A 72,089-nucleotide genomic window follows, 5' to 3' on the forward strand; every position below is an offset into this window, starting at 1 on the left:
TAAGAAAGGAAACAGGGCCAATTTTAGACAATATTCTAAACTATTTTATCATAAAATAGGTTATTTTAGTGATTTTTGTATCAATAAGCATTTCTTAAACATCTACTATGTGCTAGGAACTGTGCTAAGTGTGATGGATCCCAAAGGAGGCAAAAAAAAACAGCCCCCATCTTCAAGGAGCTTACAATGTAATAGGGAAGACAATATATAAACAAATATATACAAAGAAAGCTATGTTTAGGAGAAATAAGATTTATTCAAATCATTCCAGGAAAATGTCCCTAAAATAACTCAGTAGGCCTTGGGTGCCCTCTCAAAGAAGAGCTTCAAGCAAAAGTTGAAAATCTATTTTATTTCAGGATTCTTGTTCAGGTGTTGGTAGAGCTAGATGGTTGCTAAGGCACCTCACAAATCTAAAATTCTGTAATTCTTAGTGCCCATGCCTCCCCAAATCATAGAATCCACTCAAATCACTATTCTATATTTAAAAATGATCTTGATCTTTGTGGATATTCTGAGCAATTTTCAGGTAAGCATTTGCTCAGGGCACCTTAATCATAACTTTAGTATGCTGTAGAAGCCCAAGTAATGTTACAATACACCAGTCCAAGTGTCCTCTGATGTTGTCCAACCCTGATCCTTGGAGAAATAGCACTTCAGGGCATAGTTTAGGAAGAGTCACATTAAATGTTTGGGAATCAGAGTAAATTTACAATTATTTCTATGATTTTAAAAAATAATTTCCTCTTTTGCATATGGCTAAGCTTTGGGAAAGTTCAGTTCATGTCCCTGTTCCTCAGGAAGCATTATCATCTTTTTTGTATAATTTGTCAATTTTATTCACATTAGTAATTTGGCAAGATTCACTGATGTCAAATAGTCACACTTGAGAAGTGAGAAATTGTTGGCCAACTTCCTCCATTTCAGGATATGTTTGGTAGTCTATATAAACTTTCCTAGCCTATTTCTCATGAAATTCAACCAGTCTTATACAAATCCAACATACATTTATTAAATAGCTTTTTACATACAAAACACAGTAATAGCCACTGGAAATAAAAACAGAAAACAGATTCTACCCTTAAACAACTCATGTTCCACTGAAGAACAAAAGCTGAAAGTATATATCTGCTAATTTGAGAGAAAGAGAATATTAACTCTTAAGGGGATCGAGAAAGATTGTTTTTTGTTTTTCTTGTTTTATTTTTATTTATTTGTTTGTTTTTTGCATGGGAAGAAGATTGTTGAGCTGAGTCTTGAAGGAATCTGGGGATTTTTAGATGCAGAGGTTAGAACAGTTTGTATTCTAGACATGGGACATAGTGGCAAATGGTAAGTTCAGGGAACAGTAAATAAGCAAGTTTCTCTGGAATACAGTGTGCCTAAATATATAGGGGTAGTGGAGACAGTCAAGAAAGGCTTTAAATGCCAAGCTCAGGAGTTGTGTGTTTTTTTTTTTCCTTTTTTGTTTCATTTTCTTTTTTCCCTATATACAGTAGGAAATCACTCAAATTATTTGAGCAAAGAAGAGACATGGTAAGACTTGTCCTTTAAGAATATTATTCTGTTATTTGTATGTGGGATTAATTAGCCAGGGAAGAGATTAAGAATTGTGATGAAATGAGATTGTGATGTCTCCAATGATGTTCAGTTACGTAAATTCCTTAAACTCAGCTGAAGTCAGTGTAGGAGCCTGGTCAAAAATTATCATTTCCAGTAATCTGTTCATTTACTAAGTAGCTGGTTCAAAGTGGTAGTTTTTTTTTTTTTTGACAAGGAACTGGAAGCACTTCTAGGCATTTTAAAATGTAGCCTTTCAAAACCAGTAAGTTCTTCCAGTGAAATGTCTATGGAAATCAATGTGGGTTTTTGATCATGATTTCTTGAGGAAAAAAAGTAGGCGCTTCTGAATGGCTGTGTTGTGTGTTATGCCATATTCTAAATCCCACTTAAGAGTTTCCCAGTATCAGAATCTATTTCAGGTCACCAAGCATTGTTTGTAACAAGTAACCCCTACAAGTGCTTCATGTGGTTTGTCTAGGATAATTTGACAACTACTTTCTGGAATGTAAACGTTTTTTCCCCATAAAAGTCATCCTTTCTGGAGAGAGCTCATGTTGGTGGTTTGTAAACAGCTTTAAATCCTTAGGTATTTTCTGTTCAGTACAAAGGCCTCTCTGGTTAATGACAGTAAATTGTGCAATTTGATGAGCTCAAAGAAGTGAGTCAGGGAGCTCTTCTCATATCAAAATTTCTGTTTAAAGACGTCACAACACGATCTGAAATCATTTGTCAAAAGGTTCAGGTCATCAGGATTCAAGATTGGTTTTCCATGTTGATAGATGGATAGTACTAGTAATTGGGCAAAAGAGCTCAGTGCTACATATATGGTAATACAGGTAAGGGTTTAGCAGGCTTGAAAGATAAAAGGCTAGTGATTATGTGTGTGTGCATATGTATGTATGTATGTATGTATGTAAAAACATACATATATAATGCATATATTCATATATACATGTAAACGTACAAGTATATGCATTGTATACTATAAATATGTATATATGCAATTATGTGTACATATGTACATCCGTACACATGCATGCATTCATACATATATATATGCATACACATAGACACATGTGTGTATGGCAATATTGAACCCTTCTTGAGGCAGAATATGTTGATTATTATGTAAATCCTCAAGTAGCAGAAAACAGTTGACACTTGCAAAGGGGAATGGTGGGAGGAGTAGTTAGGATCAAATGAACCTTGTGAAAGACAGAAAATAGAAATAATATAAAGGGTAAAACTATTCTATTACTTGAGTGACCATGGGTGTTAACAGCCAAGGGGCTGTGAATGGAGGTGTGAGCTGGTTGCCTAAGAGTAAAAGGAGTCACATTTCTTTCTTTCCTTACTTTACTTCTTTTTTCTTCCTTTCTCTCCTTCTTTCTTTTTTTCTTCCTTTCTCTCTTTCTTCTTTCTTCTCTTCATTCCTTCATTCCTTGTTCATTTTTTTATTTATTTACTTGATGATTTGTTTGTTCATTTTTCTGTCTATCTGGCAGGCCATTCATTTGTTTATTTATCTATATTTTTTATTTTTTTATTCATTGTTCCTGTATTTCACTTCTTTGACTTTGGAATTTTGTGTACCCCACCATGACTGAAGCATCTCTGTAAGGGTGAACCTTAATGTGCCTTTCTACCATAACCATTTCAGTTGCATTGAAGAAGTATATTTTGTTGACTATTAGTAACCATAAAAGAGTGATAGAGGGATCAGGCCTTCAGAATGATGAATTAATTTTTGCAAAGAGACTTTGGAAATCATCTTAGCATCGGTTACAGAAACTTACTAAATAAATCTTTAAAAACCTAAGGAACACAAAGTAATACTAAATTTAACCATTGTACACTTTTCCCTTCCAAATGCCAGTTTTCATATGTAAGTCTTAATATAAACTCTGTTCTTCATCAAAAAAAAATCCTTGCAAACTGTGTGTTTCAATATATTTGGCAATGAAAGACCATGGCGATTTAGCTCGACATACTTGTCTTACAAATGAGGAAACTAAGGAGCAGAGAGATTGATTGAATTGCCTAAGGCAGCCCATAGGCAGCTAGGTGGTGTAGTGAATAGACTGCTGGTCTTGGAGTGAGGAAGACTCATCTTCCTGAGTTCAAATCCGGGTTCAGACCTTTACTTGCCTCAATTTTCAGCTCTCCAAAATTAGCTGTACAAAACAATGGCTAACTACCCCAGTACCTTTGCCAAGAAAACCCCAAATGAGATCACAAAGAGTTGGACATAACTGAAAATGACTAAACAACAACAAGAAAAGGTCACACAGCTCTTTAGAAATAGATCTGGGATAAGAAAAAAAAAAAAAACCTTTGACTCTCGATTCAGTGTTCTTTCTTACAAACTATGTCTCTCAGTTGAATGATTATTTAATAAGCTTCCAACAAACACTAGAGATGACAGAAGATAAACTAAAAATTTTGATTGTGTAATTAAAATATTTTTTCCAAAAAATTCAATTTGGCTAAGATTGAAAAAGGAATAATTGACTGGTGTGTGTGTGTGTGTGGGGGGGGGGAGATCTTTGCAGCAAGTTTCTCTGATAAAGTTACTATTTATATGATATATTAAAAATTTATTCAAATTAATAAGACTAAGGACCATGACCTAATTGACAGATGGTTTAAGGATATGAACAGGAAATTCTCAAGGGAAGAAACCCAGGCCACCTATAGCCACCCAAAAAAAAAAAAAGATGTTCCAAATCATTATTCCATAGGGAAATGCAAATTATAGCAGGTCTGCCATTCCACCTTACATCCATCAGGATGGCAAAGATGATTTTAAAAAAAAAAGAAAATGATAAATGCTAGAGGGGGTATAGGAAAAGAGCCACTTTGATGCACTATTGGAAGACCTGGAAATATGTGTAACTGTTCTACATTTATATAATAAAAGAGAAAGAAAAGGTATATGTACTAAAGTAATTGTAGCAACACTTCATTGTGGCAAAAACAAACAAACACCCTGATAACTAAAGGGATACCCATCAATTGAGGTATGACCAAATAAGTTGTGTTATATAGATTTGAAAGAATGTTACCATGCTCTCAGAAAGGAGAAAGTAGATGGAGTTCTGAGAGATGTGGGAAGATTTTTAGGGACTGATACAGAATAAAGAGAGCAGACCCATAAAGACAATTTGTTCTATAATATCAATACTTTAATTACAGACAATTTTGAAGTTTTGATGACTTTTTCTGAACTGATAAAGAATGAAAGTAGCCAATCCAATAGTACCATTTCTGCAATAACAACATTTTTAAAGACAAAAACCTGAAAACGGTAAGAACCATCAAGAAAATGACCATCCTGAATCCCTGGTTCCAGAGGACTAAAGATGAAATACACTATTCACCTCCTGACACAGAAATGATAGATTTTAGACACAGATCACACACACACACACACACACACACACACACACACACACACACACATACAAAATATGTGTATACACATGTGTGTGTATATATCTGTGAATATGTGTATGTATGTATGTATATACATATTGAAAGCAATGTCTCTTAATTAACTTAGTATTAAGTTAGTATTAATCATTCTGTTGACTTGTTTTAGCTTGATGGCCTAATTCAGATAGTGTTTTGATTAAGAAATATATAATCACTGTAGTAAAAGATGAAGATCTTCATCTCTGCAAAACTGAACTGTGTTGCTGAGCTGAGCTCCTGCAGAGCTGAACTGACATGACCAGTTCCTCATTTTGTGGTAGTCTAATTTTTCTTTGGTGGTAGTCAAAATTAACACTCTCAACCATGCTAACTGCAAATAAGTCACCTTCTAACTGGCTCAATAATGCCATGGTATCCATTGTAACTGATACAATGCTAGAGCCAATTAGAAAGACAAGTTGATGATTGATATAAGCCACAAATGCCCATAATGCCTCCAACATACCCACCAGCCTAATAATTGAAAATCCCCCAAGTTCTTCATTCCAGTCTTAGTCAACCCCCAACCAGTCAGCAATCAATCCTAACATGGTACTTAAGGTGGACTATAGAAATACTCTCTGTAGACACCTCAGTTTGTCCTTGGCCACTGAAGAGACTTGGTTCCCTTTTACTGTCAAATGCTAGACTTGCTAATAAAGTGGTCACACTCAAAACTCTGTGATTCATTCTCTTTATTCAAATTTTATTGTGATAATATATATATTATATTTATCTATCTAGATATACTGTGTTTTAAAGTAGTGTAGAGAGGCAATATGGTAAGAAGTAAGAGCAGGAAATTATACACACATATACATACACGTATATGTACACTTATTTCTTATATTCATGTATGTGCATATATATACATAGATATATGCATGTATATGTATATAGAGATATACATACACATGTATATCTATTGATCTATCTACCTATTAAGTAATTAACTGGAACACATTGCTTATTCACATGTGTGTACACACACACACACGCACATGCACACACACACATATATATTATCCTTATATTTATATACATATATTCACATGCTTATAAATTATAATAAAATATAAAAAATATAAATATAAATAAGCAAAGAACTGAGGCTGGTATTCATGGGCCACACATCAGCCCCAGGTGGTTAGGATTCAAGAACTCTCCTGTTCTAGAAGTTTACAATATTACTCTTTTACTCAAAAAGAATTGGACAGGAAAGAGAAACTACTTGCCTGGTTAGTGCCTTGTACATTTAATCTGGTTCAACAGCCAATAAAAAGAACTACTTTCTTCACATGATAAGGAGACTGGAAATAATACCTATGTATGCTATAGTCCCAGTGGTGATATCTTCTTCAAAGTGCCCTGTGCACACTTGTAAAGACTGGGTTCACTAGCCATTCAGTCCTTCAATAAGCAATTATTAAGCACCTAATATTTTCCAGGAATTACGCTAATTGCTCTAATTCCCTGATTACATAGTTAAAGCATTAAAGAATGATGAGATTTAGAGCTGGAAGGAATCTTAAAGATAATCTAGTCTACATTTCTAATTTTACAGATGAGGAAAATTAGATCAAGGGAGATTAAATGAATTGACAAGAATTATATGGGCAGAAATTGACAGAGACAGGATGGGAAATTATGCAGGCCCACTGACTGAAAACCTTTTCTTATTTTTTCCTGTAACTTGCTAGCTCTCATTGTATGTATATGTAACTAAGGTGGATTTTAGTGTTTGTAAAGTGGATTTTTGTTATTCTTTCTTAGACTTCAGTTTCCCAGGATCCATGGTCATAACAATCTCTATTTCCCAGGCTCATGGTTCAAAACATCTCTACCATGCTTGCACAGGATTATATAATGATAAATAATATCAACATTTGTGCTTAAATTGTAAACATCCACTGTGGCTGTGCAGTGAGATACAGGAATGAGGTGATGTAAACTTGTGAGGCTATTGTTGGCAATATGCCATCTTTGTTGCCTTATAAAGTAGATGGTTACTGGTCAAGCAATGGAGATTTGGGTTGAATGCACAACCTGAAATGCTGTGTATGGCTTGACTGGCCCCCATCAAGATTTGGGGAGAATCTGTGTTTGCCTCAACTGGCCCCCATTGAGGCTTGAGGGGATTTAGGGGAATGCACAAGTTGCACCTGTCTCCGTTGACCCCACTGAGATGTAGGGGTAGTTGTCAACCCCTTCTCACCAGCCCCTGCAAGAAGGGGGACTAGGAAAGGCTGTAGGAGTTGGTGCTCAGCAATCCTCTGTGAGAATAAAGTGAGTTTAAAGTAAGATAATTAACCTCTTTGAAGCTGTCTTTCTTGTGTGACCAGATCAAGAGTGAATCTGTGCTAGTAGCCATCTTGTGCGCTGTGTTCATCTGTCTTACAATATCATTTTCTTGATTCTACTTATTTCATATTGCACCATTTCATATTTTCCATGCTTCTCTGAATTCCTTTTCTTTGGTTCTCACAGTGAAATAATACTCTATTCCATGTATGTCCTCAGATTGCTCAGCCATTCTTGGATCAATGGACATCAACTTTTCCATATCCTTGTGAGTAAAGAAAAAGTGCTGCTATAATTATTTTGGTATACTGGGACATTTTTTTTCTTTTTTGTTCATTGACCTCATTGGGGTACGTGCCTGGAAGGGATATGTCTAGATCAAAGGGAATAGACATTTTATAACATAATTCTAAATTGCTTTCCAGAAAGTTTTGGTTAATTCTCAGCTCCTCCAACTATGTTAATATGCCTATCTTCCTGTGTCTTGCACTTTCTATTTTTCGGAAGAGAAAAGACCTTACGATTATTGTTTCATTTTTCTTGCTACTCTCTTTATGACTCCATGCAGCAACCAAGGATGATTAGAAGACAAATATTTTTGTAGAGAAAATTTAAAATCACACAATAGATTGTGAAATGGTGTTTGATAATTTCAAGCAGAAAAGTGGCACACAATATAACACAACCTGAAAATATCTGTTCTCAGTTTAATACGTAGTTGTGTTATGTTATGTGACTTATGACCCAGACTTTATTGCTGCCCTCACTCTCATGGTGGGAGCTGTTGTATTCTCAGGACTATGGCAGTACATCTCCATGAATTCTGCTTTTTCCCATGGCAAAGATGTTGCGTTTTGTTTCGTGGCAATACAGTGTAAGGGACATGAATTCATTAATCACTGCTACAGAGAAGCAAACCTCCCATTAATATCTAACAGTCAGACAGAGGAAGAGAAATGCCTTGCATATAGAAGACTGGAGGTGAAATGTTGTCTTCCTTTTTTGCTTGCTTGAGAACTGGCTCATGAATAATTCTCAGGAGTCAAGAGTATGGTGCCTCTATCTTGTTTGCCAGGGCTGTATTACAAACAAAGTAATTTTAAAGCTGTTGCAACATGAGGCCACAAAGAAATCTGCAGCCAGAGAGGTTGTCTTATATGCCTCTATTATTTATCACATTTCCATATGTCGACATCCCACTACATAAAAGCATATCGTTTATTCCTTAGCTTTAGATTTTCATAGTGTTGGAACTATGGCAGAGGCAGGGAACCTGCAGCCTAGAGGCCACATGTGGCCTTCTAGGTCCTTGGGTATGGCCTTTTAACTAAGCAAAAGTTTTACAGAACAAATCCTTTTATTAAAGAGATTTGTTCTGCGAAGTCTGGAGTAAGTCGAAGGGCCGCACTTGAGGACCTAGAGGGCCACATGTGGCCTCGAGGCTGCAGGGTCCCCACACTTGGATAGGCCTCTTCTAAAATCTGTCGTGGGGTCCAGACTCTCACAAGCTGCAGATTATAGGCTTCAGCAGGACCTACTAAACTGAAACACTTCAGGGTAGCTTGGTGGTACACTGCTTAGAATACTGAAATTAGGCAGGAATAATTGGGTTTCATCCCACCTCAGTTACTTACCAAGTTGTTTAACTTGGGCAAGTTAATTTGAGCAAGTTATTTAATCCTTGTCTGTCTCTGTTTCCTCAGTAGTAAAACGCTGATAATAACAATGCCTACAGCCTAGTGTTATTGTAAGGATAAAAATCTTGTTTACCCATGTCATCTCCTTGAGGTCAGGGACTGTCTTTTCCTTTTCTTTATAACCTTAGCATTTAGTAAAGTGTCTAGAACATAAAAGGCACTTAATAAATGTTTAGTGATTCACTGACTTGACTTTAATGGTAATTTGAATTTGAAGAACTTTCTCATCCATTGATAGGCCCACGTGACCTGCTTATGTCAAAGGAATACTAAGTCACATGTGGTGGGAGAAGTTTGCTAAATGAGAGGAACGGGAAGGGTGCAGCAGGAAATGCTCAAAGCAATTAGAGCTGAGGGAGAGAGAGGAGGCTTGCCAGCTGTGCTGTTAGTGATAGTTGGTAGCAAGGCCCCAGCAGGGAGCAGATGGCTTTGGGATGGTGTCATTCTCTGCTGCGATAATGTATACTGAATTCTTTGCTGTTTAGATGGGGTGGACTTACTGGTTTTGGAATTTGGTTCTTTGGTGTCTGAATAAACATTTTACTTTTTCTACCTTCTATATGGAGAGTGTCTTATATTTTGCGATGCAGAACTACACAGCCATATTCACAACTATCAATGATGTTGTGATTATTGCCTGGCTGATACACTGACTTATATGGGAAGAACAGTCATGATGGTATTTTTAAAGCTCTTTTAGACAAGGAAAGCTTAGTAGGGCTTTCTCCATACCTGTCTTTCACCTTCAAAGTCAACTAAGGACTTAGTCATGGCTCAGCCCTATCCCTCCACTGTCCACGTTAGCCCAGAAGGCCAGAAAGGTAGATGAGTATGTTGGAACCACGGAGTGTCACGAAAGATTTAGAACGTCCTTCTTACATTTACTATCTGGAGATTAATGTTTGCATGCTTTACTCTTTACATTTCTGACAATCAGATTAGTAAAGAAATGAGGAGAGATAATATGGTCTAATCAAATGGGATCCAGGGAAACCAGACTATCTTCTTGAATTTATCACTAACTCACTATGTCAATACTATCTTACAGCTCTTTCCCTCAAAGGGATTTCTCAAAGGTTAATCATTATTTGAAGTGAAATATAATTCTTGATCAGAACCACTTCTTAGACTTCTCTAGTGAAGATCAATACTGCTCACTGACTTTTCATTTTTTATTCGAATAATACCTTAGGAATTAGGCAAGTATCCCATTTCCAAAATATGATTAGTAATCATCACAATCATGAAATTCTTTGTGGAAATTTGGCTATTTACTCTGGCTGCAAACACAAGTGAAGTGTACATCTGTAAAAAAAGCGAGCACTTGTATATTTCTGACTTAACGAGTGCTATGAGTCATAACCTAAAACACAGCCTTGCCATGTATATGGAAGTGAAAGTCATTCTCCAAACAACCACCACAGTCAAATTTCTTAACATTCTCCTTGACTATATTGTTTCCTTTGTGATCCTGTGACATTCCTTCACCCTTGCAGATGGTGTGGTAAAATTCTAGAATCATCATTCTAATTCTGGACTGTATGTAAAGATCAAATACAACCCTCTCATTTTATAGAGAAGGCAATAGGCCAAATGACTTGTCTAAGCCAGAGGTAAGAGATTAAGTTAGTAGGCTGACCTGCAAACAACCAAGTCTCTTGACTCCATGCCCACAATTCCATTTTCCCTGTTTATTTTCCTTTATTTTGCCACTAGATACTTACAAATCTTGTGTAAATGTGTCTGAAATGCATGTCTCATAAACATTTTTTTTTATTTTAATTGGCCTGTCTGAACCTTTTCTATTGCCTAGGTGACAACTAGAATTTATAACATAGAAAGCCTATTGTCAAATATACCAACTCCTTTGCATCTTGTTTTAATCAGGATTTCCCATTTTGAAATAAATACATTTAGCTAATTGCTTGACACACAGTAAATTAAAATGCAAGTTGATTTACAGTCTCTTCCTTCCTGTTCTATAGAGCGGCAGCAAACATGGGTACAAATCTCTGGGTTAGTTGAAATAGCATAGATTGGATGATGGGGCCTAAATCCTGACTTTTTGCAGCTAAGGTGATACTTCATGGATATTACATTGTTTCCTGTTTCCACTAATTGTACATTTGTGTATGAAATATAACAATCTGCCAGGTATTGTATCAGTAAGGCAAGATTCATGATATCGATGGTTAATATGAATACGCCTACATAGTTCATAATTGCAAAATACAAGAGACTCTCTGCATAGAAGGCAGATGTCAAACATTTATTCAGACACCAGAGGATCCCAGAACCAATAACCCCAATTTGACATAGCAGTAATTGTATTCCAAAACCAGTAAGTCTACCTCAATGAAACAGCAAAGAGATTAAAGCACAGTATCACGGCAAAGAGCCATGCCATCTTGTAACCTTCCCTTCTGCTAGAACCTTTCCATAAACACCCACTCACTAATCCTGTCTTGCCCTTGCAGTTCTCAGAGCCATTCCAGTTCTCTATCTGTCTCTCCATCTCTGCATCTCTTCCAGTTTTCTCTTCTCGAAGTTCTCTCTTCTCCCAGTTATGTCTTAGCAACTCTCTACTCTCAGCTTAATGGCTACCCAAAGCATATATATACCTTGTTTTGGGCCCTGGGGCTTAGCACCTACTTAGCAAAGGGTGCAGGCCTGGAGCTTAGTACCTAGTAGCAAAAGGGTGTGGGCCTGCCTAGAAACAAGCCTCATCTAATCAAACTTCCCTTAACTAACTCCACCTGAGACCTATTAAGTGGGCAGGGAAGATTTAATCATGATTAGTACCATAGGTATGCGGAGTGACAGAGCTAAGAACCATTTCTCCTAGATGAATAAGCCTTTTTACTATCAGACTTTTCAACTAGATTATTTAATAAACTGGCAATAGTGGTGTTTATGATACAGAAGCTAAAGACTTATCTTGAACTATTTTACTCTCTATTCAGATTATCCATGAGACAGTTCTAAATTTCCTTTTCATTGATTCCTTGGGGATCCATCCTTAATGAAAATTGGTTTCTAAATGAGGTGACCCTGCATGGTAGAGATGATATCAGTTCTATGCTGTATTTCAACCACTTAGTTGCTATTGACATGCCATGCTCAATATTATTAAGAATAACCAATCAGACAGGAGGCAAGTATGGATTAAATCAATTATTTAAAAACAGTTTGCTAATTTCACCCTTAATATAGTGATTTTTTCTTAGAATTCTCAGGTTGAGACAGACTATGGCTTTGTCTGGATGCCTATATTTTAAAGCACAATAAGAAATGGTTCCAGAAGGAAATAAAATGGCTTCTAGAATGCATATATTGGGCTCACTCTATCAACCTTTAAGAAAAATTAAAAACTAACTTTGTATATTTTATTGCTCCATTATATGACTCTAGTGTAATAATATATAAAACTTTAGAATTACAATGCTTTATAGATCTTATGATATATGTATATACAAGTGTGTATACATATACATGCATACACATGTGTGTATATAGATGTATATATGTTTTGTGTGTGTATTTGATCATGGGTGTATTAGTTCAATACCCTCATTTCACAAGGGAAGACACTGATGCCCAAAAGACATTAAGTACCTTTCCTAAGTTCCCACAGGTAGTAGGTGTAAGCACCAGAATTCAAATCCAAGCCTTTGACTACAAATCCATTTCTTTGCCTGTTAAGCATGCTGGCTCCTGAGAAAATTCCCTGCATTGTAATCATAAGGGTTTTTTTTTATCATATTCACCTATAAATTAGTAAATGGAAATTCAGAAGGTCATGTAGATAGTAGCTGATAAGCTTGAGACAAAAAAAACAAACAGCAACACCAAAAAAAAAACATATAAAACAACCTTCAGGCAGCAGATCCAGTACTGTTTCTAGAATCATGCCATAGAATTAGATTGTTTCTGAATTTCTTTTATTTTCTTCATGAGATAGTAAGAAATAGGATTACACATGACCTGCAGCCAGAAAGCCTTACTGTATATTTAGCAGCTCTAAAAAGAGGAGTGTGGGAATGAGGCTACAATTTTATGTAATTTATGGATTCATCTTCATATGGTTGCTGGCTATTTGGCAACTGAAGTCAAGATTTAATGGAAGATAACCAATGAAACTTTAGCTCTAGGGCTAAATGACTGTCCATTGGCTCGTGGAGTGGAACAACTTATACAGAAAATATTTTACTAATTTTATTATCATTTCTGATAAACAAAAATATAGGGGAAATGATACTATGATATTGAACAAAATATCACCTCACACTTCATGCCACTGTCACTTTCACTTAATTGGTGATATCATCACATAATGCCATTATAAGTAAATAGGTGGAAGGAGCAAGATTACTTGAGACCACTGATGAGGAGGAGGAAAAAGATGAGACATTTCAGTCACATCTGACTCTCCACGACCCCATGAGGGGTTTTCTTGGCAAAGACACTGCAGTGATTTGCCATTTTCTTCTCCAGATAATTTTGTAGATGAGAAACTGAGACAAACAGGGCTAAGTTACTTGCCCACAGTCACATGGCTAGAAAGAGTGTGAGCATTGATCAAGTCCTCCTGACTCCAGGGCCAGCACAGTATCCACTGTTCCACCCACCTTCTTGAGACCACTGAGATGCTGGTTAATAATTCCAGTCTTTGAAGAGGAACTTGAGCAGGAACTATAGATTTTATGTCACAATAACATAATATCTGTGGTTGTTGATGTAACTATGTCCCTTGGGAATTGGTATTCTGAACTGGAAAACAAGAGCTGGTAAAAGGCAAAAATATCAATCATCTCAATATATGATACAAGAGGGTTTTAAAAAGGACTATGATGCTTTGATTGTGGAGGACCTTGCAGTTGAAGATGCTGGCCATGAGCTCATACTATTATTGCTATAGAAACAAATGGAGGGTCTCACACATATAATTCTCATAACTCTGCAGAGACTGGACTAAGCAATTGAAAGGGTGGTAGATTGTTAAGAAAACACAGTCCCGCAATCTGTTGTTTATAACAAATACTTCTCAAAAGCAAAGGCCCACTCAGAATCTAAATGAGAGGCTGGATTAAATTTAGTATTCAGCATGTGAATCGAAAAAAAAAGCAAGAGTTTCAATAATTCTATTGGCAAAGCAATATTTTTAAAATAGCAATTTGAATGAGGACAAGTGAGGAAATTGTATTCAGTTTAAAGGACTCACAGACAAGGGAGCAATAACAGTGTTTAACATATATGTACCAGATGGCATAGTGTAAAATTTTGTAAAAGTTTGTTGATTAAAAAAATAGATAATAATGAAATTGTAAAATACTTTAATATCCACAAAAATCTTTTTGTTGTTCCATCATTTTCAGTTGTCTTCCAACCTTTCTGACCCCATTTGGGGTTTAAAAAAGAAAAAAAAAGATATAGAACTAAAAAAAAACCTGTCGTAGAATTTAGACTCAAAGATGTACAGCATCTTCCCAGTGCTATATTAGATAATATACATAATACTCAGTGCTACGTAACACTTTCATAAAAATAGTCCATGCATTAGGACACAAATAAAATGTTAAATGATGTTAAAAAAGCAAATGCATAATTTATAGACTTTAACACAAATGGACAATATAAAGAGCATAAACACAAAATACCACAAAATAGAGAAAATATTCCTGAATGATGAGAGGGTTAAAAAAAGAATAGAAATAATTAACAATTATGTTGAATAAACTTATAGTGATGACACAACATAGCAAAAAGTTGGGATTGTAGAGTTCCCCTCACAGAAAAAAAAAACATATATCTATATCTGTATCTAATCTATCTCTATCTCTGTACTGTATCTATCTCTCTATATATGTATATCCATATCTGTCTAATCTGTCTATCTGTCTTTCTATCTATCTATCTATCTATCTATCAAACCAAAGAACAACAGCACAGAAGATTAAGGAAATTGGTATACCTTTCAAAAATAGAAAAACAATGAAAAATGCAAAAATAAGCATAATATAATCTTGATAGAGGAGAAAGTGACAAATTAGAAACCAAGAAAAAATAGATAATTGATAAATAAATCTCAAAGCCGATTATTTGAAAAGAATAAAATAGCATTCATTAAATCTAATTGAAAATGAAGGAAGTGAAAGTAACAAAATAAAAATTAAGCTAAAATCAACAAAACAACAAAAGAAATTTTAAAAATAAAAAAGAATTTTCAGAATCCACTGTATGTAGTTATATGTCAACAAAACTGATAATTCAAGTGAAATTGAGAAACATTTACAAATAGATATATGTGCATGTATATATACAAAAGCATATGGATACAATACACAAATTAACAGAATGCCAAAAAGATAGCTCAATTAATGCAACTTTAGAAAGGAGATTTGAGCTAATTGTAAAAATCTTAAAAAAATAACAAACTTTCTCCAAATATTTTAGCGCAGAATTCTCAAAAATACAGTTTTAATGTATAGTTAATACCTATACTACACAAATTATCCTCAACAAATCAGAAGGGAAAACATAACAAATTCCTTTAACAAAAGGAAGATGTCCATAATACCTAATCAAGGGAGGGATAAGTCAAATAAAAGGAACTAGAGACTAGTATTGGCGATGATTATTGATTCAAAAAATTTTAATTGTCTTGGTAAAAAGACTACAGCTATTTATAAAAAAAAAAAATCCTGCATTATGAACAAGGTGAATGCATACGACAAATGCAAGGAAGATTCAACATTAGGATAGGAGTTAACATAATTATATTACTAATTTAAAATATAAAAGTTACATTCTTGTATAAATAGAACTAGAAAAGGCCTTTAACAAAAAGTTTTTAAGCTTAAAATCCTAAAAAGCAAAGGCAAAAAATGAATCATTTTAATGTGATAAAATTACCTATCTAAAAATAAATTCTAATATTATAGTCAAGGAAAACACTAAAATCATTCCCAATAAATATAGGAGTGACCTCTTCCTTCTTTGTTTGACATAGTTCTATAGATGTAGCAATAACAAGAAAACAAGAAAAGGAAAGGCATAAAGTAGACAAAGACATGTGAAACAATCTCTCTTTGCTTATGAATTGATGACTTACCTAAAAAGTCCCAGGGAAACCAAGTAAATTAATTGTGACAATAGCTTCACTAAAATAGCAAGTTATAAAATAAAACTATGAAAATAAACAGAATTTCTATATAGCAATGTCCAAAATCAAGAAGAAATAAAATAAAGACAATTCCCACTCATAATAAATATACATGAATAAAATAAGACATCATCAATCAGTGAAAATATATTCAATAACTCCATAGATTACAATTATAAAAATATTCTTCAAAGAAATAATGAACAGCTCAAATAATTGGAAAAATATATAATGTTCATGGATATGCTCAGCCAATAAATGATAAACTGCAGTACTATTAAATTTAATTTATAGAGTTCTGATATCAATCAAACAACTAAGGAAATGTAAGACAGTTATTTTTACAGATGGGTTGTTTTACAGAGTGAAACAGTATAATAGCAGAATTCATTTGGATGAATTAAAGGTATGAAATATTATGGAAAACAATAAAAGGAAGAAGTATAGAACTCAATCCAAAGGACCATGTAGTTGCCTGTAATGAAACCACATATGAACTGATGCAAAGTGAAGTAAGCAGAATCAGGAAAACAGTATATAAATAGATAGATAGATAGATAGATAGATAGATAGATAGATAGATAGATAGATAGATAGATGTTTATGATTTGCTCCTGTAAATGCTGTTTACTGGCTATGTATATATCACATATTTAGATAACTTTGTTATCATGACAATCATCAACAATAAATATCTCATGTATGCCTATGTTACATGTATATTACTTTCATAACATCTAAAAACAATATAAATATTTTCTGGGAGGGCTCTCATTTTTTGAATCCCCAAATAATCTTATCCAATCAAATAAGAACATATTAATAACCTATTATTTGCAACAAACTTTGATAGGTGATGAGGAAGCAAATACAAAACATGAGTGTGTGTGTGCGTGGGAGCACACATAATCCTTGGTCTCAGGTACCTCATATTTTACAGGACATGGTGACTGGTTTTCATGCCATTTTCAGAAATCATAATCTCAATCTCTTTACATTCTTTAAATTTATTATTATTTTTATTATTATTATCTCTTTGTTCTTTTTCATATTAATTGTATTCTTATTTGTGTAGCTACCCCCCAAAATCCTAAAATGATGTATATGTTTTAATCAACATTAATGACTGTATTAGCAACATCAGCACTTTAAAATAGTGTGGATGCAAACCTTCAGAGTAATTTGCCATTCGAGGACCCTGGTGCATATTTGAGGCTGAGGGACAGAGGCTCCTAGGGTACTGGATATAGAAAGCAAGAGCTCTACACATTTGTAGATGTCCTGTGGAAGAACCTCACTTTTTAAAAAGTATTTTATCTTCAACAAATATGAACATATCCGTATAAAAAGGAATAAAAAGGAAGTTTGTATATGAACCATAAATTCATCATGTACCATTTTGTTTTCTTTTGTCTTTAAGTATACATGAACTTTCAAATAAGTGGTACCATCATGGTCCTTATTATCTATGTGTTCACTTCTGAAGAAACTTTTTCTGTGTGACTCAATATGGTTGTGCTGGGTTTTCTTAAAGTCTAGATGCATAGATAAAGATGCATATTTTCAAGAAAACAAATGAATGGAATTTTCAACAACATTGTATTTAATTGGAATATTAACAAATAACATCTTCAATATGATTTCCATCATTTGTGATGAAAAGGTTGATGTGCTTTGCAAGATTCACATTAAACCAATGCAATAACTCCACATTGCCATCAATTTTAGCACATTCACTCTTTATGTGTTCAATCAAGTGTGTTGCATCTGTGATTTTCACTGAGTGCACTTTCTCCTTTAGCATACTCCAGAAAAAGAAATCAAGGGGGCTAAGGTCTGTTAATATTCCAATTCAATAACAAAATATTGTTGACAATTTTTACCTATGTGTCCAGACTTTAGGGACACCCTGTATAGTTACTAGTCGGTATCAGAGGTTTGGTACCAAATTTCTACCAATGGGCAGGCATTTTCTATATTCTAAGAAAAGAAAATGATACAACATAATTTTAGCTGACTTTTAAGTATAATGCTAGTCCCAAAGACCATTGGTATGGAATTCTTTCCTTATTGGTAGAAATCAATATTTAGTGCCTGGGTGAGGGATGGGGTGGAGTGTGTGAAAGCTGGAGAAAGGGGAGCACCAAGCTCTTCAGGTGTCTGTTTGTTCTGGTTTTTTGACTCTCTTCAAGTTCTGTGGCTGCTTAGGGTACTTCTGGCTTCAAGCTCAGGGAAAAGAGCTATCAGTATAAAATTAAATCCATCTGCTCCCTGAGATATTATTAGTCTTCAAGATGTGGTTTTCAGGTTCAAGCTAAACTTCTGGTTATTTCTTTAATGAGAGGAAATGGGGAACCCAAGATTTATAACAAAGGTTGACTCCCTTCCAACCGAACACCAGTTCCACAGTAAACATAGAGCAATTAGCAAAGAAAGCCATTTTTCCAAGTTGATAGCAAAACATAAGTCAGAGGAAAGTATCTATAAGAAAATATATACCAGACATACAGAGTGAAGGACCTTTCCCATTACAAGTGAGATAAGTCAGATCAATCAAAAGAGAGCATCCTAGATCTCAACCAAGAGGAAGTTCCCTGAAGTCTCTACTGTAGCAAACTGGGGACAGGGAAAGATGGAGGCTGCCACTTCCTCTCATGTTGGCTTCTTTTCTTCCAGAGTCTTATTTTTCCTTCTGAAAGCTGAAGAGGGGTTGACTCTGATCATATTTTTTTTTCTCAAATGTAGACGTCACTATCACTTGAAGCAACTGCAGAATCCAAGGAGACTCAAGAAGCCTGAAGAAAATGAAGAGACTTGAAGAGCCTCGTGCTCTCTCTTGCTTTCATAAACTCAACCCCACCCCTCATACAGTTTCATAGCATTGATGTTCACCAATAAACAAAATGTTTCATGATAATAGGATTTGGGACTAGGGTTACATGAGCAGACCTTAATGTATACTTATAGTTGACTTATGGCAGACCTTAATATGTACTTATAGTTTACTTTTGAATGGATAGTACTAATTTATTGATCATAATCCTGCTAACCATTAGAATGTAAACTCTAACCACTGGTGTAATTAATTTCTTCAATTAGATCATGTTTCCTGACGGCAGAAACTATCCATATTTTTTAATTCCTCACAGCCAAGAGTTAACTGATTATATAGGACTCCTCACAACCCTTCCAAACCTGTCTTCTCCTGAGATTTCCAGCATGACTCTCTCCCTCCATTCTCATGGTAGAGGATATCACTTGATACTTTACAGATGAAATAGAGTGCTTTCTAGATTAGCTCTTTGTTCCGACTTAATATTATTGCCTATTCTCACCTTTTATACCTCAGTCCCTGATAAAGAGACTTCTCATTAAAGCTGACACTTGACCTTTTGCCACTGATCTTTTCCCATCCTTTCTTTTTCCAGTGGATTGTGCTACAAATCATTCCTCATCTCTAGTATTCAGTTGCTCTCTATCTACTCATTCTATTTCTGAGCAGGCTCAGAACATCAGCTTAGAAAAATACTTTCATTCGATTCTCTCATCCCCTCAAACTAGCAATCTATATTTCACATCCAAATTCCTAGAGAAAACATCTGTGTTCATAGCCGCCACTTCTCAAACCCTTGAAATATAGTTTGTCACCTTGTTACTCAACTAAAACCATCCTCATCAGAGCAAATAACGTTCTCCTGTCATATCCAATGACCTTTTACCAATTTTTATACTTCTGAAACTCTTTGCAGCACTTGACATTTTTTACCAACTTCTAATCCTGGATGCTCTCTCTTTTGGGAGTTTCATGACACTGATCCCTCCTTTTTAATAACATAATCTCTATTCAATCCCCTAACTCTGGATATATGATGGGAATCTACCCTGAACCTTCTTTTTTCTCTACAATTCAGTCAATGATCTCATCGACTTTCATGGTCCATTTATCATTTCTATTATTATATTGTCTACAGCCATATAGACTGACCTAGTCTCTTGTGTACTGGTAAGAATATACTCCAAAGATTTTAAAATGTTTGTATATCTGTTCTTGTTATACATTTGAAATAAAAATCAGTTCCTAGTAGCCAAAAACAAAATAAAAGTAAAAACAAAACTCATCTATTTGCCTAAATCTCAATGATTTTCTGTCAACAGTAAAACCATCCTTCTACTGAGCAAGATTCACAAATTCAGATACAGATATATTCTCCACTTTTACTATTTCTCTCCTCACATATCCAATTCCTTTGTCAAATATTATCTTTTATCTCTATGAAGACTCTCTCTTTGGAACTACACATGCCTACTACTTCATTTCAACCCTTCATCATTTTGTACTTGTGCTATTACAATAAAATCCTAATTGCTGCCCTGCTTCAAGTCACTCTTTTCTAAATGGTCCTTTGCATAGCTGCTAAAGTGATATTCCTAAATCTCCATTTTAAACATAGCAATTTCCTTCTCACTAGACTCCAGTGATTTTCTGTAACCACTAGGATAAAATACAAACTCAATTAGTCACTCAACATTCTTTGCAGCCTGGTTTCAATCTACCTCTTTAGGCTTGTTATACATTAAACCCTATACATACAAAGAACAGGTAGCATTGTTGAGTGTAAAGGCAACAGGCTTGAACTGACTTCCTTCTACTAAAACCAAATGGAATGGAATGCTCACCATACATCTTTCTCTGTCTCTTTCTTTTTCTCTCCCTGTCTCTCTATTTATGTCTCTGTCTATCTCTTTGTCTCTCTCTGTTTTTGTCTCTCTATCTCTGTCTGTGTCTCTCTATCTCTTTCTGTCTGTCTTTCCCTATCTTTCTTTCTCTGTCTCTTGAAGACGAATTGTTGAATTGTCTTGCTAGGGCACTTGAGTTCAAAATAATCTTTCTAGCTACAACAATGAACAAACACAACTCATTTAGTGCAGGGTGTGAAGACCAGCCCTCAGTTCCATTGACAGCAGCTGGAAAGCAGAGACTTGCCCAAGGCTCTTCCCCAGGACCCTCCAAACACTGATAAAAAATGGCTCTGAACAAATTTTTGAATGGCAGAACCCACAGAATAGCAGAGGGAAGCAGGGCTCCAGCCCAGGACAGCCTGGATGGTCACTGGGTAAGGTCTATCATGCATGGATCTGGGAACAGAGCAGAGCCCAGTGTGGGCTGCACCCCAACCAACCAGATGGGGAGCCTGGGGGAACAGGCCCTAGCACCCTGAATCAGTGAGCTGTGGCAGTTACCAGACTTCTCAACCCACAAACACCAAAGACAACAGAGAAGGTTAGTGGGAAAAGCTGCAGGGGACAGAGTGAAAGGAGTTTGGGGTTTAGCCACCAACCTGGGGGCAGTGGTGGTGGTGCAGTTACAGAACTACTACTGCAGTTGCCTCTGGCCCCAGGCCCACCTGGTGGGAGGAATCAAGTGGCACATCAGAGCAGGAGTGCAGAGCCTACTTAAGATCTGAGTCATGTCCAGGTTGGTGGTTCTTGGGGGAGGAGGATTGTTGCTGTAGCAGACCTTGCCGTGTAGAAATAGCTCTGAAAACAACAGCACATCCCCTCAAGCTTGGAACAAAGGACTCTCTACTCTACAAGCAGTCATAGCCAGATGAAAAACTCAAGGGTCAAGTAGTTGGCTGGGAGCATGGCCAGGCAGCAAAAACAGACTCAGATTCAGACTCAGACTTTGGAATCTTTCTTTGGTGACAAAGAAGACCAAAACATACAACCAGAAGAAGTCAACAAAGTCAAAGAGCCTACATCAAAAGCCTCCAAGAAAAACATGAACTGGTCTCAAGTCATGGAAGAGCTCAAAAAGGATTTGGAAAAACAAGTTAGAGAAGTAGAGGAAAAAATGGGAAGAGAAATGAGAGTGATGCAGGAAAATCATGAAAAACAAGTCTCCTTGCTAAAGGACACCCAATAATATTGAAGAAAACAACACCTTAAAAAATAGACTAACTCAAATGGCAAAAGATCTCCAAAAAGCCAATGAGGAGAAGAATGCCTTGAAAGGCAGAATTAGCCAAATGGAAAAGGAGGTCCAAAAGACCACTGAAGAAAATACTACCTTAAAAATCAGATTAGAGCAAGTGGAAGCTAGTGACTTTATGAGAAATCAATATATTGTAAAACAGAACCAAAGGAATAAAAAAGTAGAAGACAATGTGAAATATCTCATTGGAAAAACCTCTGACCTGGAAAATAGATCCAGAAGAGATAATTTAAAAATTATTGGACTACCAGAAAGCCATGATCAAAAAAAGAGCCTAGATATCCTTTCAAGAAATTATCAAGGAGAACTGCCCTCATATTCTAGAACCAGAGGGTAAAATAGAAATTGAAAGAATCAATCCCAAAATGAAAACTCCTAGGAATATTTTCACCAAATTCCAGAGCTCCCAGATAAAGGAGAAAATTCTGCAAGCAGGCAGAAAGAAACAGTTTGAGTATTGTGGAAACACAATCAGAATAACACAAAATCTAGAAGCTTCTACCTTAAGGGATCGAAAGGCTTGGAATATGATATTCCGTAGGTCAATGGAGCTAGGATTAAAACCAAGAATCACTTACCAAGAATCATCTGCTCCAAGGCAAAATATGGATTTTCAATAAAATAGAGGACTTTCAAGCTTTCTCAGTGAAAAGACCAGAGCTGAGTAGAATATCTGACTTTAAAACACAGGAATGAAGAGAAGCATGAAAGGTAAACAAGAAAGAGAAATCACATGGAAATCCTACATGGGAATATGATGTGTATAATTCATGAGACCTCAGTATTAGGGTAGCTTAAGGGAATATACATACATACATACATATATATGTATGTATGTAATATATATATATGTAATATATGTATGTAATATATATGCATATATATTATACACACACACACACACACACACACACACACACACATATGCACAGAGGCCACAGGGTGAGTTGAATATGAAGGGAAGATATTGAAAAAAAATGAAATAAAATTAAGGGATGAGAGAGGAATATATTGAGAAAGGGAGAAAGGGAGAGATAGAATGGGGTAAATCATCTCGCATAAAAGTGGAAAGAAAAATCATTTCTTTTGGGAGGGAAGAGGGGGAAGGCGAGGGGGAATAAGTGAATCTTGCTGTCATCAGATTTGACCTGAGGAGGAAATAACATACACACTCAACTGAGTATCTTACCCACAGGAAAGAAGGAGGAAGGAGATCAAAAAAGGGAAACCATAGAAGGGAGGGCAGATAGGGGGAGGAGGTAATCAAAAGCAAACACTTGAAAAGGGACAGGGCCAAGGGAGAAAATTGGATAAAGTGGGATAGGATAGGAAGGAGCAAAATATACTTAGTCTTTCACAACATGAGTATTGTGGAAGGGTTTGGCATAATGATACATATGTGGTCTATTTTGAATTGCTTGCCTTCTTAGGGAGGGTGGGTGGGGAGGGAAGAGGGGAGAGAATTTGGAATTCAAAGTTTTAAAAGAAGATGTTCAAAAAAAGTTTTTGCATGCAACTAGGAAATAAGATATACAGACAATGGTGCATAAACATCTATCTTGCCCTATAATAAAGCAAGGGAAAAAGGGATGGTGGGGAGTGGGGTGACAGAAGGGAGGGCTGACAGGGGAACAGGGCAATCAGAATGTATGCCATCTTGGAGTGGGGGGAGGGTAGAAATGGGGAAAAAATTTGTAATTCAAACTCTTGTGAAAATTAATGCTGAAAACTAAAAATATTAAATAAATAAATAATAATTGTTAAAAAAATCTGCTTTTAGAAGCTGATAGAATTCTCAATAAAATGCCATGTGCTGCTGCCATTGACCTGAAAGACTACTTGCTAGCCAGTTAAGTTATGTGTAATCCAACAATCAGAAGCTTACCTAATATTCTCTAAATGCATTTAAAATCATATAGTAAATACTATGTTATAAGAAATGAGGAGCAGACAGACTTCATTATGACCTGGAATGACTTATATGAACAAAGAGAGAAGAGAGCAAAGAAGCAGAACAAAAGAGAGCAAAGACAGCAGAACCAGGAGATCATTATACTCGATTACAGGCACATGGTATCCATAGGGAATAACTTTGATAGACTTGACTCCTCTCATCAATGCAAGGTTCAAAGACAGCTCCAAAAGACTCATGATAGAAAAAGCTATGCAGATATAGAAAAAGAACTATGGAGTCAGAATACAGATTGAGGCAAACTTTTTGCTCTCTTTTTTTTCCCTTCTGTTTTGGTTTCATTTCTCCTTTCTCACGATTCATTCCATTGGTTATAATTCCTCTTTACAATTGGACTATTATGTAAATAAGTTCAATGTAAAGGTATATGTAGAACCTACATTGGATTACATGCTATCTTGGTGGTTTGGGGGGAAGAGAGGGAGGGAGAGAATATTTGGAACCCAAAAACTTGTGGAACTGAGTGTTGTAAACTAAAAATAAAAAAAAAATAATAATTTATTATAAAAAACATATAGTAAAAACAATTGAGATCAGTTACCTATTTTCTAGAGAAAGAAAGATTTAAAGGCCTTGAGAAGAAAAAAGGAATCTTTGCTTTAAACCTTCACCCATATGTACTGAGAATGAAAAGAGATGAGAAAGTAAAAGGAAGAAAGAGGCAATTCACAAATTGCCTGGTTTCTTCTACTACAGAAAATTCATTATCAAGCTTGCCTCCAACTCCAGTTACCACTGTTCTGTCTGCCTACAGTGGAAAAAGACCCTAGCCACCCTGATGAAGACCAGCTAAATTTGATGCCATTCTCAGCAATCTACCCATCCTTGAAACTCCCATTATTCACCAATGTAGATTACTTGTGAAATTTCTCAGGCCAGAGGAAAATTCCTCTGCACTATCTATGCCAAACAAGCAATAATTGTATTTTTATTTGTTTGTTTGTTTTTCTTATCTCCCCAGTACACTCTCTTTGAGAAGCTAGACTGCATTTCCCAAGATGCTTAGATAGCATTTAAACTACTCCCACCCACCTAGGGTCTCTAGCATCCTTTCAAGGTGGGGCTGGAGGAGTTCCAAGTACTTGCTGCACACTTTCGAATCGAGTCAAATTTTTCTTCCTAGTACATGCCATCCCAATCCTTTTGCACAGACTCCCCACGTCACTATAATGTACTCTTACTTTATTTTTGCTTTTTTAAAACCTCTATCCTCCTTCAAGGTTCATCTCAAATACCATTTTCTACATGGAATCTTTCTTGATTTCCCTGGCTATTAATATCTCCTCCAAATTACCTTTTATTCATTTATGCATATATCTTGAATAAGTGTATAAGTGTGTATATCTTTACCCCTCTAAGATTGTAAGTTCCTTGATAGAAGGAACTAATTCATTCTTTCTTTGAATTTCCAGGATCTGGTAGAAACAAGTGGGTGATAGCTAGAAAACTAGATATATGATAGAACATTTATTTATTTTTTTTCATATGTTGGCATTTATTATTTAAGTTCAAGAACAGATTGTGAAAGGGGTGAGTGTGGGAGTGCCTAGGGGAGAGGGAGGGAGGAGACAGGGAGACGAGAGTCTCTCGTCTGTGTCTGCTCTAGACGGGGTTGATCCTGATTTCTGAGCCTTGGTCCAGGGCACACAACGAAGCACGCGATCAAGATGAGATGGGGGGCACAGGTATAGGAAAACACTGCGCGGGTGGGGGTGGCCAGAGTTACACATCCAACCAGAGGTGGGGGCTGGGATTCTCTTTGGATCAGCAGGACTGCTTCTTTTTAGGAATTGAAGCATAGTGGTAAGTTCTATCCCACTTATTTCAGCTCTTATAAAACATTCTTGTAGTTAAAAATCTGTGCTAAAGAATTCTTTCATCGCCTCTCTAACTTCTTGTACTTTGCTTCTAGTTTCTTTGAATATGCATCCAATTTGTAAGCTGCCTGCTCAAGAGCTGCTACTTGTTCTTCAGTTAGAGAGATCTGATCCAGACAAGGTTGAAGTGCTGCATATTTCTGGTTTAAGTCCTTTAGGTTTCTACTTATGTTTACTGCAATATCTTTCATTTCTAGATACTTCAAGCTGGTCAGTTTGTTCATATTTTCCAGAAGCTTATAGTCTTCACTGGTAGCTGGGAGCTCGCCCGTCAGGTACGTGACCATTTTGGAGAACGTGTCCTGGCACAGCCCGATGATGTCCGCCTCGGCGGACTCCGTGGCCTCCTCCGCTGTCTCCACCAAGGCATCGTCTAGGCCGGGGAAGGTAGGTAGGAGAAAGGAGGGAGGGAAGGATGGGATGGCGAAGAAGGGGGAAAGGAAGGGGGAAAGGGAGGGGGAGGGAGGCGACGCGAGAGGGGCAGGAGTGGAAGGGAAGGGACAAAAGGGGAAGAGACAGAACATTTATTAAGCAGTTATTATACATCGAGTACTATGTCAAACACTGAGGATTCAAACACAAGCAAGACAGCCTTTCCCCTCATGTAACTTAACATTATAAGGAGGTAAGATGACACATGAAGGAGGTATGAAGGAGAGTAGGATACACTAACAGATTGATGTAGAGATTTCCCAGAACTGTGGTGAAGGTCTGCTTTGGACAAAATGAGGTAAAAGCTTACTCTTTTATGACTTGCCACTTGGCCTTAGGGTGTTTAGAGAGAGTGGTCAAGGAGGTCTGCAAATCCTTACTGAATGGAAATCATAGCTGTAAATCTGACTCTGAAGCCATCTAATCCAATCTCTTTATTTTACATTGCAGAAAACTGAGGCTCAGGGAGATTCGAGCCTACTCTCAGAAAAGCAGAGTTCAATGTTCTAGAAGGGGGCAAATCAACATGATAGCAGGCATGGCAGCATGGTATAAAGATGGGTGGAGATTCAGGAGCTGGAGAGTTCAAGGGACTAGAGTGAGGGTGATAGGGATTAGTACCAAAAAAAAACCCCAAAAAACCTTTTTTGCATCATTGATGTATACACGCTTTTTAGGCCAATAAATCTGTAAATGTATGAATGAATGAATGAATGAATGAATGAATGAACTAGTGTAAAATATCCAGCTCAGGGACTAATGGATTATGAGAATGAGGGAGAAGAAAGTGCCAAAGGCTATAACTCTGAGGTTGTGAACCTTGCTGCCTCTGAGAAGTTTGATATTATTTATTGAAATAAGTGAGCAAGGAAAGATACTTTTGGTAGTAACAAGATGGGTTTGATTTTATGGATTTTGAGGTGATTGCACAGCATCCGAGTGGAATGTCCATCAAGGAGTTGTATATGTAGAGTAGTTTTCAGAAAGAAATCAAAAAGTTACTATAATAACAAGACTGTAACTTTAAAATATTCTTTAATTCAACTAGACTCTGTCTCACATCTTTTCTTCCCTTCACTCCACCCTACCCCTGCACTTTCTTGAGGTGTCAGGTGTTTGAAAGAGTGATTCAATTTAATTAAACTAGAAATTCATCTAGAGCCTTATCCTTTTGAAAGCCAGCTCCATCTTTCAGGACGAATACTTGTGAGTCTATGCTCATTAAATATTCAATTCAGGCATCTCTACTTATATGTTTTGTTATGTTTTCCCCCTCCTAACAAACCATAACTTTGTCTGTCATTAGGATTTTTTTTTCACATTTGAGGAGGAAGTACTGTACTCTCTCTCCACTTGACTCTGTTCATTAGAATTCAGCTTTGTGAGATCAAATCACACATTAGCAATTTTATCACCCTTCCTAAAATCTGTATCTAATAAAGAAAAAAAAAGACAAACACTCTCTCCCTTCCTTTTGACAACTGCCATGTACTTAGTGAAAAAAATGTTAGTACATTCACATCCTGTTCAGGCCAAGTCCATATGTTGTGAGTAGTTTGTCTATTTCTTTCTCCCCAATAATGAAAGAACTAACTACATTTTTAACCTTTTGGATTTGCTTTACAAGTCTCAAAAAAAGTACCAGTTGCATAAATTCTTTCTATTTTTCATGCTATGTCATAGGAAGAATCTAGTAATCCATCCTTAGTTTAGTATAGATGTACTTTTTTTGTTTACTAAACACTTGGCCCAGAGTATTTTAGAGAGGGTAACCAATAAAGTCAGAAAATCCCTATTGTATATTGAATCATAGATGTAGAATTGATTCTGAAGCCATCTAGTCTAATCTTCTTATTTTACAGTAGAGGAAATTGAGACTCAGGGAGGTTAAATTATTTGCTTAATAATCATTTGCTGTGTGACCTCTGTGATATGAAATGAAAGGGTCATAGGATGTGGAGCTGCAATGTACAGGAGTGCTTGTGAAATCTAATCCTCTACTTTTTTCCCCCAGATTACCAAACCGAGGACCAAAGGGTTGAAGTGAATTTCCTGTGATCATACAGGCAATAAGTGAAAGATACATAAGCATTATAAGAGGTAGGATTTGAAGTTCTGTCATTCAATAACCAATGCTTTTACCTCCCACACCATGCTACAAACATTATTATGCAAATAGTAGACCTATAAACAATCTCTGTCCATTCCAGAAAAGGAAGGAAATAGGAAATAACTTCAGATTTATCCTTGCTTGTCAGGCCAACCTGATATGTAAGTTGCATAAGCAACTTCTGGGATGTGGTATGAAGGAGGTCACAGGATTTAGAAATGGGGGACAGGAATCTCATTGAATTCTCTCTCTCCCATGGTCACACAAGCAGTAGGTTGTAGATACTGTATTCAAAGCTAGGTCCTCCGATTCCAAACCTAATATTCTTTGCATTATACCATAATGTTGAAAAGAGGTTCCCCATTCCCAAAATATCAACTCCAATTACTGTAATTCCACCATTTCATATGTGCACGTGTATACAATCTTTTGAATTTTGAAAGCTGCCTTGTTTTTAAGACCTCTATTAAAGAGGAAATTGCAGTAGATTTTAAGCCTTATGAGCTAACTACTTTATATATTATTTACTTTGAGCAGATTAATTAATAAGTAGCTCAAGATAGACAGTTTTGAGGAATGAAAAACAAAATAGGTACTTAGGGAATGCTTCACAGTAAATGAAGAAGACAAATATTGATGAGACAGATGGTTAGTTATCAAGGTGAAACACAGCCTATGTTATCATTTTCTACTGGACTTATCATGATGGTAATAGTCCCAGAAAGCAATGCCTCTGTTTCCTCACTAAAATCACTGATCATTCTCTTAAAACCACCCTAGTGTGGGTGAGTTTGAAAATATGGCACACTAGAAGTACAACCACAGAGCCATAACTAGGACAGGCCAAAGGGGCCTCTTTGCCAGGATGCCAGAATTGAGATGAAACATCAATAGCATTTCCAGTCCTTCTAAATCATGCAAACAACTGAGATTAGTACCTAGTTGGCAATGATTATTCATCTAATTAGGAAGCTTACCAGGTGGCTGTCTCAATTCCAGTACCCCCCATTGGTTGCACCCTAGTTGAGCTCCTCCATAATATGTTGCCATTCCTTCTCCTAGACTGTAGCCACCCCTTCCTGGAATTTCTGCCACCCCTTCCTGCCCAACTGAATTAAGAATGAATGTCTTGTGCCAGCTGCCCCACATGATAATTATAGCTCTTTGCAGGTATTATAGCCACCTTACCTGAGATTCCCAAATGTGTTGGCAAAAGCTATAAAAGAACACTCCCTGAAAATATTTCTGAATAGGAAACCCATATCCCTATATAAATAGAGAATCTGAATATATTGTTAAGGTCTTACAATTTTACAAAATAAAATGAAATAAAAAAGATGCACTTTCTATTGGACTGAAATAAATATAACTTAAAAATCAAAGACAATAGCACAGTATTTTAGAGTAGACACAACCTACTAAGCATTGAGTTTTGTAGCTACTTTGTAATTTTCCTAAAAAGTGAGTTTAAAATATTGTCAAAGCCCAAGTTAAAACTTGATAAAAAGAGATGGCAAGCCAGATCATTTATGTTATGTTCTTACAGCCATCTGTAAACAAAAAGAAAAATAGCAGAAGATACACATTTTCAAACCATTTATTCTTTGGAATTATATTTTTTTAAGCAGGAAAATAGATTCTCCTTTCAGTTTTCTAAAGATTTCTTTGAAAAATGTTACCAGTTGAGGGAGGCAGTAATTAAATTTCAAGATGTTCCACAAGTTATCTTTTGCATTAGTGGTAGATTTGAGGGGCAACTTAGTATTGCTAGGTCCCAATTAATGCTAATAACGAATCACTTTGAAGTGTTCACATGTGTTTGAAATCTCACTATTCACAAGCTATAATTATGTAAAATATGATAATGGGTTCCACCTCAATGGAAATATGCAGTTCCCATTCGAATAATGTGACTACTTCATGGGATTCATTGATTCTCACTAATACAGATCTAGCTACAATTGAGAAAAGGATAATTGAAAATATTGAAGTTATTTTAATATATCAGGCAAAGGTGTTTTAAAAATTGTATGTTTTCAGTAATCTTAAGATAGAAAGCATTGGTTAATAAGAGAAAGAATTATATTAGAACCTTCCCTTTCCTTCTTACACAAATTAGAAACTAAATCATAAGCCATTAAAATCTTAAGGACCTTAGATAGTCCATCCCACTCTCATTTTATAGAAGAGGACCAGAAAAGGGAAGGTCACTTAATTCAATAGCAATAAAGCCAACATTTAAAGCCAGACCTTCTGATACTAAATTTAATGTTCTTTCTACTTCATTCATTATGCAGCCTCTGGTGTGGAAATACCTCAAATATTGAACTCCAAATATAATCATCCTTATTTCTGTATTTTACTGTACTTAAAACTAGAATGTCACTTCAAGTAGCATTTAGTGAATGCCAGCTATTCTAGGAAAGTGCATTGCGCAGGTGGTATACTAAGAAAGGAAAAGTCTAAAGAGGATTACAAAACATAATCCTTGACCTTGTATTGTTTGCTCTTTAATTGGGCAAGGCAAGGATGCATGAAACAAATAACGATATAAAATTGCATTTAATAAAGTAAAACAAAAATAAAATCAACCAAGCACAAAATTGTATCACAAGGGGGCGGAGCCAAGATGGCCGCATGAAGGCAGCCTCTTACCGGAGCTCTCTCACAAGGTCTGTCAGATTCCCATAAAAAAGTGAATTTGAGCAGATTTGAGAGAGTCAGAAACCGCGAGCAGTCTGCGTGGGGCAAATTTCCGAGCCGGGAGAGTCTGAAAGGCCAGAGGAACGAACCTGCAGGCGCGGAGAGTGCTCGGTGCGGGGCTGCTCCAGACCAAGGCGGAAGCGGCCGGCCGGGAAATCCACGTGGGAGACGGGCTGGGAGAAAGCTGGGCGCCCGAAACCGGCAGAGATCCCCAGGCCTCCCAACACAGGACGGCAGTCTCTGGGAGCGACGAGAGGCAGCGCAACGCCACCAGCCGCGAAAACACCCAGTCCTGAAGCTTGCAAAACCCAGGATCTCGGCCTCTTGAACTTCCGGAAGACTCAATGGCTAGGTAAGCGGCTCTAACCCCTCCCCCCCTCACCCAGAGAATTCCTCGGGAAAAAAAAAAGAGAACTGAAACAGAGGAGAGAGTAGCGGGGCTTCACAGGACAAATACTAGAAGCTCATTAGTCCCAGAGGGGAAGAGTCGGCAGGGGGCCAAGCCAGGAGCCCAGACGTAACCTTGCTCCCCCAGGGGAAGCGCCAGTCATCAGCTCAAACAACAAACAGCTGAGACCATTGCTGAAAAGCAAGGGCTGGAGAGCACCCACAGGGAGTGAGACGCCAGGGAGCCAGACCCCTCCCCCACACCTCAAGAAACTGAAGGTTATAATTTTAGACTCACAACCCCCAGAATAAGAAAGCTGGGACAGAAAGCCCTGAGACTCACAGATAGAAATTCGTTCTAACGCCAGCAAAAGGCAATCCAACATGAAGAAGAACACAAAAAAACCAAGGACAATAGATTCTTTCTATGGAGACAGGCAGGATCAAAATATCGACGTAGAAGAAGATAGCAATGACACGGTAGATACATCAGATACCTCAAAAGCTAATATGATCTGGTCTCCAGCCCAAAAAGCACTGCTGGAAGAGCTAAAAGAGGATTTTAAAAATCAAATTAGGGAGCTAAAAGAAAATATGGAAAAAATGGAAAAAAGGGAGAAAAAATCCACTGACGAAATCAAGTCCCTAAAGAATAAGATTGGCGAAATGGCTATGGAGATTCAGAATCTAGAGAGAGAAAAGGACACCCTGAGAGGTGAAATCAACCAATTGAAAATGGAGGCTCAAAAGCAAAATGTAAACACTAACTCATTTAAAATTAGACTTGAGCAAGTGGAAGCTAATGAATCTATGAGGCATCAAGAAGTAATAAAACAAAATGTAAAGAATGAAAAAATAGAAAAAAATGTGAAATATCTGATTGGCAAAACAACTGACCTGGAAAATAGATCCAGGAGAGACAATTTGAGAGTTATTGGTCTACCGGAAATCCACGATGAAAAAAGGAGCCTTGACAGTATCTTCGAAGAAATTATCAAAGACAACTGCCCAGAGGTCCTAGAACCAGAGGGCAAAATAGTTATTGAAAGAATTCACCGATCACCCCCTGAAAGAGATCCCAAACTGAAAACACCAAGAAATATTATAGCTAAATTTCAGAGCTATAAACTTAAGGAGAAAATACTGCAAGCAGCCAAAAAGAAGCAATTCAAATATCGTGGAACTACAGTCAGGATCACGCAGGATCTCTCAGCTTCCACATTAAAAGACAGGAGAAATTGGAATATGATATTCCGAAGGGCAAAGGAGCTGGGACTACAACCAAGGATCAACTACCCAGCAAAACTAAGCATAATTTTCCAGGCAAGGCGATGGACATTCAATGAAATAAGGGAATTCCAGACCTTCCTGATGAAAAGGCCAGAACTCAATGGAAAATTTGATCTCCAAATACAAACCTCAAGAGAGACATAAAAAGGTAACCGGGGGAAAAACCCCACAAACTTCATTAACCAATAAGCTTAGGCTGTTTACATCTTTATGTGGGATTATATCATCTTATGTATGTTTTTTATGTATATATATATATACATATACATATATAAGTCATTCTTGTGAATGGTACAACTATTGTGACAAATGAAAGGGATATACATAGGTTGTGAATGCCTGTATAAATTAACTGATGTAAAGATATAAAATATAAATAAGAGATATAAAGGGAGGGCTATGAGGGAAGTGGTAAGAAGGTTGTAGAAAAGGGTAAATTACACCAAAGGAAGTGGCAAAAAAACATATTATAGTAGAGGGAAAGAAGGGAGGGAGAAGAGCAGTATTTGAGCTTTACTGTCATCTGATCTAGTTCAAGAAGGGAATAACATACTCTGATAAGTTTAGAAATCTAACTTGTCCTACGGGAAGTGGGAGGGAAAGGGGGGAAAAAGGGAGGGAGGAGGGCAGAAGGAAGAGGAGAAGTAGCAAGTGGGTAACGGTTAGATAAGGGAGGGGAATAAAGAGGGAGGGTTAACTGAGGAAAGCGGCGGTCAAAAGCAAAACTTTGTTGGGGAGGAGAAGGGGAAAGGGAGAAATAAAAGCATAAACAGGGGGAATTAGGATGGAGAAAAAGACACAGATAGAAATCATAACCCTGAACGTGCAGGGGATGAACATTCTCACAAAACAGAAGCAGATAGCAGAATGGATTAAAAACCATAATCCTACAATATGCTGTTTACAAGAAACACATCTGAAACAGGGGGATACACATAGGGTTAAGGTAAAAGGCTGGAGTAAAATATATTGTGCCTCAGCTAAAGTAAAAAAAGCAGGTGTAGCAATCCTAATCTCAGACAAAGCAAAAGTAAAGATAGATCTAATTAGAAGAGATAAGGAAGGACATTATATCCTGCTAAAAGGCACCATAAACAATGAAGCAATATCATTGCTTAACATATATGCACCAAGTGGTAAGGCATACAAATTCTTAGAGGAGAGGTTAAGGGAGTTACAGGAAGAAATGGACAGCAAAACTATAATACTGGGAGACCTCAACCTCCCCCTTTCTGAACTTGATAAATCTAACCTCAAAATAAATAAGAAAAAAGTTAAGGAGGTAAACAGAATTTTAGAAAAGGCACATATGATAGACCTCTGGAGAAAACTGAACGGGGATAAAAAGGAATATACTTTCTTCTCAAAAGTACATGGCACATACTCAAAAATTGACCATGTACTAGGGCATAAAAACCTCACAATCCAGTGCAGAAAAGCAGAAGTAGTCAATGCATCCTTTTCAGATCATGATGCAATAAGAATCATTTTTAATAAAGCACCATGGAAAAATAAGCTAAAAACTAATTGGAAACTAAATAATTTAATTCTAAAGAGTGAGTGGGCCAAAGATCAAATCAGAGAAACAATCAATAATTTCATTCAAGAGAATGACAATAATGAAACAACATACCAAAACTTATGGGATGCAGCAAAAGCAGTTCTTAGGGGAAGTTTTATATCTCTAAATGCCTACATGAATAAAATAGGGAAAGAGGAGATCAATGATCTGGGCATACAGCTGAAAAAGCTAGAAAAAGAGCAAATTGAAAACCCCCAATTAAATACCAAATTAGAAATACTGAAAATCAAAGGAGAGATTAATAAAATTGAAACCAAGAAAACTATTGAATTAATAAATAAAACAAAGAGCTGGTTTTATGAAAAAACCAATAAAATTGACAAACCTTTGGCCAATTTGATTAAAAAAAAGAAAGAAGAAAATCAAATTACCAGTATAAAAAATGAAAAGGGTGAGGTCACCTCTAATGAAGAGGAAATCAAAACAATAATTAGGAATTATTTCGCCCAACTGTATGCCCATAAATTTGACAACCTTAGAGATATGGATGAATATCTACAAAAACATAAACTGCCCAGACTAACAGAGAAGGAAGTGAAATTTCTTAATGACCCCATATCAGAAAAAGAAATTGAGCAGGCCATCAACGAACTCCCTAGGAAAAAATCTCCAGGGCCAGATGGTTTTACATGTGAATTCTATCAAACATTTAAAGAACAACTAATTCCAATACTTTGCAGACTATTTGGGAAAATAGGTGAAGAAGGAGTCCTACCAAATTCTTTTTATGACACAAACATGGTACTAATACCTAAACCAGGTAGAGTTAAAACAGAGAAAGAAAATTATAGACCAATTTCTCTAATGAATATTGATGCAAAAATTTTAAATAAAATATTAGCAAAAAGATTGCAGCAACTCATTACGAGAATAATACACCATGACCAGGTAGGATTTATTCCAGGAATGCAAGGCTGGTTCAATATTAGGAAAACTATTAGCATAATTGACCATATCAACAACAAAACTAGCAAAAACCATATGATCATCTCAATAGACGCAGAAAAAGCCTTTGACAAAGTACAACACCCATTCCTATTAAAAACACTAGAAAGCATAGGAATAAGGGGAACCTTCCTCAAAATTATAAATAGCATCTACCTAAAACCATCAACAAGCATTATTTGTAATGGGGATAAACTAGATGCATTCCCAATAAGATCAGGGGTGAAACAAGGATGTCCATTATCACCCCTATTATTCAATTTGGTTCTAGAAACATTAGCTGTATCAATAAGAGAAGAAAAAGAAATTGAAGGAATTAGAATAGGAAAAGAAGAAACTAAATTATCACTTTTTGCAGATGATATGATGATTTATCTAGAGAATCCTAGAGAATTAAGTAAAAAACTACTTGAAATAATAAACAACTTTAGCAAAGTTGCAGGATATAAAATAAACCCACATAAATCCTCAGCATTCCTATACATTACTGACAAAGCCCAACAGCAAGAGATAGAAAGAGAAATTCCATTCAAAGTTACTGAAGGCACTATAAAATATTTGGGAGTCTATTTGCCAAGACAAACCCAGGGCCTATATGAACATAACTATGAAACACTTTTCACGCGAATAAAATCAGATCTAAATAAATGGAGAAATATCAGTTGCTCATGGTTAGGCCGAGCTAATATAATAAAAATGACAATTCTACCTAAATTAATCTATCTATTCAGTGCCATACCAATCGAACTACCAAAATTTTTTTTTACTGAGCTGGACAAAATAATAACAAAATTCATTTGGAAAAACAAGAGGTCTAGAGTATCTAGGATATTAATGAAAAGACATGCTAGGGATGGTGGTTTAGCCACACCAGATATTAAACTGTACTACACAGCAGCAGTCATCAAAACTGCCTGGTACTGGTTAAGAAACAGGGGTGTGGATCAGTGGAATAGGATAGGTACACAAGTAGGTGAAATCAACAAGTTTAGCAATCTACTCTTTGATAAACCCAAAGAAGCCAGTTTCTGGGCTAATAATTCACTATTTCACAAAAACTGTTGGGAAAATTGGAAAATGGTAGGGCAAAAACTGGGCATAGACCAATATCTTACACCATATACCAAAATAAAGTCAAAATGGGTTCATGATTTAGGAGTAAAAGTTGATACTCTAAGTAATTTGGGAAAGCAAGGAATAGTTTACTTATCAGATTTGTGGAAAAGTAAAGAATTCATGACCCAACAAGAGATAGAGAGCATTACAAAATGCAAAATGGATAATTTTGATTATGTCAAATTGAAATGTTTTTGTACAAAAAAAGCCAATGCAACAAGAATTAGGAGGGAAGCAGAAAATTGGGAGAAAATCTTTGCAACTAGTATCTCTGATAAAGGCCTCATTTCTAAAATATACAGGGAGCTAAGCCAAATATATAGGAATACAAGCCATTCCCCAATTGAGAAATGGTCAAAGGATATGAACAGGCAGTTTTCAGAGGAAGAAATTAAAGCTATCTACAGGCATATGGAAAAATGCTCTGGATCGCTGCTGATTAGAGAAATGCAAATCAAAACAACTCTTAGATACCACATCTCTCCTGTCAGATTGGCTAAAATAACAAATCAGGAGAATGATAAATGCTGGAAAGGATGTGGGGAAATTGGAACATTGTTGCATTGCTGGTGGAGTTGCGAGCTGATCCAGCCATTTTGGAGGGCGGTGTGGAACTATGCCCAAAGGGCTATAGAAATGTTCATACCCTTTGACCCAGTAATACCACTTCTAGGGTTGTATCCCAAAGAAATCACGCAAGCGGGAAAAGGACCCATATGTACAAGAATATTTATAGCAGCTCTCTTTGTGGTAGCCAAGAACTGGAAAGCAAAGGGATGCCCATCAATTGGGGAATGGCTGAACAAGCTGTGGTATATGAAGGTGATGGAATACTATTGTGCCATAAGAAATGGGGATGATGCAGACTTCATAACAACCTGGAAAAACCTACATGACATAATGCTGAGTGAGCGGAGCAGAGCCAGGAGAACGTTGTGCACAGCCACAGATATGTGGATTCCGTGAGGACCAACCCTGACATACTGCGCTTCTCTCAGCAACCTAAAGGGGCAAGGACAACTCCAGGGGACTCACGATGGAGAATGCTATCTTCATTCAGAGAAAGAACTGCGAAGTTTGAATACAGACTGAGGCACACTACATGCTTGCCTTTTCTGCTTCTCTTTTGTTTTTGGTTTTGGGTTTTTTTTTTTTTTGTTTTTTTGGTTCTGTTTCTTCTTTCTCATGATTCATTCCATTGGTCAAAATTCTTCTCCACAACTTGACTAGAGCATAAATTAATTCAATGCGAAGTTATACATGACAGTTATATGAGACTTCATGCCGTCTTGGGAAGGGAGGGGGGAGGGAGGGGAGAAAAACTGGAACTCAAAACTATGTAGAACTGTGTGTGGTAAACTAAAAATAAATAAAGGAAAAAAAAAATTGTATCACAAAAGACCAGAGAGGTGAGAAATCCTTTTTCTCTTTGGACCTCAGTCTGGTCATCTGTAAAGTTTCCCCTTTTTTCACCAAAATTCATGAGAGACTATCTACTGTAGGGTTAAAATCCAATAACTTTGTAATTTTTTAAAAAAGGAAATTAGTAAGCCATGACATTTACTGGTACTTATGACCAAAACTTCCCTTTCTAATGTTCACAACTTATCCCTTTAACGGCTGTCCTAGAAGCTTTTCAGGCTTACTGGTGTATAATGTGATAAGTACATATATTCTTCCTCTTAAAAACATCATGCCGTATTATCTTCTCCAGTCCTGTGGCATATCTCCTAATTTTTCCATATTTTTTTAAAATCTCTTGGCTCAGTAATCCTGAATTCCATTTCTTATAAGACATGTAGTTTGCTTTGGGCCCCAAAATTTGAACTCATGGAACGTAGTTCATGATTTTTTACCATCATTGGAGCATGTCGGATACTCAGGCAAGACTAGCACCTGTAGTGTGAAGGCTTGTTGAGCCATTTTCAGGGCTGCTCATCCAGTTTTGTTGTCCACTTTTCACTCAGCTCTCTGTGGCTCCTCAGTAAAACTAGCTCATCTCAGTAAATGGGCTAAATCAAGTTGAGGGTAACCGACAGGCCTCAAACCAACTGGTGATTTAGGGGGCCGTATAACCCAAACATATGAAAGCACACTAACTCCCTGCCCCCACCATGTAATGAGCATTGAAAACGGTTTGTTCCAATGGCCATGAAGGAGACCAAAGCAGGTACTCTAAGCACTGGAGTGCTTAGAGCTTGGTCATACATCAAAGACACCAAAGTCATCTGCTGCATCCCTGGCCACTGCTAGTCATCCTGACATTTTTCTTGACACTGGACTTCAATGGCTGGGGAAGAGAGAGTGAGACTGATGAATGTACAACCCTGCCTCACTTAAATCCATTTATAAGCCTGTCAGGACATGACTGTTTGAAAACAAAGGACCAACAACAACCATCATTTCACTTATATTCAATTTTATTTCCCTTTTGCTCACTTCTGCCCTATACTTCCTCTTTTTAAAATCATTTCTTCTTGGTAGAGAAAACAGAAGTTGAGTAGTTATGCCTTATCCCATCCATCCATTGGCAATGGTGTATAGACTCTGAGCAATTGTCAACCTCTCCTTTGGTCTTTCTCTTTCCACAACATAACGAAAATAGCCATTTCCTTTGTACTTTGATATTCAGCACTCCTGACACTATTGCTCTTTGAACTTTGCCATGCATTTGTATTTATCCTCAGTTCTATGTCCTTGGCTCCTTTTTCTTATGTCTTCAAAAACTATTTTGGTAAATGAATTCCATCTATCCATAGCCACCTCTTTCAACAGCTTTCTGGTTGAATTCCAAAGCAGTCTTTCTGGTTAGGCTTGGATTAGCTGCTTTGGGAAGGAGCCTAAGCTAGTAAAGATGCTGGGAAGGGCTTAAACTGATAAAGATGCTGGGAGTTGTACCTCCCCAGCTGGGGAAGAGAGGATTCATCATGGTATTAGAACCAGAGGGTGGAGTTTTCCATTGCAGTGATGGTTTTCTAGGTTTGAAAAATGTCTTTGGGGGAAGCTAGGTGACACAGTAGATAGAGCAGTGGCCCTTGGATTCAGGAGGACCTGAGTTCAAATGTGACCTCAGAAACTTACTGGCTCTGGGACCCTGGGAAAGTCACATAATGCTGATTGCCTCATTCAAAATCTTTGTAGAGGGATGGGAGACAAAAGTAAGGAGCAATATTTGAAGAGGATAGGGACATCAGGCAACATCAGTGGCAGCAGCCATGGCAGAGAGAGAGCAGTTTTCCAGGAGACTGTCTCTAAGGCTAAGTCTCTAAGTGACTGGAACTTTTTTTTTTCCTTTTTCTGGTTTCAAATCCTATTAGAAGAATCAAGAGAGAGTGACCTAATTCTAGCTTTTCAGAGAAACCACTGGAACAATGGTGAATCTTCTTCATTCTCTGTTTCTCCCTTTCATTTACTTTCCCCAGGTGACAGGTGTCAGAGTTCTTCCCTAAAGGTTTTGTTGTTATTTATTTTTTAGTTGCTTATTATTCATGGTATTAACAATGGTTCCTTAGATAAAAATAAGATCATTTAAATTCTATCTTGATTTTAAGGGGCTTTTTGTTTGTTTTGTTTTTCTTACAGAGAATGTGGGGAAAGAAATCTGTAGAACACTGAGGATGCCAAATTCACCTGGGAGTTTAGCTGCCCATTTAGCAATCAATAGATTACCTGGGGGTTTAGAATATTTTATGAATTTTATTTGTAATCTGCATTTTTACCTGTTTTGGCATTGCAGAGATAAAGGGAGGTAATGAACCTTTTCCCTAGACCCCAGACTAAAGAGTTACAGATTGGTCTCTTGCTGGCAGGGGCTTTTGAGTTTTCTTCTTCCATCTGAAGAAAGAGAGTGGGAGAGGGACCAGGGTCTTTGAGGGAAGAACACTCTCTTAGTTAGCCCCAGTGAGTGGAGACAGACTAGTTCATTCCTAGCATTTTGTGCAAAGGGAGAGAGTTAAAAAGTCTTCCTCAACTAACCTGCCCTCCATAATGACCTCTGGTGGGCAACAATTCTCACTGCAAATATTTTACTGGTTCATAAATCTGGAACTAAAAAACATCTTTGAGACCATCTTGCTCGACTACAACCCTATTCCCTATTTCATTTTATAGATTCGTAAAGTGAGTTTAGGTGACTATTCCAAGGTCAGACAGATAATAAAGGTCAAAGGTGGAATATGAAGCCAAGTCCTTTGATTCCAGAGGCAGTATATTTTCAGGTGTACCACATTCCTTCTCTTGTATATATCTTATTATAATTCCCATTTTTTAGTGTACAGCTTCCTAATTTTTTCTGCATCATAAACTCTTTTGGCAACTTTATGAAGCATATGGGTCCCTTATCAGAATAATTATTTTTATATGAAGAAAATAAAATGATTGGGTTACAGAAGAAACTAATTATGTTGAATTCATTATTAAAATATTTTTAAATGAAGCGTACAGACCTCAGGTTAAGGATACTTGCTATCCCTCCTGAAAAATATATGTATACATTATATCCAGATAACTGAAATCCACAATCACCATAAATACTGCCATATCATATCATGAATGTTTGTTAAGCATTTTCTGTATGTTAGATACTGTGCTAGGTCTTGGAGATAGAAAATCAAAAAGGAAAACAATCCCTACTCTTAATTAGTCTACATTCTAATGAGGAGAGAGTCAAAAAAATTTACACAAAAGTTTATATATGATAATATGAAGAAAACAAATACAAATAAATAAAGGGAAGTTAGAAGAGGCATTGTTTTATGTGATTGTTTATTTGTTTATAAATTTCTCCGTTATATCTTTGAATTTCTTCAATACTCCTGTCTACTCAAAGTAAATAGCATATGGTTTTTTTTTGTTTATTGCTTTCTTTTGCCGAAAACACCAATTATTCACAATTGTTTTCCAGAGGAAGTTTCTTTTAGTCTCGCTCCCCAAATGTTAGTATTTTTCTTCCTTCTATTTCCTAATTCCAGGGAATTGTTCTGCCAGTACCACTTCTATTTTGATATTCAAGCCATTAGACCATATACTCTTTCCCTCTATTTCTTGTCATCCACTGAGTTTCAAGGCATGCTTTCCAAGTTCTCAATTACTTCAATACCTGAACTCCAGTCTTTATTCCTACTTTACACCCTTTCATCATCCTCAGTGACTCCAGTAACTCCTCCAATTTGTCATTGAAGAACTGTCTCTCCTTGCCAACGTGAGCTCGCTCATACCTCTTCTTTTGAACCTGTAACTTCCTGCCTTCTCAGAAATCATTTTCTGTCAATTAACCTTTCTCTCCTTCTTGAATCTTCGGTGTCTCCTCATATACTTATTCCTTCTTCTCTGCCTACAAACAAGCTCAGATCTTAACAATTAAAAAAAAAAAACCTCAATCTACTGCCCTCTGTAAAGAAAACCAATCTGATAACTACTAAGTTGATCAAACAGTAGTGAGTTTTTCATTTTTAGGATCTCTAGAAGATCTTATAGTAAGATGGAGAAGTTTCCATCTTTATCATCATCATCATCATCATCATCATCATCATCATCATCATCATCATTATTATTATTGTTGTTGTTGTTATGTAAAGAGCAGAAAAGCATTCCTTGAAATTCATTTACTTTCTCTGATAGGAAAGCAACTGACAGGTACTTCAAAGACAGATATTGGTCATATACCTCAGGCAGAAATACAAAAGTCACATTTTGGTGAAGAGATGGAGCTGCCATTTAATTGGTATAAGGAATTCCCAATGGGGAACCACTGATGAAGGTTAAAGTTTCCTAGACCACTGAGAGGTCAAGCTATTTTCCTGGTGTCTCATCATCAGTATAGATTAGAAAAAGGAATTGAACTGAGGGGCTTCTCGACTCTGCAGACTGGTCTTCAGGCTCTCTATCCAACACACCAAGCAGCCTCTACAAACATAACATGCTGATTATATAATTCTTCCAAATTGACATGTTCAGTCTTGTCTTTCTCTTTGTACATATTTATTTTATAACTCACCTCCTGAACAACTTTATTCCTTTTTATTATCTCTTGACAATTTTATTTCCATTCTCAACTTCCTGTTCATTCTCTAACTACCATTTTATTTTGGTATACTAATTTTTTTCCTGGGATTTACCAATTTATTTTTATCATTCTTACTAGTCTTTCCTCACTAATGCCTTCACTTACTTCCTGAGTTTTTCTCTTTAAAGTAGTGACCAGGAAGAGGAGCCAAGATGGCAGAGTAAAAGCAGGGACTTGCTTGAGCTCTCCTCCAAATCTATTCAAATAACTGTAAAAAATGACTTTACATAACTCACAAAATGAAAGAGTGAAACTAGTCTCTAGCCCAAGACAGCTTGGAAGACTGACAGGAAGGGTCTGTTGCACCATGCTGGGAGCTGAGCTCAGTCCAGCTCAGACCAGGCCAGAACAGATTGTGTGCAGCAGGCCTCAGGGTACTAAATTACTGGCAGTTGTGGCAGTTTCCAAACTTCTAAACCCATAAATGCCAAAGGCATCTTAAAAGGTCTGTGGGAAAACCCTGTCAGACCTGGACAAGAAAAGAGCATGATTCAGACCCAGCCCCAGAGTGGCCAAGGTGGTGGTGGCAGAGGCAGCAGAAGCAAGAGCAGCAGCTACTTCTGGAGCTTCGGGCACACAAATGGTGAGGAGGGGCGGGGGAGGGGTCAAGCATTGGTTCTGAGCAGGAATGCAGGAATCTCATTGCTGGCACTGAGGCAGGATTCTCTTGCTTTGCTTTGCTTGGATCTGGACCACAGTCCCGAGTGACACTCCTGGGGTCAGTAGGAGTGCAGGCATGGCAGAGTTTGTGGTGGCTATGGAGAGGGAATCCTTATCATAATTCCGGGGCAGAAAAGAGTGCTTGAGGTCACTCAAAGGCCAGCCCACAGACCAGGACAGGAGTAAACACCCCTCTTTGGATCATACCTCCTCAGAACTGAAAATTTACAGGTACCTAGAAGTAGCTCTGAAAACAGCTGCACAAAACCTCTGAAGCCTGGAACAGAACACTTTCCACTCTGGAACCAGAGTCATGCCTTCACAAAGAGCTCAAAAGTCAAGGAATTGACTGGAAAAATGATCACACAGGATAAAAATACTCAGAATATAGATTGTTAATTTGGTGACAAAAAATGATCAAAACATACAACCAGAAGAAGACAGCAAAGTGAAAGATCCTACATCCAAAGCCTCCAATAAAAATATGAATTGGTCTCAGGAAATGGAAGAGCTCAAAAGGGATTTGGAAAAGCAAGAGAAGTAGAGGAAAAATTGGGAAGAGAAATGAGAGTGATGCAAGAAAATCATTAAAAATGAGTCAGTAGCTTGCTGGAGGAGAATCCCAGAATAATGAAGAAATAACACCTTAAAAATAGATTAAACCAAATGGCAAAAGAGGTCCAAAAATTCAGTGAGGGGAAGAACGACTTGAAAGACAGAATTGGCCAAATGGAAAAGGAGGTCCAAAAGACCACTGAAGAAAATAATTCCTTAAAAATTAGAATGGAGCAAATGGAAGCTAGTGACTTTATGAGAAATGAAGAAATTATAAAACAGAAGCAAAAGAATGAAAAATTAGAAGACAAGGTGAAATATCTCATTGGAAAAACCACTGACCTGGAAAATAGCCAGGAGAGATAACTTAAAGATTATTCGACTATTTGAAAGCCGTGATAAAAAAGAGCCTAGACATCATCTTTCAAGAAAATATCAAGGAAAACTGCCTGATATTCTAGAACCAGAGGGCAAAATAGAAATTGAAAGAATCCACCAATTGCCTCTTGAAAAATATCCCAAAATGAAATTCCTAGGAATATCATTGCCAAATTCCAGAGCTCCCAGGTCAAGGAGGAAATATTGCAAGCAACCAGAAAGAAACAATTTGAGTATTGTGGAAACACAATCTGGATAATACAAGATCTAACAGCTTCTTCAATAAGGGATCGAAGGACTTAGAATATGATATTCCAGAGGTCAAAAAAGCTAGGACTTAAACCAAGAATCACCTATCCAGCAAAACTGAGTATAACGCTCCAAGGCAAAATATAGACTTTCAATAAAATAGGCTACTTCTGCCTTTTCAGGTATTCTTCTCCTAATTGGCTTTTTGGAGCTCTTTTGCCATTTGGGTCAGTCTATTTTTAAGTTGTTATTTTCTTCAGTAATTTTTGGGGTCTCCTTTAGCAAGTCATTGACTTGTTTTTCATGATTTTCTTGCATCACTCCCATTTGTCTTCCCAATTTTTCCTCTACTTCTCTTGCTTGCTTTTCCAAATCCTTTTTGAGTTCTTCCATGGCTTGAGGCCAATTCATATTTTTCTTGGTGGCTTTTGATGTAGGCTCTTTGACTTTGTTGACTTCTTCTGGCTATATGTTTTGATTTTCTTTGTCACCAAAAAAGGATTCTATAGTCTGAGTCCTTTTATGCTGCTTGCTTATCTTCCCAGCCAATTACTTGACTTTTGAGCTTTTTTTCAGAGCATGATTGCTTACAGCATCAAGAGTGCTTTGTCCCAATCTTCAGGGGTTTTGCACTGCTGTTTTCAGAGCTACTTCCACTCCTCAGTCACTGCAAGCTCTGCCAGACCAGTGCTCCTGCTCCCCCAAGACCAACCAGATCTGTGACCCAGATCCAAGAAGGGCAAAACTGGAGGGGAGAGATGGGGAGAAAATTTGTAACTCAAAATCTTGTGGAAATGTATGTCAAAAACTAAAAATAAATAATCTAAAAAAATAAAATTGTGACCAAATAAGGCCTCAATTGTTGATTATATTTGGTTTGGGTTAGGAGCACACTTCACTTACAGACATCTCCAAAGGCTGAGGATTCCTAGTTCATTCAACCATTGTCCATGTGACATGATTTATAGATCATTCACCGTTCTGAACACAGTGTCCTAGACATGTTTTAATTTTCCAATGTCTCTCTTAAAATTTGGACAAAGAATTCACTGTAGTTTATCACCATTACCATCTTTTCCTAGACAAGTCTTACTTAGATCACAGTTTCCAAAGGCTATAGACTATGTCAGCCATTATAATTAGGTTGGAGCCTTATAAGACAGGTAATGAATATACTTCCAAAAGAAGATGACAAATGACTCAGCTATCAGGAGATAATTAGACATCATCATTTGTTGTCTCTAGACTAAATTAGATAAAGGTTAGCCAAACATTTGATATGAAGTTTCAATAAATGAAGAATCAAAATCTTAATTATAAGCTAGAAGTTTAATGAATAGAAGTAATGCCATAATTTGCTAGCAAGGCATCCTGCTACAAATGTTTCAGGGCAAAAAAAGAATTGATTTTGGAGTTTGGCACAATATACTTGCAATAGAGCAGCCAGAGTCCTTGAAACATTGCAATGAATTTTGTCCATCAATCCAGGAGGAAAAAAGGAGTACAATTGATGGGCATGTATAAGTTACAGATTTGTCGTCTCAAAAGCCTAGAAGCATATCTCCAATATGTAATTAGAAGAATTCTCAAGTGACATCCTCTAAAAATTCTGATCTGAATTTTTTTTAGCATAATTCATGGTACATCCTGCTCATGATTATCACCCTACTGAATGACTGTTCCACTTGATATATAATCAGCTGGGCTCATGAACATGATTTATTGGATATGGAGGAGGAACACTTGACAAGGAAATGAAAATAAATCTTCCCAAATAATTTTCAAGTATGGCAAATTGCTAACTTTAGTGCCAGCAATTTGACCTAAGTTTTGATTTGCAGTGTTCTTTTTGCTGAAAACTTCCACTTGGTATCTCTTGCAATTCAAGATACTATCAACCCCAAAATTTTCCTTTTTTGTGGCTTTGCCTTTTGAGGCAATGTAGAGAAAAAAGATAGAACATTGGACTGGAACTCCAGAAAGCTATGTTTAAATCAATTCCCCATTTCTCCTTGCACTGCAACTTAGAAAAAGTCTCTATAAGCTCTTCTCTTTCTCCAGAGGACATCAAAATACCTCACTTCTGTCCACTTCAAATATTAACAATTTTTGTTTAATAATGTTTAAGAAGACATTGGATTAAAAAATAAGTGTTTTTCTTTTTGTTTTTAGGAAAGAGCCAAATGGTTTGAAAAAATATCCAAAGGTCACTCCAAACCATCACCTGTGAGCCTGGGTCATTGAAAATACAATGAAACACAAAGAAAAAATTGGGAAGACATTATTATATTTGCTTTTGACTTTCAAACAAGCAAAGTAAGATAGTGACATTGGACTATAGGGTTTAGTAAAGAGATCGTGTCTAGTGTAAAATAAAATCCAGTTTCTGGAAAATTAAAGTTTTGGGGATGGTATAATGGAATCACTACTGGCTTTGGTGTTAAAAATTGGAACCAAGGTCCAACTGTGACACTGGTTGCATGGTCATTGGCAGATCACCTAATCTCTTTGAAACTCAATTTCTTCATTTATAAAACAGGGGTATTATTTACATTTCCTTTTTGAGACTTTACTTCCTATTATTGACATTTCTTCTTCATTTCCTAGTGGACCTTTCTACCATGCCTCAGCAACCTTTTAATCATGGAAGATCACTTCAGGGATAAGTAGGTGGTAAAGTGGATAGAGCAAGTATCTGGAGTCAGTAAAGAACTGAATTCAAATCCATCCTAAGTTACATTCTATCTGTGTGACCTTGGAAAAGTCACTTAACCTCTATTTACCTCAGTTTTATCATCTGTAAAATGGAGATGGTAATAGGACCTATATCCCAGGGTTCTTCTGAGGATCAAATGAAATAATAATTTCAAAGCACTTAGCATGGTGCCTGGAGCATAATAAGCGCTATATAGATGTTAGTTAGTAGTTTTAGAAGTAGTACTTTCACCTTGGAAGTCCACTCCAACCCTGGGCCCCTCCTTCTGATTAGATGGGTCTTCTTAAAACTTCCATTTAAACAGGGCACCCAAAGCAGACATCTCTTTATTTCATACCAGAGACTCCTCTATTATATGCTACGTCTGGGTACCTTTTCCATCACCACCACCCCTTTCAGCTTCCTTTTCACTGTTGTCTTCCCCATTAGAATGTAAACTCCTCAAGAGCAGGGGTAATCTTTCTTCTTTCTTATAATTGTATCCCCAGAAATTAGCAAAGTGCGTAGCACATAGTAAATGCTTAATAAATGCTTGTTGACTGACTTACATTGATAACTGGACAAGGTTGTTGTGAAGAAAGAATTTAATCACTCTAAAGTACTAAATTATTGTTTTTAGGATATAATATGACATTCATGGAAAGCCCTTTTCTGAGACGGTATGTAGCTGAACTCTTGCAAGTATATAAATTTCATCTTGTTGCTTTTCTTTCTCTCTATAAAATTAGACACTACATTGGTGGAATTTAAATACTGATTATTTCAGCAATTAAAATAAGAAGCCAATAATAACTAAAGATATCAAGTTTCCAGAAAACAGTGTGTCAATTTAGTGGATAATATCCAGACCATTTAAATTGATAGGCTACGTATATTTTGAGTACTTAGCATACCTATGCTTAAGGGAAACCAGATTAAGCATAGAACAAATTGAACATATTAAGAGTTAATGTGTAAGGAAAAAAATAACTTTATGAAGCAGAACACAAATTGTATTTTAGAAAATTTATTTGCAAGGTGAATGCAGTTCAGTCAAGCATTGATGTACTTTTGTGGAAACAGTTTATAGAATTGTAAATGTGAAAATCCACAGATCGTTTTATTTATTCATGAAAAATCACAATTTTTAAACCTCTTCTCATCTTCTATTATCCATGATAGGAATGATGCAAATCCTCTTCTACCTTCCACCCAATTCATTCTTTCCCTAGCATATCTAACAAATGGTTACAAATCTTTACTTGAAGACCATTCAATAATGGGGAGCTCACTACCTAGAAAAGCAACTCATCTGGTTATTCAGAAGTTGTATGAATTAGAAAGTTGTTTTTTAAGTGAAAGCCAAATTTTCCATTCTATATTTCTAGTGTTGTCTTTAGGTGAAATATAAATAAATCTTTCCTTGCATGGATGTCCCCAGTCTCCAAATATTTGAAGATAGCTGTGTGAGCTCTTCTTAGACTTTCCTTTTGCAGGTTGAACCAGTCTAGATTATTTAACTATACTTCATATGGCATCGTGTTTAGATATTTTATCATCCTAGTCACACTCCCTGAATACACTATGGTTGGTCAATAACTCAAAAGTAGAACTTGAAATTCAGAGCTGTTCTCCCAATTTTATTTGATCATTAGATTTTAGATTTGGAAGGAGGCAGAAAGGTTTTCTAGTCCAACTGGGCATGAATAAAAATATTCCTTATAATATACTACTTGCTGTCTTCCCTTCTTCCTTTAAGATAGCTTGTGAAGGGCATCCCACTATTTCCAAATGCAATCTATTCCACTTTATGCTTTGTATGTTGACTTGCTTCCTTAAGTTTGCCTCAGCAGCTCCTACCCATTGTTACTAGTTCTGCTGTCTGAGGTCAACCAATGCAATTATATGTGTATAATCACTCTTTTGTATGACAAACCTTTACATAGTTGAAGGCAGCTATCATTCCCACCCTTAATCATGTATTCCCAGCCCTAATCAATAAACATTTGTTGTGTCTACTATGTGCCAAGTACTGTGCCAAGTATTTGGGATACAAAAAGAAGCAACATAGTATCTACCCTCAAGGAGCTTACAGTCTAATGGGGAAGATAATGTGCAAATAAATGTATAACAAGCAAGCTATATGCAGGATGAATAGAAAATAATTAACAGAGGGAAGGTACTAGAATTAAGAAGGGTACGGTAAAAAAAGAATTTTAATTGGGCTTTAACAGAAGTTGTAGAGGTCGGTAGCCAGACTTCAAGTCCTGTTTTATCGTACCTAAACATCTCTAGTTCCTTAAATTCAATTCCATAAATATTTACTAAACACATATTATGTGCCAGGCACTGTGCTAAACGTTGGGGATACAAATAAGAAAAAGAAAGTCTCTGCTCTTAAGGAAAGCTGGACACAAAAGGAAGCTAGAAAATGTTCATGGGGGTGGGGATTACTTGGTTTCAACTTCACTAATTAAGATCTAGTCCTGGGAGATCTTGTTCAATGGAGATGAAACCCAGCAGAGTGAAAGGTGGAAAATACAGTGAGGTGAAATTCGAAATCCCACCCTTTAAAAAGGAACCTTAAGGAAGAATTCAGTGCTGTATACTCCATCCCTACAGTCAGATGAGACAAGAGGGTAAGCTTGTTGGAAAAGTTTTGAATATCCAAAGCTGAGTTAGTAGCATGGGAATGATATCTGAAGTGATCAGCTTATCCTAGGAAAGGCATTTTGTTGGGAGTTGAAACCAATTAGAGCTTCAGATGAAAACCTTACACAATATGACATGAATTAGAGGTCATTTAACACATTGATAGCCCTCTAGTGATTCACCAACTTAGCAATGTCTTTCCTAAAAATGTGGTGCCCAGAATAGCGCCAGCTTCTAGATATGGTATGACTATGATAAAATAGTATTGTACTATGACCTCCTTACTCCTATATACTCTCCCTCTCTTAATTCAGCCAAAGACTATATGTTTTAGCTGCCTTCCTCATCAAACTGCTGAGTTCAATAAAAACTGAGTTTTTTTTTGTTTTTGTTTTTTAAATCAAAATGACTTTCTATGTAGCCATGACTTCCTCATAGTGCAGTTGGAGTAGATATTTCAAACTCAATGAAAAACTTCACCTTTATTCCTGTTGAATTCTGTCTTAATATATTTTGCCCACAATGATAACATGGTATGGTGGATAGAATATTGGACTTGGATTCATAAAAGACCTGCTTTAACAAATCCTCTTTGACACTCGTTAGACCTTGAAGAAGTCATTTAACCTCTACCCTGATGTACCTCAGGGAATTCCCTAGGACTCACCTTTCTAAACTGCCCTTTTTCTTGGTAGAGAGAGTTCTTATGTAAGGAGTTTACCATCCTGAGAAAAATTAAATCTCGTTCATATGTTTAGCACTATAGATTATTTTAAAATTATGCCTAGTGGTCTAGCCTGCCAAAATCTTTTTCCCCCTGCTATTGACTCTCTCATTTATTAACTACTCCTTCTTGCTTTGTCACATTTTTGTGTAAATTTAATAAGCATGCTTTCTATCACCTTGTAAAAGTGTTAAAAAGCACAGGGCCAAGAGATCTCTGATTTTTTCCAATAAGACTTTTTTCCAAACATTAATAACTGTTGAGTGTAGTCTTAAAATCAGTTCTAAATCTATGTAGTTGCATTATATACCCTAGAGCACATTTGACCATCTTTTCTAGAAGGATGACATTTAATTAAATCAAATTCAGTTCAAAAGCTTTTATTATGCAATACTGTGCTAAGTATTGAGGAAACAAAAGAAAAAAACATATGTACTCAACTTCAAAAGGTTATATTCTCCTGGGGATATGAAGTGGGAACAACATGCATATAAATAAGTAAATTCAAAATGTTAAGTCAGTTTGTGAGAAACAAGTACTAACAATTCAAGGAATCAGAAAGATTTCTTGCAAGAAGTTGAAGCTGAGCTGTCTTGAAGGGAACTGAGGATTCTGAGATGTTACCAAAGGTTTTGAAGAAATTGAGATCAATTCTTTTTTCTACAGTTTTCTCCTGTCCCACCAGTCTGGACATTCCTGTCCAAGAAAGAAATAAACCTAGTCTGACATAAGTTGCTGTGAATGAAGCAATATTTCTTCTTCATAAGTAACTATTTTTTTTTCTCTAGATGTTAAATTATGATCACATTAATCAGGGATACTGGAATTTTCCTAGAAACAGAAGCCACATCCATTTGCCTGTATTTTGTGGACTCTATTCACTCTTCTTTTTGGAAATTGGGACAATTACCTTTCTCTAACCCTGCAGCAACTCTTCTATGCTCCTTAATTTTTTTTCATAAACTACAAACTTTCTCAACATTCAAGTCTTCTGATTGTTTTAGCATGATGGGAAGGAGCTAATCTAAAACTGGCAACTTCAATTAATCAAGTGTAGGTAGGTAGTAAAAACATAGATGTAGACCTAGAAGAATAAACGGTAGGGACCATTTATTCAGTCCTACCCCTTATTCACATATAAAGAAACTGAAACCTAGGAAAGCAAAGTGACTTGCCTAGGGTCACCGTAGTAGTCAGGTGTTGGAGATGAAATGTGAAACAAAATCCTCTGATTCCAGAGACAATACTCTTTTCAATTTACCACATTGCCTCCATGTTTCCTTACTATTTCTTAATGAATTCTAGGTAACAACTTGCTATTTTTGGTTCATTTTTTCTATTTCAAATACCATTCACTTTGGTAAAGAAAAATAAAGTAAAATTAAAAGCTAAACAAATATGTCCTTTCTTTATTGTCAATCATCATTCTTTTCACCATGAGCAATGCTTTTATCCTTTGTATTTTCTCTTTTTCCCATTAATAAGATTTAATCCCCTACCCTCTCTTTTTCTGTTTATGTTATTTTTTGTCATTCCCAGCTTTGATCACCAGCCTCATCCCCTTTTGACATTTAGAATTTCTGAAAGTATTTTTTTGGGCCTTGTTATACTTTAGTATAATGTTATACTTAACTATTAGTCAGTTGGATAGCATTCATTAAGCTCCTACTAGGCGTTGTATTAAATATTTTACTTGCTTTGCTTCTGACATACACACACATGCACACACACACACACACACATACACACAGGGAAAGAAAGAGAGCTTTATAATCTATATGTAAGTCCAGCTGTATCCCTATCTACATCTATATATGTACATACATATATACTGTTTTACATACATATACATAAATATATTGTTTTAGACACATTATAGCTTACCAAGAAAATTTGCAACCTCAGTTTTATCATTTCTTAATTCACATTAGCAATTGCCCTCTTGTTATTGCTTCTTGGTTGCTATTTCCTTTACAAGTAGCCATGAAGGGGTAAAAAGATTAGCTCTTCAAATCCTGGGTATAGTTGATATTCAGTGTCTTTTTCTAGAAAATATACAATCAGGTCACAGCAAGTAAAATCCCAGGGCGAATCATTGACCAAATTATTGGATTAAACCAACAAGACTCAAAAAGTCAGTGTGTGTGTGTGTGTGTGTGTGGTAACAGAATAATTGAGACAAAATTAGGGATGATAGGAATCTTGGTACAATATTTAAATTCCCCTTTATGTTCCCTTTTACACATTGCTTTCTTTCTGTATCAATTCCTACTTCTTTTCATGTGTTTTTTATAAATGATGTTGTGGGAATTCATGAATGTCAATGAAATATTTGGCAAGTAAAAGTTCCATTTTAAGGCATATTGCTTAGGGAAGATGCAGAGAAATCAGCTAATGGGAAAACTCCATATTGAACTTACAGAACAGAACAAATATAAAATGAAATATGTTTTATTTAGTACAGATTTTATTGTAGCATTGGAAGAATAGGTAATATGACAATAACAACATTTAAAGGAAGATTGGCCAATGAAGTCCCAGGCCTTAGAACAAATGCAATTTGTCTTTCCTGGCTGGATGCACAAATCATGTACCATATTCTTGATCTGCTGCCAATTCAATATATGGAACATGAGGAAGCTATTTATTTTTCTCTACAAGAATGATTGAGGAAACATGGGTGACTATGTGATGATAAAAAGTCTGTTGGTTAATTGAGGAGTCTAAAGGACTCAGGAGAAGTTGAGCCATCGATGATTGCATACAAAAGCAAAATCTTTCTCTGAAGAGTCACCATGGGTGCAGCAACTGGTGTCAGTAGGGGAATATACCTGTAGCCATAGAAGTCTGGTAAGGATCCCATATAGAAACTGAGTTAATTGCTTATCCCAACCCAGACACTTGATTTTGGAATGATCTGGGTTATCTCAAAAAGGGAATATGCCTTGTCCTAAAGCAAACTGGATGGACTCAAGATGCTTGAGGTACCCTTCAACCTCGTATGTTCCCCACTTTCGTGTTTAGGTATCCTTGTTGTTCAAGTTTGAGCACACTTTCCCTGTAATAGAATATGTACCAAGAGAACATTATGCTCCTAATTTGTATGGAGGGAGAAGTTTTTTTGTATCAGAGTTCCTGCTGTTACCTCTCAGGAAACATCTCTTTGCAATAGCAAATTGATACTTCCTGGTTGTGGCAGATGAGTGGCATAATGGCTAAAGTATTGAAATTGCAGTTAGGAAGCTCTGAATTCAAATTCTGCTTCAAACACTTACTAGCTGTGTGACTCTGGACAAGAGACTCAAACTCTCTCAACCTCCATTTCCTCACCTTTAACATAGGGATAATAATAGCATATACCTCCCTGGGTTGCTGTTCTGAGGTTAAAATGAATGAATGGTAATGATTTGCATCATTGAAGAGAACGCCTACATCAATGAGACAATAGATCCATTAGAAATATTAGCATAGCATTAGATTATATTATACTGGATCCTGGCCTGTCTCTGGTAACTTATCTCTATACCTACTATATTAAGTACAAACCAAATGTAGTACCATGGCCATGTTATGTTAGAGCAAATGACGATGAAAATGTTGAATAAGTAGATATTCATTTGGGCCATACATTTACACAATTCTGATGACCCATGACCCAAGGAATGATATTACCAAGCTCTCTACTTTTAGCAACTGGAAGCCTGGATGTACTTCCACAAAACAAAGCTCATGAATTTGAGAATTTTGCACACCTTGTACCTTAGATATTCTGTTTACTTTAAAAAGTTATATAAAAAGAAAATCAAAACAGTTTTTATCTATTTGAACTTTCCTTAAAGGAGTCTTCTCAAAGCATTTTAGCTATGTCATAAAAGGTCTATGGCTCAAGGAAATGTTTTATTTGATTATTTATGAATAATATTTGTGGTGAAGAGGATGTGTGAACAGGTTTTTCACTGACATGGCAATAAATTTTCTGTAACCTTTGGGAAATGAGTTTTTAAAGTAAAGGTATAACAATCTACTTGAATGCAGGCTAGAAACCAGGTAGGATTTAAAGGTAGGGCAAGGAGGAGGAGGCAAGCCAGCCAATTCTGCTAAACAACAAAGGTAGAAAAGGGACTGAACAAAGTAAAAGATTGCATTTATAGGATGAATTTTTGTCACAACAAATAGAGGCACCTGCATTACCTGGAAGAGTAAAGAAAAGCTGGGTTGTCATTAAATCTCCCTTGAAGTTAACTGTAATCTTCAAGACAAACTACAATCTATGTAGACAGTTTTATTACTGCATTTTTCCCATTTAGACTGAGAAGGGAGGACCTGCTAGGCCCAGACACAAGTATGTCACACCCTTCCACATCTTTCAGGATATAAAGAAGTTGTGGCCTATCATTTGTAAAGCACTTGGTGATGAAAGATGTTCTATAAATAATAAATGGCTTAATTATTACCATGATTATTCTTTAAATATTTAAGAAAAGTACTGGAATCATGCTATTCTGAGTTCAAATCCTACAGACTGTGTCACTGAATCTTTTCTAATTGCCTTCCCTGACCAGACCCACAACTAGTAGACTTTCACTGTCAGCTACTCTATGTTCTGGATGTAGGATTGAATAGACTATTAACTACTTCAATCTTTGTTTTTGTTGCTCAATTGTTTCAGTCATGTCTAACTCCTAATGACACCACTGGGGGTTTTCCTGGCAAAGATACTGGAGGGATTTGCCATTTCCTTCTTCAGCTCAATTTATACATGAGGAAACTGAAACAAATAGGGCTAAGTGACTTGCCCAGGGTCACACAGCTATTAAGTGTCGGAAACATTGTGACTCATACTCATTAGAGTTCATGGGCATAGGTATAGGCTACAAAGCATCAATTTTCTAAATGCCTTATCACAAAATTATATTCATATTGCTTAAGTGAAAAGAACATTTATCCTAAATTCTATATGTCTACATGTGTGTTCTTATGCATGTCTTAATGTATACATATATGACTGAATATTTTAGACTTTTAATGGATTTAATGGATTAGTTCAATGGATTAGTTTCAATGTTCAGGGAAACTTCCAGATGTCAGATACTGAATTAAATAGGTGACAGTTTGAAGGCCAAAAAAATCTAGTTATTAATGATAATTACCAAGCAAAGCATTATACGCTTTATTCTTTGGATTTACTTGGATGGATTATAAATATCAAATTAGTCAGCTCTTTATTGTTCAGGTTCTGATTATTTACTAAATTTACCTAGTCCCTATGAAGTTGCCTTCTTCTTTTATCTTTTGCTTCCTATTTTTGGCCAATTTCATTATTGCTAATTTTTAAAAAAGTATATTTCATTTTTCTCCAGTTAAAAACAATTTTAAACATTTGTTTGTTAAATTTTTGAGTTCTAGATTTTCTCACTTCCCCTCTCCTCTCCTCTGTCATTGATAAGGCAAGCAATTTTATATTGGTTATATATGTGCAATTATTCAAAATATAATGCCATATCAGCCATGGTTTGAAAGAAAACAGAACAAGAAAAAGAAAATTAAAAGAAAAACCAAAACAAGTACGCTTTAATCTTCATTCAGACTCCTTCAATTCTTCCTCTGGAGATGCATAGCATTGTTCATCAGAAGTCCTTCACAATCGTTTTGGGTCACCATATTGCTGAGAATAGCTAATTATCAATTCTCTAATTCATTCACAGTCAATCATCATACAATATTGTGGTAAGGGTGCACAATTCTCCTGGTTCTGCTCATTTCACTTTGCATCAGTTCATATAAATATTTCCAGTTTTTTGGACAGCAACCTGCTCCTCATTTCGTGTAGCAACATAGTCCATCACAATCATATGCCACAATTTGTTCAGTCATTCCCCAATTGATGGACATCACCTCTATTTGCAATTCTTCACTACCACAAAAAGTGCTGCAATGAATATTTTTGTTTATATAGGATCTTTTCCTTTTTAAAAAAAATCTCTTTGGGATACAAACCTAGTAGTAGTATTGCTGGGTCAAATGGTATACATGGTTTTAGAGCTCTTTAACCCATTCCTGATAAGAGTAAGGTTCCAGAACTACCTGTCCTTCTCCCCTATCTAATTGCTCTGTATCAGTACTTCCTCTCACACCTAATTTGTATGAGATACTCTTTCTACCTTTTCCTACATGATTTTACCTTTAGAATCACTTCATACTCAGCCCTTTCCCACTCTTTCTTCAAATTACCCGATTACCAATGACACTCAGGCATATGTTTTAAATTTCTACATATAAAAAGCAATTTGTCCTTATTGAGTCCCTTGTAATTAGTCTTTGATTTTTACCTTATATTTCTCTTGAATCTTGTATGTCAAATTTTCTATCAAGTTCTGGTCTTTTTGCAATAAAATCGTGAAAGTCTGTCAATTCGTTGAATATCCATTCTTTTTCACTCAGGATTATACTTTGCTAGGTAAAATATTTTCATCCATAACCCTTTTCTTTTCTTTTCAATATGTAGTGTTCTAAGACCTGTAGTCTTTTAGCATAGCTGCTTCTAGGTCAATATTTACCATTATATTTGATCAAAGTTGAATCTCGTCTTCATTTATATTAATATATTGTCACTGTGTATATTATTCTCCTGGTTCCACTTAATTCCTCTTGCCTCAGTTCAAACGTCTTTTCACATTTCTCTAAATTTATCTTATTTGGTATTCCTGACATTCATAATACTATGGTTTGTTCAGCTATTTATCGGGAGATGGGCATACCTTTAGATTTTAATTTTTAGTATTACCTATACCCCCAAATTCCAAGTTCCGGGCTTACATGGTCATTACTGTAGCTTGGAAGCACCTTTCAATTAAATTACTTTGGATTAATTTTTCCTCACACAGAATTCAGAGAATCTCATAATAAAACTCAAATATTATTTTAAATCTGTGTTCCCATAGATATTTGCAAAAAGGTTTCCAATTCCCCATCAAACACTTGAGGTAATAATAAATATACTAGGCAGTAAACTGCCCTTATTTCACCCCATATAAAATTCAAAAAAAGAAGCATGATGAATTCTAAATGGCCCATAATTGAGTGATGCAATTCTCTTCCCTTCCCAATTAGCACCATGCTTTCTCCAGAGTTCTATATGATCTATTCATATTCATAGCACCAATCTCTAATTTAAACTTTCCTTGAATTGGGTCTCAAGCAATTTTCCTGAAGTTCTGGTGAGTCCCATTTAATTCCAGAGATCTTTACAGCCATCTAGTAATACTGTATTATTCTCAGAATTTGATCTCATGTTATCATAAAAACATATCATAGTGTTGAAACAGGAAGGGATGTCAGAAGTTATCTAGTATAATTAACTCAGTTTAAAGATGAGTAAAATGAGGTTCAAGGGAATTCAGTGGCTTGCACAAAGCCATACATAAAGGGAATATTATACATGGGATTTTAACTGAGGTTCATTTACTCCAGAGCCAAAGGAAAAGAACTTTAGAGCTACTAGAAAGTGAATTCCCTTAGCATAACAAATGCACTGCTCCCAAAATTACTTATAGTAACACTAGGAAGAAAATAGGCATTGGTTAAGGGCTACTATGTGCCAGGCACACTGTGCTAAACATGTTATAAATATTGCCTAATTTGATCCTCAAAACATTTTGGGGGGAGGGTATAAGTGTTATGATGATTCCCATATTTTTAGTCAAGGAAACTGAGGTAGGCAAAGGTTGAGGAACTGGCAAACTACAGGTCTTTTGCTCCCTCGTATCAATTTTTATTCCTTTTGTGTTCTTCCATCTTAAGTATACATGATGTATAATTTTATCCTCAAGAAACTGACATTGCTCCAAAATTCCCCATTCTCTCATTATAATGTTGGACTCCATAAACCTCTTCCTTTACCAAGAAGTTAATGATGACCAAGTATTTCCCCTTCTCTTTCAAGAATACTAGCTTTTGAACCATTTAGACTTAGAGATACTGGAGATATAATCCCAAGACAAGTGCTGTCCAAGAACTGCCTTTATCACTGTATATATCCAAGGTTCAGGACCTCCCACTAATTGGTCACCTAATTTCTCTTTCTTAGTGTCATATGGTTGACCACATAAGCAAATGCCACTGCCCCTTCAAGGCTAGGTGGAAAAAAAAACATTAATATTCCACACTTCCCAGTTTGTTTCCATTTATTGGACTGAGAGGCTTCCACCTCTGTGTCTGGAAGGTGAGGTGTAAAGGATGATTGGTCTCTGGCAAAGTAGAGAGGATGTATCTATCCAAGTTCCTTCTCTATACCCACCCACCCTGCAAGACAACTTTACCTTTTTATGATTTTTGTTCTGAGTTCTGGTTTAGTCTTACACTGGTAAAAAAAAAAAGTGGCACTGAAAATTTTGGTTTAAATAGGACCTTTAATTCTGTCATTAATCTTCTAGGGATTTATTCCTGCCTGTTAATTTTTTTAGTCATTTAAGCAAAAATCTAAAGAAAATAATAAATAGCACACACAATCTCAATATTATTTGATGATTTCAGTCTGCCCACAGTCATGTCGATACAATGAAAATAGTCTACAAGATTGGTAGAATGTTTCTAGATTGAAGCTTAATTTTTAAAACTAATTTCTTAACTTACTACAGTAATCTGACCATCATTGTCAAAGATAGAACTCTTGCTAAAGTGAAAACAACAAAACATTCCTTTTCCAATGAACAATATAATAGAGGACATGGTCATAACCATGGTTGATTAGACTAGGAATCAGAAGCTACACACTCTTGTCCTATTTCTAACAAGTAGCTTTGTGATTAACGGGGTCCTTTAGAGTTTTGTTTTTGTTTGTTGGTAGAAAACCTTACATAATCTATAAATGTTGATTATTTGAAAACACACATCAAAGTCAACACCACAGGAAATAACATTTCCCCTCCAAACCAGTATACACAACTTTTCAATAGACAGAATAGTCACTCTTATGGAAATATTTATTATGTTACAGGTTTTTGAGATCTGATCTGTCGCTCAAAATTTATTTTCACATTATATGATTGTAGAATTTCTTGTGGGGATATGAGAGATCATCTAGGCTCCTATTTTTTGCAGATAAAAGAACTGGTCAGATCCAAATTAGCCTTGTCAATCATCTTTTAAACCCCATTCTATACCCCTTTTTCCCATCTCCCTCATCCCTCCCACACCAAAATTTCAACCAGACACCACCCAACTTTTCCATTGTGCCCTCTGGAATCCTTGTTTCATAGGCAACATACTTCTCCTCATCCTTAATGTTTTCCTATTGCATTCCTTCTAGCCACTAACTGAAACCTAGCTCCCCTGAAATGACACAGACACCCTCTCCACCCTTTCCAGTACTGGACATGCCTTCACTCATTCCCCTTGACTCATAGTTTGAGAAAGGAAGTTGAATACTCCTTGTTCCTCCTTGGCCCCTCTTCTTTTGAGGTTCGTGCTATTCATATCTACCACACAATCACATTCTGGTAGATACATTCTAAAAACACTGAGGTAATTCCTCTTCCTTAATAAATTTGGACATGGATTATAATTGCTCTGTCCTCCCCAAATCCTGTCCTCATACTAGCAGACTCCCTAATCACCTAGTTCCTCAACCTACTCAGCTCCTGTGGGCTACTCCTTCAGCCTACCTCAGGCACAAACAAATATGGTCATTCCTTTGATCATGCCATCAACCACAAATGTACCACATTTATATTCAAGAGTGCTGACATCCCCTTATCTGTCCATAACTAATTGGTCATTCACCTTTCCTGCCTATTTTTACAACACCCCACCAACATTCACACTGTGACTTTCAATTCCTAAGTACTTCAATTCTTGCTCTGGTTTTCTCCTTTGCATTAGCCATTGTCTCCTCTTTTTCCCTTTCTCAACTCCTTAGTAAATCAATTTAATGCTATTTTATTGTCCTCTCCTAAATCCCTAGCCTTTTATCATTTCACTAATTAAGCCCTGTCAAGCCTCAGCATTGAATTATCACCATGATTCACCACTTTGTTCTACACACATGTTGATGAATGAAGGTGGAGAAATTCATGCAACCATTTTAACTGAATCAACTAGAAATAAATAATATACAACTCCACATGGGCCCTCACTGCTGCTAAGCAATCCTACTATATTTCTCTTATCAGCTCACTATCCCACTCTCCATAATGATTCTTTCAAACCTTTTCATTCCTCCTCAAATCTCCCATGAATTTCCTTCTACTCACCCCCTCAGCTGAGATCCTTGCCTCATATTTTACAGAAAAAATTGAAGCCATTTACTGTGAGTTCCCTTTCCCCTCCTCTTCCTCATCTCATATCAGTTAGATAAGTTTTGCCTTGATCTCCTGATTCAATTCTATTTCACATGATGAAGTGGTCTTACTCTTGGCCAAGGCCAAGGTCTCTACCTGTTAGTATTCCCATGTCATCTTGTCTCTTCCAATGGATTATATCTTCTGTCATCCCCACTTTATTACTATAGCTCTTCTTCCCTTTGTTGTTAAACTCAAAAAAGCCAACTACAATAGATGTTTCCACTTCCATTCTCTTTTTAACCCCTTCATAATAATTCTGCTAGATTTACTGTTCTGCCAAAACTACTCTTTTCAAAGTCACCAATGACTTCTTGCCAAGTCTAAAGGTTTTTCTTCTGTATTTATTCTCTTCATCCTCTCTGCAGCCTTTGGCAACATCAATCATCCTCTCCTCCTTGATAAGCACTTCCTTCTAGGTTGTTGGAATGCCACTCTCTTGGTTCTTATCTAGCTTGACTGCTCATTCTCTATCTGCTTTGCTGGATCTTCATCCAGATCACACCCTTTAACTGTAGGTATTTGTCAGAATTCTGTCCTTCTCCTTCTACAATACTTCCCTTGGTGAGCTCATCAGCTCCCATGGATTCAATTACCATGCTCATCTGTTCGCATTCCACCAAACATTTACCAAGCACCATTGATGAGAGGAATTTGCTAACAACTGGGTACATTACAAGAAAAATGGCAGTTTGTCTAGAGTAGTCTGTATTTCAAATGACTGGTCATGATGAGAAATAAAAGGGAGTTCTTGGCACAGGAAACGGGGTAAAAAAAAAGAATAATGAAGTGTTGGCTATGTGAATGAGATATTTGACTATAGCTTGGTATACCATAAAAGTCTGTATAATGTAGAGGAAAGGCCACCTTTTCTAGAGTCAGAGGCCCTGGAATCAAGTACCATCTCTAAGGTGACATGTATCACCTTGGGCCAGTTATTTAATGTCTCAACACATCATCTGCTTCATCTGTAAAATTAGAAGGGAGGTATAGACTGGGCCTTTATTTCCCTATCTATAAAATGAAGAATTCAACTAGAGTTCTTTTACAGTAAATCTATGATTCTAGGATACTGTATCTTAGTATATAGTCTGATATCAGATTATTTGTAGAAACCCAAGTTTATGGAAGGCTTTTAACAGGGGCCAAGAATTAATTTGATTGTAGTTGTTCTTGCTGCTGCTGCTGCTGTTGCTGCTGCTGCTGTTAGGAGATAGCAGTCAGAATTATTCTGAGAAGAGAAATGACATAATAGGAAAAGTTCATTAGTTAAATGACTTTACTGCCATGTGCACTCACTATTCTTTTACATTACCCTCTCAGGGCTGGGAGATTCCTCTTCCCTAATTACTTTTAGCTCAAACTTCTAAATGTTTCTTTTTCTCTCTACACTGTAAGATGCTAGTTACTATACCCAGGTTATATTTAACTACTTGACATTGATGTTTTGTTTTGTTTTTATAAAGAATAAAGACATAGCAAAACTGAAACTAGCTATGCTTCCCCCAAACAAGCAGGATAGGGCAGAAGAAAAAGAGTACACAGTCTCTCTTATATTACCTTAATATCTGGAAAGAATAAATATATTTTAGCACAGTTTCTACAGAATATTGTTCCCACTGGTTTCATGTAGAGATGTGGCGTGACTCTACAGTAGGCTGGACAAAAATCATTCCTTTCTCCTAGGAGAATTGATACTGCCTGAAAAATCTAGAAGCTGGGGAGCTAGGATGCTGACATTCTAAAACTTATAAGGTCAGTCTACCATCCTTTTATCTAAACCAGAAAATGATAAATGTGGAGTCCAAGAAACAAGGCTTGTTTCAGTGGGGCTTATGTCAACCTCAGTGGGCAAGGCCAAGGTTTTTTTCTCCAATGGCAATGCCTGTAAACATATGTCATCAGTGATGGAATCAAGCCACTGGAGTATAGCCAAAGAAAACAAATTCTAAGTCTCCAGTTACTAGTGCCTTTTTAAAGGCACCTCCAATTTCAGTTATGTAGCTAATCAAAAAGTCTTCCCAGTCAAATTTCAGCAAACCGGACCTAGTTACATAATTCTAGCACATGTTCCAAGTTGTCTCCATTGACCTTCCATTGCGTGTCATTATGACTCTCCCAAAATAAGGTTCTCTAGCCTCTCCCATGAGGGGAATTTTGCCTACATGCCAGACCCCCATTGCATTAGTAAAACTACCATAGTGTGGTAAATTCATTGAGGGAAAAGAGATTGTTAGTAAGGATATCTGTCATCAGTTTGTTTTAACAATTCAGGCTGGAACAAATGAGTTCTTCCTAAAGATGGGTGGCCAGGAGCAGAGAGAAAAGGATAGATGCAAACAATATCTCAGAGCTAGGACAACACCCTTTGATTACTGATTTGATGTGAGAAGTGATGGGGAAGAAAGCATTAAAAGCTTTAAGTCAAAACCCTTTTTTCTACTTTGATTTTATAATATTGGGCATGATCAATATAAAAGCAAACAAACAAAAACCTGGGAAAGATCAGAAAGAGAACAGGGGCTACTTTGAAATTTAGTGAAAGAATCATAGAATAGATGGTATGCATTAAAAGAATGTTTGTATCACTCCCTAGGTTACTTAAATTCTGAAAATCAGGTTTTCATTCTGCATTTCATTGTTGAGTGAGATATCTTTTAAAAAAATTGTTTAATTTCCAGGTCCCACAATCTCATAAGGAAAATGGAAAGGCCAGACAGCTAAATATTTTTCCTACATTAAGGTAACTAATCTAACTACAGTCATGGGGAAGGAACAAATTAGGAAATAGTAAAAATAATTGCTAGTAAGCCTATTAACATCTAATCATTTGTACACTTTAATCAGTAACAAGGGGAATTTCCTTATTCTTCATTAAGTCCTTCTAAGGACATAAACAAAAATGAATCTAATGTTATGCTTACAGCATATGGAAATCTGTTAGCCATCCTAAAGTCATCTGATTACGGGTACAGCTCTGAGGCATTGAGCTTATTCTAGAAATTGTCTTGCTGTTTAAGTTCCATTTATTTGGGAAACTTCACAGTTGGAGAACTAATTAAGTTTTCACTAGATGAGGCACCTGGAGTCAGGTCACTCTCAGGATGGGAATGAAAAGAATATTTTGACTGAGTGGACACGAAGAGCAAGAATCGGATCCCTTGATAGAAGTTTCCTTGCAGGTGATGATACTTTCACTTTGACATTAATTATACTTAGCTTATATTTAAATAAAAAAAGGCTTGTGATATATAGGAACCTGCTCTCTATCTTTACTCATTCAATTCAATGGAAGTATTTACCAAGCAACTTCTGTGACACATTTAGGTAAACAAATATGAAAGTATTCTACTCTTAAGTGTATTTAATTAATACTTAAGTGGGCTGAAAAAGCTGATTCATATGCTATATCTTTACTCATTTACAAACTCTCTGTACCATGTCTTCAGAATAGAAAAGTATAAAAAAGGCTTAGACTTTGACTCAGAATTCTATAGGTTCAAATCCCACCATTGAAAGTTACAAGCCATGTGACCATGGGCAAAGCCCTAAATCTCCCTTAGTTTCAGTTTTCTCACTGAAAAATAGCAATAATACCTACAGCAGTTCTCCCAGAAGAGCTGTGATGCTCAATGTGAAGAGCTACATAAAGCATTTTTCACAAATCTTAAAGATCGTGATGCAAAGAAAAAATGAGAAAGTGCATTTATAGATATAGATCAGTTTTTATTTCACTCTGGCACTTTGATGAAGACTAAGAATTAAAGTAGTCCATTCTCAATAGGGAGAGAAGCCAGAACTCTCCTTCTTCCCTTTGGTTAAACAGATGAACATGATGAAAAGATTATAAAGTCATAGAGTCAAAGTTTCAAGAGGTCCAAAGGTCATTAAATCCAACCTCTTCATTTTACAGATTAGAAAAATGAGGTTCATCAAGGTGAAGACTTGACCAAGGTCACACAGTAGTAAACTACAGAAACAGGTCCAACAAAGACACTTTGACCCTGTATCTAGTATACTTTTCTCCCTATTGTGCCATGTTTGAAATACTAATGGTCACTTCAAATATAAATACAAAAATGTTCTGAAAATCCTAATGGAACTTTTCATTTTCTTGTTTATCTCCTGGTTGTGTGTGACCTGTGCCCCAGTTCTCCTTGTTATCACAAATAATAAAAACTTGACTTTTTTATTATGTGCAAGTAGTCAATCAATGCATTTTTCCATTCCCACAGACTATTTTAACAGGCATGCACTTGAGTTCTTGCCCACCAGGCAAAATTTAAATTTATACTGCTGTTCTTATTGTAGGAACCATTGAGTGGAAATGTTTCTTCATTAGGAAAAGGAATGTGATCAACACATTGGAATTAAAATTTCATAGGCAAAAGGGCTTCCTTACCAGACTTTAATAGGCTTCCACTTCATGGTTCCCTTATTTTATGAATTAGATACCAAGAAAGTGTTCCTGGCCTTTCCAATTAACTCATAATCAGATGTACATATATTAGTTGGGAGCATGTATTTTATTCAGTGTTTGGAAATAACTTGAAATATGTGTTTAAGAGACTTCCCTATTTGCTTACTACCACTTTCAAAATACCAACGTATTCTCAAGCAGACAAGGACAATTTTTTTTGTACTAGACTATGAGAAATACATAAAAGCAAGAGATTGGTGATGAAAAAATTATGAAAAGAGGCAAATTTTGGATGATAAATAATTTCCATAAATATTTTCATACATCTAACGCTTTTATTCAAAAGCAAATAATCCATCAGCACATTCAGTAACCTCTAAAAAGAGCGTGCCTTTTAGTCTAGAAGCTAAAATTTCAGTTGGATTAGTTTATAGATGAAATCATGAACAAACTTCTATGTATTGGAGTTGTTGGAGTCATTTAATGAAGATTTCAGGATGGAAAGATGACTATAGAGAAGGGATTACTACCTCAATGATTTCCTACATTCCCATGCCAAGTCTGAATCACTAGATTCCTCTTTTTCCATTCCAAGTTTCTGCTTATGTCAATACAGGCATTTTTTTCACATGTACAGGGAAGATCTATCTGTGTGGAAACCATATGCAAAGAAGTTAACAATATATTTTCATTCTTGGGAATATTTTAATCAGTCTATCAATATATATTTTAATAGCCTATTATGTGACAGTCACTCCACTAAGGTCTAGAGATATAAACAAAGGTAAAACACAGCCCTTACCCCAAAGAACCAAGAGTCTAAGGGGGGAAACAAGATCCAAACAACTATGTAACAAAAATTTATACACAAGATGAATTAGAAATCATCAACAGTGGGAAGGCACTAGAATTAAGAGATGGAGAAGTACATCATGTAGAAGGTAGAGTTTTAGTAGGTACTTGAAGGATGACAGGGTAGCCAGGAGGCAGAAATGAGAGAGTGCATTCCATACATGGATAGTCAGTGAAAATGTTTTGCAACAGAATAGGGAATATTTTGTTGAAGGAAAAGAAAGGAGGCCAGTGACACTGGATTGAAGAGTATGTGCTGTATGTGTGAGGGAGGTGGGATTAAAGTGTAAGAAGATTGGAAAGATGGGGGCACAGCCAAGATGGCAGCTGGAAAGCAGGGATATGCCTAAAGTTCTCAACCCAGGACCCTCCAAACATGCAAAAAAATTGCTCTGAAAAAATTCTAGAACTACAGAACCCACAAAGTAGCAGAGGGAAAAAGGGCTCCAGCAAGGACAGCCTGGATGGTCACTGGGTAAGGTCCATCACATGGAGATGGGAGCGGAGGGGAGCAGAGAACAGCGTGGGCTGTGCATGGAGCAAACAGACTCAGGAGCTAGGCAGAACAGGCCCTAATGCCCTGAATCAGTGACCTGTGGCAGTGACCAGACTTCTCAACCCACAAACACCAAAGACAACAGAGACGGTTAGTGGGAAAAGCTGCAGGGACAGAGTGAAAGGAGTTCACGGTTCAGCCAACACCACAGGGGCAGCAGAGGTGGTGCAGCTCTGAGGACAGAACTACAGCTGCAGTTGCTTCCCACCGCAGGCCCACCTACTGGGAGGAATTAAGTGGCAGATCCAAGCTGGAGTACAGAGCCTACTGGGATCTGAGTCTAGTCCAGGTTGGCAGTTCTTGGGAGAGGAGGAGCACTGGTGTGGCAGAGCTTGCTGTTTAGAAAAAGCTCTGAAAACAACAGCACAGCCTCTCAAGCTTGGAACAAAGTACTCTGTACTTTACAAGCAGTCATACCCTGACGGAAAACTCAAGGGTAAAGTAGTTGGATGGGAACATGGAAAGGCAGTGTAAACAGACTCTGATTTAGCCTCAGACTTTGGAATCTTTCTTTGGTGACAAAGAAGACCAAAACATACAACCAGAAGAAGTCAACAAAGTCAAAGAGCCTACATCAAAAGCCTCCAAGAAAAACATGAACTGGTCGCAGGCAATGGAAGAGCTCAAGAAGAATTTGAAAAAGCAAGTTAGAGAAGCAGAGGAAAAGTTGGGAAGAGAAATGAGAGTGATGCAAGGAAATTATGAAAAACAAGTTGATGACTTGCTAAAGGAGACCCAAAAAAATACTGAAGAAAACAACACCTTACAAAACACACTAACTCAAATGGCAAAAGAGCTCCAAAAAGCCAATGAAGAGAAGAATGCCTTGGAAGGCAGAATTAGCCAAATGAAAAAGGCGGTCCAAAAGACCACGGAAGAAAATACTTCCTTAAAAATTAGATTGGAGCAAGTGGAAGCTAGTGACTTTAGGAAAAATCAAGGTATTATCAAACAGAACCAAAAGAATGAAAAAATGGAAGGCAATGTGAAATATCTCATTGGAAAAATGACTGACCTGGAAAATAGATCCAGGAGAGATAGTTTAAAAATTACTGGACTACCTGAAAGCCATGATCAAAAAAAGAGCCTAGATATCATCTTTCAAGAAATTATCACAGAGAACTGCCCTGATATTCTAGAGAGAGAGGGTAAAATACAAATTGAAAGAATCCACCAATCACCTGCTGAAAAAGATCCCAAAAGGAAGATTCCTAGGAACATTGTCGCCAAATTCCAGAGCTCCCAGATCAAGGAGAAAACATTGCAAGCAGCCAGAAAGAAACAATTTGAGTATTGTGGAAAAATAATCAGGATAATACAAGATCCAGCAGCTCCTACATTAAGGGATCGAGGGCTTGGAATATAATATTTCAGAAGTCAATAGAGCTAGGATTAAAACCAAGCATCACCTACCCAGCAAAACTGAATATCATGCTCCAAGGCAAAATGTGGACTTTCAATAAAATGGAGGACTTTCAAGCTTTCTCAGCGAAAAGACCAGAGCTGAATAGAAAATTTGACTTTCAAAAACAAGAATCAAGAGAAGCATGAAAAGGTAAACAAGAAAGAGAAATCATAAGGGATTTACTGAAGTTGAACTATTTTGTTTACAATCCTACATGGAAAGATGATGTGTGTAATTCATGAGAGTTTTCTCAGTATTAGGGTAGTTGAAGGGAATATATATATATATATATATATATATATATATAGACAGAGGGCACAGGATGAGTTGAATATGAAGGGAGGATATCTAAAAAATAAAATGAAATTAAGAGATGAGAGAGGAATATATTGAGAGAGGGAAAAGGGAGAGATAGACTGGGGTAAATTATCTCACATAAAAGTGGCAAGAAAAAGCAGTTCTGTAGGATGGGAAGAGGGGGCAGGTGAGGGGGAATGAGTGAATCTTGCTCTCATCGGAATTGACTTGAGGAGGGAATTACATACACACTCAATTGGGTATCTTACTACGCAGGAAAGTAGGGGGAAGGGGATAAAAAGGGGGTAATTTTAGAAGGGAGGGCAGATGGTGGAGGAGTTAATCAAAAGCAAACATTTTTGAAAAGGGAAAGGGTCAAGGGAGAAAATTGAATAAAAGGGGATGGAATAGGATGGAGGGAAATATAGTTAGTCTTTCACAACATGAGTATTACGAAAGCATTTTACATAATGAGATATGTATAATCTATGTTGAATTGCTTGCCTTCTTAGGGAGGGTCGTTGGGAAGGGAAGAAGGGAGAGAATTTAGAGCTCAAAGCTTTAAAATCAGATGCTCAAAAGAAAAAAGTTGTTTTTGCATGCAAATGAAAAATGAGATATATAGGGAATGGGGTATAGAAATCTATCCTGGACTACAAGAAAGTAAGGGGAAAGGGGATGGGGGTGGGCTGACAGAAGGGAGGGCTGACTTGGGAACAGGGCAATCAGAATATATACCATCTTGGAGTGGGGGGAAGGGTGGAAATGGGGAGAAAATTTGTAAATCAAAATCTTACAGAAATCAATGTTGAAAACAAAAATGTAAAATAAATAAATAATAAAAATTTAAAAAAAAAAGGATTAAACAAGTCTGATTATGTCATCCTCCTTCTCCTCCACTCAATAAACTATGGTGTCTCCCTGTCACTTACAAGATCAAACATGAAATCCTCTGTTTGACATTCAAAATCTTTTAGAACCTGCTTTTCCCATTACCTTTCCAGTATTCTTTTTTTTCCTTTTTTTCCTCTCATTTAATTTATTTATCGAATATTTTTAGTTTTCAGCATTGATTTTCACAAGAGTTTGAATTGCAAATTTTCTCCCCATTTCTACCTTCCTTCCCACTCCATGATGGCATATATTCTGATTGCCTCTTTCAGCAGTCAGCCCTCCCCTCTTTTTTTGATCATGGCTTTCAGGTAGTCCAATAATTTTTAAATTATCTCTCCTGGATCTACTTTCCATGTCAGTGGTTTTTCCAATGGGATATTTCACGTTGTCTTCCATTTTTTCATTCTTTTGGTTCTGTTTGATAATATCTTGATTTCTTCTAAAGTCTCTAGCTTCCACTTGCTCCAATCTAATTTTTAAGGTAGTATTTTCTTCCGTGGTCTTTTGGACCTCCTTTTCCATTTGGCTAATTCTGCCTTTCAAGGCATTCTTCTCTTCATTGGCTTTTTGGAGCTCTTTTGCCATTTGAGTTAGTCTATTTTTTAAGGTGTTGTTTTCTTCAGTATTTTTTTGGGTCTCCTTTAGCAAGTCATTGACTTGTTTTTCATGATTTTCTTCCGTCACTCTCATTTCTCTTCCCAATTTTTCCCCTACTTCTCTAACTTGCTTTTCTAAATTCTTCTTGAGCTCTTCCATTGCCTGTGACCAGTTCATGTTTTTCTTGGAGGCTTTTGATGTAGGCTCTTTGACTTTGTTGACTTCTTCTGGTTGTATGTTTTGGTCTTCTTTGTCACCAAAGAAAGATTCCAAAGTCTGAGTCTGAATCAGAGTCTGTTTACACTGCCTTTCCATGTTCCCATCCAACTACTTTACCCTTGAGTTTTCCGTCAGGGTATGACTGCTTGTAAAGTACAGAGTACTTTGTTCCAAGCTTGAGAGGCTGTGCTGTTGTTTTCAGAGCTTTTTCTAAACAGCAAGCTCTGCCACACCAGTGCTCCTCCTCTCCCAAGAACTGCCAACCTGGACTAGACTCAGATCCCAGTAGGCTCTGTACTCCAGCTTGGATCTGCCACTTAATTCCTCCCAGTAGGTGGGCCTGCGGTGGGAAGCAACTGCAGCTGTAGTTCTGTCCTCAGAGCTGCACCACCTCTGCTGCCCCTTGGTGTTGGCTGAACCGTGAACTCCTTTCACTCTGTCCCTGCAGCTTTTCCCACTAACCTTCTCTGTTGTCTTTGGTGTTTGTGGGTTGAGAAGTCTGGTCACTGCCACAGCTCACTGATTCAGGGTGCTAGGCCCTGTTCTGCCCAGCTCCTGGTCTGGTTGGTCTGGGCATGGCTCATGTTGGTCTCTGCTCCCCTCTGCTCCCAGCTCTATGGGATAGACCTTACATAGTGACCATCCAGGATGTCCTGGGATGGAGCCTTGCTTCCTTCTGCTATTTTGTGGGTTCTGCAGTTCTAAAATTTGTTCAGAGCCATTTTTCTAGGTGTTTGGAGGGCCTGGGGGAGAACTTTAGGCATATCCCTGCTTCCCAGCCACCATCTTGGCTCTGCCCTCTGAAATCATTTTTCTTAAATGCAAATCTTTCCATATCTTTTCTCTATTCAATAAAGTCCAATTGTTTCCTATTTTAGTTAGAAAAAAATATAAACTCCCCTTTTCACCTTTTACAACCCTTCACGATTTGGCCCCAAACTCCTTTTCCAGAATCTTACTCCCTTTCATATTACTCTCCTTATGACACAATCTTCCAGTCACCTAGGCTTATAATCTCAATGTTATCATTGACTCTTCACTGTCAGTAATTCCAAAAATCTATTCAGTCCCCAAATCTTCCTACATTCTCAAATTCTTTCATATCTGATCCCTTTTCTCTACTTATCTACCAACCCTGGTTAGGCCCCATTGCCTTTCACCTGGGTAGTTTGAATAGTTTGCTAGTTGGTCTCCTTCTGCCAGGTCTCCTCTCTCTAATCTATCCTATCAACTATCAAAGTGAATTCCTAAAGCAATGGTCCAATCATGGCACTCTTTGATGCAATTACCTCCATATTGGTTCCTTATTGGCTCTAGAAGAGGGATTCTTAATCTGGGGTCCACAGAACCCCCAAAGAAGGGCTCCATGAATAAATTTGATCATGTAAGTAAACTTGAATAGAAAAAAAGTGATACATTTTCAAAAGTATGTTTCATTTGTAATTCTGCATATTTTATTTTATGCATTTAAAAGCATTATTCACATAATGGGTCCCTAGGCTTCGGTAAAGTAAAATATCAAAGGGGTGCATTACACACAAAAAAATTAAGAGCCTCCATTCTACATGAAACCTTTTTCTGATTCCCCTAACTCTTAATTATCCACCTTCCAAAATTACCTTGTATACATTATGTTTGTATATGATATGTACACATTAATCTATGTGTAGTCTACCCCAATAGAAAACATTATATTTAGGATTAGTCCACAGGGTGGATGCGACCTTTTGACTGAGTCCAAGTTTTACAGAACAAATCCTTTTATTAAGGAGACTTGTTCTGTGAAGTTTGCATTCAGTCAAAGGGCCACACTTGAGGACCTAGAGGTCCATGTGTGGCCTTGAGGCACCAGGTAGGAAGTTAGGGATTTTTTTTTCATTTTTGTCTCTGTATATCCAGACCGTAGCATAGTGCCTGACACTAAGTAGG

General features: G+C 36.7%; 1 protein-coding gene across 1 annotated transcript; it reads right to left on the reverse strand.

The window, feature by feature from the left end:
• Nucleotides 1-26,028: 26,028 nt before the first annotated feature.
• On the reverse strand, nt 26,029-38,529 carry LOC118842594 (biogenesis of lysosome-related organelles complex 1 subunit 2-like). The gene is made up of 2 exons (XM_036750030.1): nt 38,463-38,529; nt 26,029-26,414 (listed from the first exon to the last, which is right to left on the reverse strand). Exons 1-2 carry the CDS (start codon nt 38,527-38,529, stop codon nt 26,041-26,043), a joined length of 441 nt encoding a protein of 146 aa, XP_036605925.1. The 3' UTR covers nt 26,029-26,040.
• Nucleotides 38,530-72,089: the final 33,560 nt, after the last annotated feature.

Source organism: Trichosurus vulpecula, chromosome 3 (assembly GCF_011100635.1).
Source record: "Trichosurus vulpecula isolate mTriVul1 chromosome 3, mTriVul1.pri, whole genome shotgun sequence".
Lineage (NCBI taxonomy): Eukaryota > Metazoa > Chordata > Mammalia > Diprotodontia > Phalangeridae > Trichosurus > Trichosurus vulpecula.

Coding starts and splice junctions, on each gene's coding strand:
- LOC118842594 (XM_036750030.1), bottom strand. CDS start 38,529: ATGGCTCAACAAGCCTTCACACTACAGGTGCTAGTCTTGCCTGAGTAT. Junction 26,415..38,462: donor TCCGACATGCTCCAATGATG/GTAAAAAATCAT, acceptor TCCCCGGCCTAG/ACGATGCCTTGGTGGAGACA.